Source organism: Coenobita brevimanus, chromosome 81 (genome assembly GCF_032717465.1).
Source record: "Coenobita brevimanus isolate Jiangsu-jjx chromosome 81, ASM3271746v2, whole genome shotgun sequence".
NCBI lineage: Eukaryota > Metazoa > Arthropoda > Malacostraca > Decapoda > Coenobitidae > Coenobita > Coenobita brevimanus.
Window position 1 is genome coordinate 19,330,244 of NC_137034.1, and position 72,089 is coordinate 19,402,332.

The following is a 72,089-nucleotide window of genomic DNA, read 5'->3' on the forward strand; positions in this document are numbered from 1 at the left end:
ATTTTATCAGAGCTGACTTAGTTAAATTTACTCTTGCTAATTTCGTGTTAATAGAGGCTATTGCAGTTAACCATATATTTAACCTGTTTTTTGCCATTACATTATCCTTATGAGTCCTGAATGTTTTGTTGTTAGTTTGAGCATTAAACTTTAACTTGTAATTTTACCTAACTCTTTTGTTTTGAACCTGGAACTTTACGGGACAGTAGTGATTTTTAGTATTCTCACTTAAAGTGTACATTATCTTTCTCTGTTCCGTAACATAAATTTGGCGACCTCTTATCAGGATATTCAGGATATTATCATAAGGATATTGCTTGATATTTTGTGACTGTGATTTATTCATGATGTCTACTATTACTACGCTTGATGAAGCCAAAGATTTTTTGTCAAATGTGCAAACAGTGTGTGATGTAGAAAACAGAACAAAGAATGAACTTAAGCTTGTTGCTCAACAGTTGGGAATTGCTGTTCGCTCTCATCATTCTAAAGATCAAATTGTTGACATGATTAATGAAAGCTTGTCTAATGTAACTCCTCGAAATGAGCAAACGCAGATTGAATTAGCTAAGTTACAGCTAGCCCTGCAGGAGGCCCGTGGTAAGGAGGCTGAATTTCAAGCCCGTGCTAAGGAGGCTGAGTCTCAGGCTCGTATTCAGGAGGCACAAATTGAAATTGCTAGGATTCAGGCAGACCATGAGTATCGCATGAAACAAGGTGGAACTGGATCATCTAGCTCTGATGATTTTGATGTGGCTAAAAATGTTAAACTTGTCCCTACTTTTAATGAATCTGATTTAACAAAGTATTTTCAGTTGTTTGAGAGGGTAGCTACAGGTTTTAATTGGCCAAAAAAGTATTGGCCAGTACTCCTTCAAACTGTTCTCACCGGTATAGCTCAAGTAACTTATGCATCTTTGCCTCAGGATCAATCTGATAATTATGATGTAGTTAAGAGCTTGATTCTTAAGGCCTATGAACTTGTTCCTGAAGCCTGTAGAGTAAAATTTAGGACAACTTATAAGCAAGATAAGCAATCCCATGTTGAGTATGCAAAAATCAAAGAAGATCTGTTAGAGCAGTGGTTAAATTCTAAGAATGTGGATTCTGATTTTGACAAATTTAAGCAGATGATTTTGCTGCAGGACTTCAAAAGGTATATTTATAAAGATGTAAGCCTATATCTTGATGAAAAAAGAATAGATAATTTGTCTGATGCTTCAGTTTTTGCTGATGAATATGTTCTCACTCACAAGAGATATTATAAAGAAAAAAAGGAGAGCTGAGAGTAAGTATGTTGCCTCTACTCAGAGTACAGGTAACAGGAAAGAGAATAAAGATGATGTTTCTCAGGAAGTAAATACCAGCTTCACCTCTAGATTTCAGAAAAGTAAATGTACTTATTGTAGTAAGCTTGGTCATACTACGGAGAAATGTTTCAGGAGACAGCGTGATGTGAACAAAAAGGAGTCTTTAAATATTCAGTCAATTGGTCTAGTGTCCACCCTTGAGAGTACCCAGAATTCTTTAACTGAGTTAACTGAACCTGCTTTGAGGGGTAAATTAAATTCTCATGATGGAGCTCCTCTTTTGAGCAGTAACGTGGGTGACACTCTCAAGAGTTCATGTGCTAATTTCCTGTCTGATGGTTTTGTCAGTCCTCTGGACAGTAATGACAGGAAATCAGTTAAAATAAATCGTGATACAAGTGCTTGCCAATCCCTTATGCTGACCAGTGTTCTAGGCTCTAATGTTAATTCCTCTGATAAAACTGTAATCTTACAAGGTGTAGGGAATAATTACTTCTCTGTCCCTCTGTGCAGAGTGAATTTAGAGTCTGGTTTTGTTAATGGTTCCGTTATGGTTGGGTTGGTTGAGACACTCCCAATGTCAGGTGTAACTTTCTTACTTGGAAATGATATTGGTGGAAGTCAAGTGTGTCCAGCTCCTCAGTTGTCTAGTGAGCCAGTGGCTGCGGCCCAGGATTGTGATGTCCCTGATGTGTTCTCTGCATGTGCTGTCACTAGGGCTAAGTCTAAAGTTACTGGTGACTTAGAGGATAATGATGATGATGATGTTATCCTAGCTGACACTTTTCTTGCTAATTTCGACCACTCACCAGATGAGGCAGTACCCCGTAGTGTTGATAATTTGTCTCGTCAAGAGTTGGTTGAGTTGCAGGTTGCTGACCCTGAGTTGAAAGGTCTAGCTAACTCTGCTTGCAGTGAGGAAGAGTCAGCTGGTGCTTCTACTTGTTATTATATAAAGTCAGGAGTACTTATGAGGAAGTGGAGACCCCCAACAGCATCTGCCGACTGTGAGTGGGAGGTTGTACATCAAGTTGTCATCCCTCGTGTTTGTAGGCAGGATATCATTAGAGTGGCTCATGATTCCAGTTTGGCAGGACACCTTGGAGTGAGGAAGACTGTGGCACGCATTTTGAAACACTTCTACTGGCCAGGTATCTTCATGGATGTTTCCTGGTATTGTAAGTCTTGTCACACCTGTCAAGTTGTGGGGAAGTGTAATCAGACCGAAAAGGTTGCACCTCTAGTTCCCATTCCTCCTTTTGAGGCGCCATTCACCCGTGTGTTGGTGGATATTGTGGGCCCTCTTCCTAAGACTTCTTCAGGATTTTCTTATGTGTTGACCCTGATTGATATGGCTACTCGTTATCCTGAAGCCATTTCACTTAGAAATATCTCAGCAAAGAACGTGGTTAAGGAAATGCTAGGGTTCTTCACAAAGTTTGGTCTGCCCAAGGAGGTACAGTCAGACCGGGGAAGTAATTTCATGTCAAATGTTTTCAAGCAGTCTCTGAAAGAGTTGGGCATCACCCAGATCACGTCTTCAGCTTACCATCCCCAGACCCAAGGAGCGTTGGAGAGATATCATCAAACACTCATATCGATGCTCAAGAAATACTGTTTGGAACATCAGAAAGACTGGGATAAAGGTCTTCCATTCGTTGTATTTGCCGCAAGAGAATCTCCAAATGAATCACTGGGCTTCTCACCTTTTGAACTACTGTTTGGCCATGAAGTAAGAGGACCCCTTAACCCGCCCCGTCCCGACGACGTATGGGTACGTCACCACGATTTGCATTTGCCAGTCCCGGCGACGTACCAGTACGTCGTGCAATTGCAAGGTACCTAATTAGCACAAGTTTCAATTTTCGCACGTGATTTTTCGTATGTATACACGGGACACCTTCCTCTATTCCTGTACAAGATACCAAGCAGGGACAATGCCTTACACTGCATAACCTCCCCCCTCCCCCCCTCACGCCATTGTCTTGGCAAAGGACCTGTTACCAGTGACCTGGCTAGTAAAGTTATTCAGGGCCAGAGTGATTCCCCAATCGATGACAATGTGGAGGACAATGTTTACATAGCATTAGAAGAAGAAACAGCCAGAAATAATGATCAGGTAGTGTGGCAAAAATAGGTCAGGTATGGTGATTAGTTAGTGAGTGAAACAATGCTTATAATGCCTTTATTACTGCTTGAAAACCAATATACTGTCATACTACATATACATTCGTACCAAGTAAATAAATAAATACCGTTTATGAGTGGATAAAATAGTTACCCTCCCATAGAACTCGTTTTCTTTGGTGCCAGCATGTTAGAAAACCCACTCAGGTAAGGAGGAACTCCTACCTGGATTGGTCACTTTAAACCTCAGGTGAGCGATTTCTCTATGAATTTTCGATCTTTCTCACCAAAAGCGAAGGTTTTAGCCAAAAAAAAAAAAATCGAAAATACCTCGGGACTGGGGGATGTCGGAGGTGCGGAAAACCTCGGGACGTGACGGGTTAAGCTACTCAAGGAATGCTGGCTGTCGGAGGAAGATGACGTCAACCTGCTGGAGTATATGATGAAGTTCAAAGAACGGCTGTCCACTGCTTTACAGCTGGCGAGAGAGAATTTAGGAGCTGCTCAGGAGAAGATGAAGACTTGGTATGATAAGAAGTCCAGGTTACGCCACTTTCAGCCAGGAGATCAGGTTTTGATTCTGCTACCGGTGCATGGGCAACCTCTTCAAGCCAAGTTTAGTGGTCCTTATTTCGTGGAGAAGAAACTCAGTGATGTCAACTATGTATCGCCACACCAGATCGTAGAAAGAACAAGCAACTTTGTCACATCAACATGCTAAAGTTATATCAGAGGCGGGACGAAAATAATCCAGTCTGCACTGTAGCTGTTCCACCCGAGTCTGCAAGTGAAGTTCTCCCATGCAGCATGAGCCTGAGTGATAGTTTGGGGAAGAATCCTGATATCATGAATGATCTCCAGACTAAGCTTTCTCATCTAGCTCCCGAGGAAAGGCAGGAGTTTTCGGCATTACTGCAGGAGTACTCGCAAGTGTTCCGTGCCACTCCAGGAAGAACCACTGTGTTGATACATGATGTCGATGTTGGAGATGCAAAGCCAATTAAATTGCCTCCTTACCGTGTGAACCCAGTGAAAGTTCCTCTCATCCAGAAGGAGCTTGGCTACCTGTTGGACCACAAGATGATTGAGCCCTGTCAGAGCGAGTGGAGTTCTCCTGTCACTCTAGTCCCTAAGCCAGGTGGGTCACAGCGGCTTTGCATTGACTACAGACGTGTTAATCAGATAACCAAAACAGACACTTACCCTCTCCCTCGCGTGGAAGATTGCATAGACAAGATCGGAAAGGCTAGGTACATAAGTAAGTTTGCTTTGTTAAAGGGATACTGGCAAGTACCTATGACTGAACGTGCTAGGGAGATCTCATGTTTTGTAACACTAGGAAAGACTTTTGCATGTTCTGTAATGCCATATGGTATGAAGAATGCACCAGCCACATTTCAGAAGCTCATGAACGTTGTAACAGAGGGTTTGGCAGGGTGTGTTGTTTATATTGATGATGTATTAATCTTCAGTGACAACTGGAAAGATCACCTATGCCATGTCAGTAAATTTCTTGAGCGTTTGGTTCAGACTAATCTTGTAGCTAATTTATCAAAGTGTGAGTATGGTCAAGCTAAAGTTCAGTACCTTGGGTACGTAATTGGTGATGGACATGTTGCACCACCAGCAGCTAAGGTTCAGGTTATAAGTGATCTTCCCAGACCTAAAAGTAGGAAAGAGCTACGAAGATTTTTGGGAATGGTAGGTTATTACCGGAGATTTGTTCTTAACTTTTCAATTCTTGTATCACCGCTTACAGACCTACTGAAAAAGGGAGTTAAATTTGTCTGGACCGATAACTGTGAATCCTCTTTCAGCAAACTTAAAGCTATCCTATTAAGTCAGCCAGTGCTCGCTACTCCAAATTTTGCTAAGCCTTTTAAGATGGCTGTTGATGCAAGTGATACAGGAGCTGGGGCTGTTTTGCTGCAAGAGGATGATCAGGGTATTGAACACCCTGTATCTTATTACAGTAAGAAGTTCACTCCACCTCAAAAGAACTACTCAACTATTGAGAAAGAGCTTTTGGCCTTGATTTTGGGTTTACAGCATTTTTCATTTTATTTGTGTTCTGGTTTTGACCCCATAGTCATTTATACCGATCATAACCCACTGAAATTCCTTAGTAAGTTTAAAGATAAAAATCAGAGATTGACAAGATGGAGTCTACTTCTTCAGGAGTATTCATTAGACATACAACATGTCAAGGGGAAAGAAAATGTTATTGCAGATTGCTTATCTAGACTTTAGACAGATTGTTTTAGAGTAATAAGAAATTTCCTTTGTAAATTTCTTTTTCTTTGTGGGGAGGTGTTACATAGCCTATGATTTCATCATCCTTTGTGTAATTCTAACGTACAGTATGCTGCATGTTTGATCACGAGCGTGTTCTACCTCACTCCCCTCTTCTACCCTTATAGTAGAGTAAGTCGTTCTTTCTGTTGTTCAGAGCAGGATTGTCAACTCTTTGTCCCCATGGCTTCATTTGCGCATCCTTCTTACAAGTTGTATCAAGCTCTGCTGGCCCCTATATAATGAGCTCAGTCTCTGCATTATTGCCACTTAGATCTACTCCTCATTTTGCTCACATCTCTGTCCTCCCCTGTACAGTTGTTATTATTGTGAGTGCTCAGGAAGTCTCCAGCCATCTAACTGCTGTGTAATTTGAGTATGAGTGTTATTACATTTTGCTCTTGTACTGTATAGCATAAGGTGTTAATTCGTAGGCCTAGTGAGGTTTTTGTGCTCAATGTAAAGTTTTACTGTCAGCCATTATTAATAATATTTTGTATCTGTAATAATATATCTTGCATTCACTGAGTATTATCTGGTATTTTCATTTTATCAGGGCTGACTTAGATAAATTTACTCTTGCTAATTTCGTGTTAATAGAGGCTATTGCAGTTAACCATATATTTAACCTGTTTTTTGCCATTGCATTATCCTTATGAGTCCTGAATGTTTTGTTGTTAGTTTGAGCATTAAACTTTAACTTGTAATCTTACCTAACTCCTTTGTTTTGAACGTGGAACTTTACGGGACAGTACTGATTTTTAGTATTCTCACTTAAAGTGTACATTATATTTCTCTGTTCCGTAACAATATATATATATATATATATATATATATATATATATATATATATATATATATATATATATATATATATATATATATATATATATATATTACATGGCTCTTACCTGTATATAATAGTAATTTCCCTTTATCGGTATACGAGTAATATCCTTTAATAAGAGATGGTGCATATCTTCACTGTCATTTTCACAAGATCAATAATAAGGAAACATATATGAATACTGTCAATAAATATTGATTGTGTGCAAGCATGGCGGTATTACCTCAGTAAGTTCACATGTTCCTTATCAATGTCCAACGTATTCTTTATCATACAGTATGTGTAATGAAACATAGTAATTTCTGCAGATTTTTATATTTGGTGTTCGTGCCGAGGCCCAGTTTCAGCCATTGACGTCTTATCTGCACCAGCATTTATGACCGCGGTACAACTGTTTTGTGGTAGGTGGTGGCGACCATCATCCACTCACTTGATGTAGTGCTACCTACTTCTTCCTTAGCCTTTATCATTTTTTTTTCTGTGTCTGTCCTCTCTTCCTATTTCTCCCATCTTTCCTGTCACTTCTTATTGCTTTTCTTTCCTTTACAGGTGGTTTTACATTGAGTGACAAGCCTAATGGTTTCCTGTAAGCCAAGAAACCATTAACAACGCTGGGTGGTAACCATATAACCAACCCATACGTGCTCCCTACGTGTCAACAAGTTGGTTGGTGAAGGGTTAGTGCCCCTCCCCGTAAAACAACTCAAAAGACAAATGGCCACCCCTTATGGGATTATGGCGTCTGGCAATGAATAGATAGATAGATAGTACAACTGTTTATGCAGGTCTGTTACATCTGTTTTGCTCACACCTTTTGTCTTTTGGGAAGAAACGAAACCGTAGGTTAGTTTCAGTTCGTCGGTTTTTCACACAGACAACACGGTGTCCAGGGTTTATATAGCCATGTTTAGTTGTTCCGCCACGCCCCATCGCATCCCGCCTGTCATATTATGTAAACGTACTTCTTCATTCCCTAATTCATGAAAAGAAGCCAATATCCACCCTATTCCAAAGAAAGGAAATTCCTCTGACCCCTCTGATTACAGACCAATAGCTGTCACATCTTCTCTTGGTAAGGTTTTTGAAACTGTAATTAATAACCACATAGTTAAACATCTTGAATCCAACAACTTAATTAGTGATAGACAATATGGTTTTAGCCAAGAAAGATCCACCATTGACATAATCAATCTCCTGACTCATACCATCCATCAATCAGTTGACCTACATGGTGAAACTCATGCAGTAGCCCTGGATATTTCTAAAGCTTTCGACAGAGTGTGGCACCGTTCCCTGTTGTCCAAACTTCCTTGCTTTGGACTAAACTCTTTTGTTCTTTTGATTTCCTCATATCTCAGCAATAGAAAAATAAGAGTCAAAGTAAATGATGTATATTCCACTTTCCACTTAGTTAATGCCGGCCTGCAGCAGGGATCAGTTCTGGCACCTTTTCCTCGTTCATATTAATGATCTTTTATCTGTCACCCACAATCCCATCCATTCATATGCAGATGACTCAACATTTCATAGTTCATTCACACTCAGACATCCATTTACAAAGTCTGATATCTCTAACTCTCAGCTCAGTTCAGCCATCTCTTTAAATCAAGTCTTATCCACGATCCGTGAATCGGGACAAAATAACCTTGTCTCATTTAATGCTAGTAAAACTAAATATATACAATTTACTAACAGACAGGTATTGCCAGAATCGTATAATACCTTCAGCAATACAAATATTCCCATTTCCAAAAGTATTGAAATTCTTGGCGTCTCACTTAACAATGCCCTCAGCTGGACCTCTCATGTTAGATCACTTGCTAAAACCGCCTCAAAGAAACTTGGATTATTGTACAGAGTCCGTAACTTCTTCACTAACGAGCAGTAAGTTATAATTTATAAGAGTCATGTGCGCTCACAACTTGAATACTACTCACCCTTGTGGAGTGGATGTGGAGAGGTTGCATTACAACAAGTAGACAAAATTCAGAACAAAGCTGTTAGAATTATTAATAACCCTGCTATTACTAATAAACTACCTCCCCTACAAGTAGGAAGGAATGTTGTCTCCCTTGCGTTATTTTACAGATATTCTATAGCAAATGCTCAAACGAAGTTGCGTCCATGGTGCCACCCCTCCATGCCTTCCCTCGTGCTACACGGGCAGCTGGCAGCGCTCATGACTGGAATGTCACTCAGCCATAAACTTCTGCCTATCAGAATTCTTTCATTCCTCGAACTGCATCTCTCTGGAACTTGCTTCTCCAGAGTTGTTTCCCTCCAAACTTTAATCTACTGCTGTTCAAGTCTAACTGTTACAGATATTTTATGAACAGAGGACATCAGTAATCTGGTTTATGGATTTTTTTTTTATTCATTTGTTTTTCCTTCCTCTGTTTTGTCATTTAGAAAAAAAAAACACACACACACACAAAAACAAACAGACGACACACCGCCGACCACAATGCCATCTGTTGACCAAGCCAGCTCGTTACATTGGTCTCGTGTTTGCCCGTAAGAGTTAATACTCTGTATATTTTCTCCGTGGGTTGAACCTCATACCCAGCACTTCAGATCGAACTGAGGTTTTTGATGGGGATTCGGTGGACGGTTCACCAATAATCCTGCACAGCAATAGTGTCTGTAGTTGTGGTTGTGGTATTCTCTTTGGGGGTGGTGACACAATCATTGATTGTTTGCACAAGGTAGAGGGCATATCCACGTTTTTTTTTTTTTTTTTTTTTTTTTTATGTACATTTAAAAGAAGGTATTTAGGAAGAGACTCTAGAGGAATGGTTTACAGTTGAGTAGCAGCAGCTGTAGGCATTAATATGTAATATGTAACTACGTAACTATATAGCTATAGGCACCGATATATATATGTGATGTAGGTGCATATGTCCAGTTCTGGAAAATTCGTGCCATAATTCGAGACAGGAATGTCGGACCACCCGATGTATCACAAAACCCTGTTAGCCAAGCAATACAAGTATTTTATGAACACGAAGTACAAACAACTTGGGCCACTTTTCTGACGTCATGGAAAACTACCTATGGAAAGGTACCAGACAGACACACCCATCAAGGGGATTGCAGCTGTAAGGGCAGAGAGCCCGAGAGAACGATCGAAGATTTAAATAAGGGAGGGTGGTTAGGAGATTTGCCGTCACGTTACGTTACTTCCTTTAATTATATCAATATATAACTGTGTACAATAAAACTCCGTAACCCAAGATGTGACTATAACTCATTTATGATAAAAGAATACATAGAAAGGGAAAGTGAGATAAAGAGAGACCATTGCCCCACCATTTTACAGGCAGCAACCCACGTTACAGTCCAGTGGTGATAGAGCGGCAGCCATTAATCTACAATACACCTACATTATCTCTCTCCATCTCATTAAACCCCTTGACAAAGTCTATCAATGCAGCAGCAGCAGCAGTGGCCGTTGCGGCGGCGGCGGCGGCAGCAGCAGCAGCAGCTGTAGCGAACGGTAAGCCTAGGGCGAAGAAAGTGACTGCAGTAGTTCAAGGAGACCAGGGGAGGTGATGTGAAGAAAAATGCTGATACTTACTCTATACTGAGCAGCTTTAAAGCGGATACTATGTCTCAAAAGTCATTCCTTGCTGTTTTGCCATACTAACGTTAAAAGACTTGTTTGTCTAACCATTGCCACTCTGTGACTGTGTAGCTGCTGGGTGGCTGTGAAGAGAGTGGCTCATAATGCGGTTATTGTGGTGTTAGTGCTGAGTAACTGACTGGTAGGTGGTGGTGAAGTGAGTGGCTGATGCAGTTATTGTGGTGTCAGAGCAGGGTAATTAACTGACAGATGGGGGTGAAGTGAGGGTTTAATTCAGGTATTGAGCTGTCAATGCTGGGTAATTGGCGGGTGAGAACAATGGTGACCACGGTGGCTTTTGTGTGGCTGAGAGCGAAGAGAATCGCCTCACACTCCATAATACTGTACACCATTATTGCATCGAGTATGAGGTCTAGGGTGAAATGATTTTATGTTACTTCATACTTTTTATGTTTGCACAACTTCACTTTTTCTTGGTGCTATGGGACAGCCTGGTATCACGCTGTAGGTCTGTTTTTCCTAGCATGTCAACAGTTGAGGTGGCTTCCAGACATAATTAGGGTAAAAATATCTAATTATTTCACGTCTTAACACTACACAATACTATCCATTTCATGAGATTAGTTAACCTTCGGATAAATTTAAAATACAAAATAATTTATGTTTACTTTTCACGATCACTACCATATTAAGTACGGTATTACGTATCGTCTTCATTTAATACAGCACACACCTAACAAAAGGGAAACACTGCGGCTAATGTCTGGTAGTTTAGTGGTAGGAGGCAATAATCTTGGCATAATTTGTGCGATGAATGTAGATCTGATTTTCAGTCAGGCAGCTGGAAGTGTCGATTATTATGTCACCAGACGCATGGGTCTGTATCATGTCCTTAAATGTTAAGGACTTTTTTTCTCTCTCCACGAGACCCTTACGCAAAGGGTAATGTGGGGCAGTGCTTTACTTGCTTCTCTTTTTGCTATAGGCTTCAGTGACTTTATTCACAATGACTAGAATAAAGAAAAGAACAAAATAATGTTTCAGTCCTCCTCTCCTTCCCAATATTCTTTACTTCCAAACCACTTTCCTTTATCTTCAGTTTCCCCTTCTTCCCGTCTATCCTCAACTTCCTCCCTCTCATTCACTCGTAGGCCCGTATTCTCGTCGGTTATGGAAGCTTCTTAACACCTTTTCCTAGGAGATTTATTTTGTTGATTACACCTTACTGCCCTCTTCTGCGATGCATAAATTCTTCCAATATCGTCATACTCTACATATATAACGTATAACGGGCTATTATCCACTCATATAAAAAAAAAAAATCGCTGAGGAAGACGTATTACGGAGCTTGCATGACCGAGGAGAATGCACACCTTAGTCCTCTTCGTAAAGAAAGGGCAAATACTACATCATCAAGAAAGATACCATTATATCACACTAATGAAAACGTAATTCCATTTTATGTCGTTTCTATATTAAATACATTAGCCCTGTTTTCTCTGAAGATAGCAAAGCAAGAAAAACTTATATTATCATGCACCAAGCATTAAATGATAACAATGTGCTTTGTTAACTTGGGGAAAAATCCGGGTTATTCCGCCGAGCGTAACACAGCAATTTGGTGGGGGCGAGTGCCGGGATAATTATTTGCAGGCCAAACATAGCTTTACATTTGATGCCGTACATTTGCATATGATATCATTTTTCGTGACATAAATAATAAATGCCATGGATTTCAATGATATGGGATGCCAGCTGTGCAATAATGATGATGATAATAATAATAATAATAATACCGGTAATAATAATAATAATAATAATAATAATAATAATAATAATAATAATACCGGTAATAATAATAATAATAATAATAATAATAATACCGGTAAAAAAAAATAATAATAATGATAATAATAATAATAACAATAATAATAATAATAATAATAATAATAATAATAATAACAACAACAATGTAATAATAATAATAATGCAATCTCAACATCAAGAATTAAAATTATCACAGTGCATCACCCATCTTCCTTCACTACGAGTAGGCTCCTCTAAAGTTACATTAAGATTTAACCGGTATATGCCTAAAATACAGAAAAGTACAAAAATAAATAGGTAAATAAAACAAGTTATCTATTTGCTGATTGTGTAGCCACAATAAGGAAGCTTCTCCATAATATTTAGGGAATATAAGGTGTGAAATTTTGATATCAAAAACAAATCTGTGTCCTTTAAAGTAGTTCAAGATCATTCGTATTTGGAATATGTAATTAGATCAACATAAAGTACCTTCCTGTGTAATATTAATATGATCTGAAGACAAAGGTGTCGAAGAACGCATGGGTACATTGTAGCTTTCTCTCAATTACTGGCTGACTGTATGCTTAACTCTAACCACATTCCCCCCCCCCCCTTTTTTGCTTTACTGTAACCCAACTTAAACCTAAACTCTCCTAACCTAACCTAACTTAACGGATGAATATAACCGACTAACTAACCTAACCTGATACTAAGAAAACAAACCTAAACAATCATGGACTCTCCTGGATAAGAATAAGAGCAAAACTGGTACACAGAATGGAGATCAGCGTTCACGTTGCCATTCCTCTCCATACACACACACACACACACACACACACACACACCCACACACACACACACACACACACACACACACACACACACACACACACACACACACATTTTTGTCTCGGCCTCGCCTTTCAAACCGTTCAGTGATATAGACGTTCGTTCATTAATTTCGTAAGCGACGAGAACTCCATATTCAACCGTATGAGGACTGTTAGTAAGTATAAGGCAGTAAGTAAGTGAGATTACTCGAGTGAGAGTAAGAAAGACAGAGTGACAAATTGTACGATTCATTCTTCCCCCTCCCCCCTAGTGGTAGGTGCTGGCGACCATCATCCACTCACTTGATGTAGCGCTGCCTACTTCTTCCATAGCCTTTATCATTCTTTTTGCCTGCCCTCCTGTCTTCCTAATTATCCCATCTTTCCTGTCACTTCTTATTGTTTTTCTTTCCATTACAGGTGGCTTTACATTGAGTGACAAGCCAAATGGTTTCCTGTAAGCCAAGAAACTATTTACAGTGCTGGGTGGTAACCATATAACCAATCCATACTTGCTCCCTACGTGTCAACAAGTGGGTTGGTGGAGGGTTAGTGCCCCTCCCCGTAAAACAAATAACTCAGAGTCAAATGGCCACCCCTTACGGGATTATGGCGTCTGGCAATAGATAGATAGATTCTTTTCCCCACCTCCAGTAACAATCGTCATCCAGGATTTTTACACTGTTTTCTATATCAACTTGGCGCAGTGAAGATTGTTATGGTGAGTGAGGCCACCTGTTGGACCCTCACTGTTACGACTGACAGATTTGGATGATAAACTACACCTGACCTGAAATATGATCCTGACGCTTGACACCTGTACTCTATTAAATACTTTCATATTTCTCCGGTGGATGGACCGTCATGCAGAGTCAAATACAAATCATATAAATGTCTAAACAGCGGAGTCACTCACATCGGCCATCGTCTGTCAGAACCTTTGATGTGACTGAAAATATGGCGATAACAATTGTCAGTAAAGTATTGATGACTCCATTTATAAAGAACAGGATATTAATTATAATAAAATTAACCCTTTTGCAGTGGTTGGTTCACTTGGGTATGGGCTAACATCAGGAGATTTTGTTCATTTTGGGACAAATTCAAGCAATAAAAGGCTTTCAAACTATCTCGGGTAACTCTCCTTTGAAGGCAAGCAGAGGAATTGTATTGAGGTTAATACGGCAGATTTTGTTCAGTCGAGTGAAGTCCTAGCAGCCACAGGACTGTTGTTATACTGATCCCAGGTTTATCTAAAGGTAAACTCAGTGGACTGCTAGCTGAAGTTGATCTGGAGTCCACTAGCTTCTTTCAGGAAATACAGAGCTAGATGAGAAACTTTTGTATAGCCAAGCAGCAACTTGGCCACCATAACTACACAACTACATCATCTGTGACGCTCACTCCAGAAACTATCTTCAGTCAAGTCACAGTAAGTGACACTGCTTTTCGATTTTTATTCCAAAGGCAACTATTTCTGACTGGAGAGTGTATTTCATAGATTCTGTGATGTTCCCCTTTGATGGTGTAATGATGAAAACAACAAGCATACACATTGCTGGAGATTTGCTGCATATGCTTCGAATCCTGATTCAGAATATGGAACGAAAAAAAATGTTTCAAGATCCATTTAGAGTGAGTGGATAATGTAAAAAAAAAAAAAAAAAAAAAAAAAAAAAAGATTCCTTTACAGGAAGACTGTATGAAAAAAAAAAAAAAAAAAAAAAAAAAATCCTTTTGAAGGAAATGTATGAAGTAAAGAAAATGTTTGACATCCTTTTATAGCGAGTGTATGATGTTAAAAAAATCAGATCCTTTTAGAGTGAGTGTATGATGTGAAAAAAAAAAAAAGTTTCAGATCCTTTTTGAGCGGGAGCATGAAGTAAAAAACAAAGTTTCAGATCCTTTTAGAGCGATGGTATGAAATAAAAGAGAACAGGTTTCAGATCCTTTTAGAGCGAGGGTATGAAGTAAAAAAAAAAAAAGTTTCAGATCCTTTTATAGCGAGGGTATAAAATGAAAATAATTTTTAGATCCTCATGTAGCGAAGGTATGAAATTAAAGAAAGTTTCAGATCCTTTTAGAGCGAAGGTATGAAATAAATAAAAAAAAGTTTCAGACCCCTTTATGGCGAGGGTATGAATTAAAAAAAAAATAAATTTCAGATCCTTTAAGAGCTAGGGGATGAAGTTAAAAAAATCAGACACTTTCAGAGTGAGTGTATGAAGTAAAAAAAAAAAATAATAATAAATAAGTTGCAGATAATTTTCGAGCAGGTGTATGGACTATGAACATAATATCAGATCTTTTAGAATGAGTGTAGAGAAGTAAACATGCAACACACACAATAAAAATGGACGTAGGTAGGGGGATATGTGCTAGAAAATCGGGAGGTAAAAGGAATTAAAAAGGGAAACGATTTTGTCTTTCACCAAGAAGGAAATTTTTCTGAACTGGATAAATCATTTCCATTTGTTTTACCTGAACTTGGCCCAGACTTTAGCCATTATAAAACTAATTTCACGAAACTCACGGACAGAGAAAGACCATTACTTGGATATACAGTACGCCATATACATTGTACTTCTTCATTACAAACATTATATTCAAGTGTTAATCAATTGTTACAACTCAGCATTAAAGACGGAGGGATGGCAATATTAGGCCAAGTTAGAGTACAGCGAAACTTTTACTGTGTGTGTGTGTGTGTGTGTGTGTGTGTGTGTGTGTGTGTCCGTTACGTATAGAAAGAGTTTATATTTAAAAATGTATTATAAGCACGAAAGGGAAGGTAAACATCATGGAGACACGAGTCAGTAAGCACAAAGCAAAATGAAATACAAACAAGATGCGTAAAATACTGAAAGGAAAATGTACAGAAAACAAGGACAGTATGCAGACAACTGAGCATATCCAGGAACACACACACACACACACACACACACACACACACACACACACACACACACACACACCTTATAATTATTCCTACCCTTTCCCCTCACTCTTGCTGGAGGCGTTTGAGAAGAACTTGGGAGAAGGAAGAGGGAAAGCAAAGGAGAGGAGATGAAGAGGGGAGGAAGTAACAATAGTGGAGTATCAAAGCAAAGGTGAAAATAGCGGCGTGTGGAGGGAAAATGTGTATACTGACGGTGACAGAAAAATTTACATGGACAGATAAATAGATACAGGTAGATAGATAGATAAAGTTAGATCGATAACGATAGATCGATAAAGACAGACAGGTAATAATAATAATAATAATAATAATAATAAAAATAAAAGTAATAATAAAGGTACAGAATAGTCATATAAGAAGGTAACTGGTGAAATGAAGAGGAGAGAGAAGAAAAAATAAATTCACAAGAAAAGATGCACTCACTAGAATCAGAGAGGTTTGTGAAGAAACAGAGTGAAAATTTTCAAAAGTGGTATGAAGACACAAGAGGAGTATAGAATCTGGGAAAGTGAGAAAGTATTAAAGGAGACTATGAAATAACTGCGATATAAAAGAATAACCAAGTAAATCTAAGGAATGATTTGATTCGATTAATTTATTACGCCCGAAGGCGACAAACCTGTTACAGTGCCGCGTGGTTATATGTGAGGTTAGTACAGGGGAACTCGTGCCACGTAGGACACACTGTCTAGCTAAAACAGATTAACACCCACCAATGTGTGGATGATGCATGAAAATTACATCTAGGTTATCATCTTCCAACAAATGTTTACAAGTGTCCACTAATGTGAGCCGTGTGGTATTAAATCAGAGACAAGTGGACATCGCAGGCAATAATGATCAAGGGTGTGCATTGGGTGCGTTACACTGCGTACAGGAGAAATGAGGTGCGTTGCCCACCCCAGCCACCTGCCACACAGGTCGGTAGCCCAGTCTGAGGCGGGCACACACAATGTTATGTCGATGAATCATAAGACCACTGCAACGATATCTATGGGGACGAGAAAGTGGTCATAATGTTGGACAGACACACTATGAGCCCTCTCAGCATTTCTACGGTGGAGAATAGGGGAGCGGGCTGCTCTGCGTATTATCTGCTTGTAGGAAATGGGGGAGGCATTAGTAGCATCCACAGCGGGTGGATCCAGTCCACAGGCAGTCCTAGCAATGAGGTCAGCAGTGTTGTTGGCTGTGAGACCAATATGAGAAGGAATCCACAGAAAGTGCACCACCAGCGATCACGGGCAATGGCCAATTGAAGGAGTATCTGCATTACGAGGTGTTGATATGCAGGCCTGGGAGAGGAGAGGGCATGTAGGGCCAGCTGTGAGTCACAGATGATCAAGCCGCTGTTGTTTGTCTGTATTAACCCACCCCGTCCCGACCGATTTTCCACCATTCAACAAAAAAGGACTAAGGACACCACCTTGTGGAGTACTGAGCTCGAAATCCTTAGCAGTGCTGTATGCGCCCTTAAAAAGAACACAAGAGGACCTATTAGTCATGTAACCACGTATCCATCGCAGCAGGTTTCCCTTGACTCCAAAATCCAGTAGCTGGTCAAGGATGATGTCTCTGTTGGTGACATCAAATGCACTCTGTAAATCAATGAAGGCCACTTCATTGGTGGGGGATAGGAGGGTGTATAGCTCCATGAGGCAGTGATGTGTCCCTCGCTGTGGTAAAAAGCAGTACAGTCGGGGCAAGAGCTTGTCCTACAGCCTAAACAAGAGTCTTGTGAGGAGGATGCCTTCTAATACTGTACTGAAGCAGGAGATGCGGGAAACAGGTTGGAATTTATCAGTGCCAGGTTTAGGAATAGGCACGATTGTATCGCGGGTCCAGGCTTGTGGCACGTATCCCAGATGGATCCAAAGGTTGAATAGCTGGAGAAGGGGATTACTAGGAACTTTCAGGAGGACACGGAGGACAGAAAAAGTGATGCCATCATCACCTGGAACCATTACCCTACCCCTGGCAAGGGCCCGTTGCAATTCATCATCAGTTATAGCCACACCGTCCTCATCGTCTGTCCTCAGTAAAGCGGCGGTGAGATGGAGGGCACGAAAGTTTTCCTGGGTGGAGAACCCATCCTGTATGTGTGCAGGAAGGGTGCAAGCCCATGACTGTGCAGACCAGGCATCCACAAGATCCTGTGCATATTGTGTTGGATTGTGGTGGAGGACACTATGGAGCTTCTTCTTAACAACTTTGTTGATAAGGTGCCACATGGAACCAACAGTCGCTTGATGGTTGATGCTATCGGTAAGTTTATGCCACGAATCAGTATAAACACAGTGCTGGAGAGCAACTAGATCATCCCTCGACAATCGATACTGATGGAGACTCTTGGGGGAAAGGACTTTGAAAGGCAAGACCGTCTTCCACCGCCTTCCTCTCAGCTTGAGCAATGCAATTATCCTGAGTCCAGGTGTGGGTATCAAGATGGCACATAATGTGTGGCCTGCTGACATAATGGGTGTAGAAGTCATGTGTGGATCTGACAAGTGATGAATACAACTTTTCGGGACATTGATGGTCGAACGTGGGAAGAAGGTTGGTCATAATTATGGGAGATGTATGTAGGGCAGTACTTGGGTGGGATTGCAATATGAGTGCATCTGTGTACAGGAGAAGGTGTAGCAGGGAGGGAATAATGAAGGCTGAGAGCAATGTGATCAGAGAAGAGAGCAGGGATAGATGAACACCTGACCTGGGATGCCATGAGGCCGGATGCAAGGACGTAATCTAGTGTGCCTCCTCGAGAGTGTGTGGCCCCACCTGTGTCCCAGTGGGTGAGCTGATTACGATGAATATACTCAAGAAGTTTAGACCCGTTACAGTTAACGGTGCCAGAAAGGTCCCCCAAAGCTGGGTGTCGGGCATTATAATCCCCCATGTATATCATGCCACGGATGGTGAGATCTGGGAGAGCAATTGTGTTCAACCTGCCTGGCGCAGAGAACACGTTGCACAACCGCATTGTGCCACTTCCCATGGTGACCTCAAGAAGCTGAGAGGTTGTCTCCTCGTCTACAGAGCTTTGGAGGAAACGGTGCTGGATGGAAGAGTGGACATACGTGACAAGTCCATTCCTAACTCGATGGACATAAGAAACATAACCACTGAGAGTGGATGCCTCTACCCCGAGTAGCGCACGACAAACAAAGGATTTCTGAATGAAAATAATTCCCGGGTGGCGACTGTATACATATCCTTTGAGTGCAGTAAGTTTAGACCAGTTAGTAACACTACAGGCGTTCCAAGAGATGACGTGCAGTTGTGCCATGTTATCGAACTTTGCCATGATGATTGCAGAGGCCAGATGAGGAAGTGGTGGTGGCATGAGAAGTGCTATGCAGCGTGCCACGAGGGGAAGACTCCCTGGGGGGAGCATTCATTCATCCAATGGGAGTGACAATGGAGTCCAGCTTTTCCGTAAGGGTGGTGACAGTCGCAATGATGACTTGTGATTCAACCAGTGAATTTAATGTTGTCTCAAATGTGGCTTACTTGCTAACCAAGCCATCAATGAGGGCTTCTATTGCATCGAAACGTGCCGTAAGTGAGCTAATCTGAGTCCTGAGAGTGACAACAGCATCGCAAAGTTCAGTGACTGCAGCTGAATCCAAACCGACAGTGGAGGCAGGGGGAGGGGCAGCACGGAGTGGTGGTGGTGGTGACACTAGTGGAGCCACACCCTTGGGAACGGGGGCGGGGTTAGCCCAGCGTCTAGTGCAGCCAAGCCAAACGTTAACTCCTTCTTGATGACATCAGGGACATTTCCAGTGCAAGGTATCTGGAGGTGCTGGGTTGGGTTGCATCGAGGCTGTATCAGAAGCAGGTGAAGGGGGTCAGTGAGGACAAGTCTGAGAGTCGTGTTGCCAGAGCACCATGCACACCGTTCTGGCGCAGAGCAATACTGGGAGATGTGACCAATGCCCCAGCATCAAAAGCACCACTGTTGCCCGTCCTTCATCTTGCACAACTCACAAGATGGGAGGCAAGGAAGAAAGCTGAAGGTGACAATTGGTGGTGGTGGGTGAGGAAGGCTCCAGGTAACTACCAGCCGGTTGATAGAAGTGCCATTCTGGTGGAAACGTCGGGCTGAGTAGATACCTGGCAGCTCCTTGGCCAAGTTGGGATCAGTATAAACAGGATAACGTGTAAGGAGGTAAGTAGGAAACTTGTGGGGCCTCTCAGGTGAGTCTTGAATTTCCAAAGAAAGGGATAGGAACTCTCCTTTAGTTATGCTATCTACGATGTCCCTGCGAGGTCTGGAGATGTAGACAAAATGGTAAGTGATTGCAGACATCTTGACCTCCGCTTGGGTGTGATCAAAGTGAAAAGTACTGTTGACCTCAGACAACCATCGAAGTTTGATGTCCACAGTTGGGTTGTCTTTGAATAAAAACTTGATGTAGTCAGCCCTGGACGTGAATGCCGGAGGTGTAGAGGCAGGAAGCAACAGCGAAACTTGAGGGAATTGAACAACCTGCTGGGGACGAGGAGTGTTTGATCCAAGGGTGGTTTCCCTCTGCAGAGGACCAGAAGTCTCCTGCTGCTTGGAGGATTTGGCAGCAGGGGATGAAGGCTCATTGTTGCTGTCCGAGGTGTTATGTACGGGGCACTTGGCAGAGGAAGATGCCTGGCAGACAAGGTGAGATGCGGCAGGTACAGATAGTGCTGGTTCCGTAGCTACTTCCCCAGCTAGCGAGACATTGCTACTACTTTGTGGTAGCTGTGGCCAGTTACTCTGAATCATCTCATCCTCATCACTCAGCACCAGATCAGCTTCAAGGTCCTCGAGGGTGGCAGGGCCCGAGTACTCCATGTTGCACACCTGGGCAGGTAGCAGGGTGATCGGGGTGTTAGTTTCACCAGCACGACAGAACAGACCAATGGAAGCAGGGGGAAGTCCATGACATCACACAGGTAGTACTGCGCATGCGCAGAAACGAAAACCCGACCAGGGGGGCCCCGTCTACCGTACTGAATTTTCCCTCAAAACTACAGGCTAAGTCCAAACACCCAATAACACGACCAACTGTGAAATAAGCACTAGACCTTTATGATGCTCCCTGCAACGACAGAAGGGTGTTGGAAGGCAAGGACCAGCAGAAAAACCAGGAATATGAGCCACACACAGCAATTATTTGTTTATGTCCTGCCCTCTGGTGGCGAAATCCAATCAAAGGATGGTGTAACAGCAAAAGAAGCAAGGAAAGGAGACGTGTAAAGACGAATCAAACATTCAAAGGTAGTTAAAAGTGAATGAAATGAGGGGAAATGTCTTAGTTCGTGGACCAAAAGGAAAATTAAAGGTGAATAAAGAGAGGAAGAAAACATGAATATTTAAACCACTCTTCCCCAGGATGCACGTTTCATCTAATTCAAGTTAATGTTTGACGATTTTACTTAACTTTGAACAAGCGCCTCGGGATGAAGGGGACAGAGGAGCAGGCGTGGTAAGAAGGTGGAAGAAGAATGAGATTTGGGGTCACAGGATTATTACTTCTGGCTGTTATTTGGCTTCCGTACTGATGAAAGATTTGGCTGGAAGAGAGCAAGAGAAGCTAAGGGAAGAAGGGGGAGGATGAGGAGGATATAGGGAGGTGCTGGGAAGATGGAAGGAAGAGACAGCAGGAGGAATGGAAAAGGGTGGATGTTAAATACATCAAAGAATACTAGGAGGCCCGTATTCTCGCCAGTTGAGGAAGCTCCCTAACAGCTTTTCCTAAGCGATTTATTTTGCTTATCACACCTTGCTATCATCTGTTATATTCAGATAATTCTAACATCACCATGTTCTGCATATAACGTACAAACTTATATTAACAGTCCGTATCCATATATATTCTTGGAAAATGTGTTCGGGAGTTTCCTTAGCCGAAAAGAATACAAACCAGAGAGTGCAACACCCGCGACCACCAACTCGTCCACTGGCCTAATATATTACCATGCTTTGTGACCTTGATCTTCGACAGACTACTCTTAAAATAAAAAAAATAATTCTTGCCTAAATCTTTAACCCATCCGCCAACTTTGGTTCAGTTCAAAGCAAAACTTTCTGTACTGACTTTACCAAGTGACCTTGACATCTGACACTGTTCTCAGAAACGAAGTGCTTATAAACTTTGAGTTATGTTAAAATACACACACACACACAGACACACACACACACACACACACACACATACACACATACAAAGCTCAAAACAGAACGCGATCCCACTTTACTAGTGGTGGGTGTAATAATTAGAGGCTGCAATGCTGCAGGAACACAAAAATTAGAGGTGACTGTATACCATCGAACAAAGAGAGTATTAGTGGGGACGAGAGGGAGAAGAAAGGAAGGTAAGCAGCACAGAAAGGGAGGCATGATGAAAGTATAAATGTTACGTGAAAAAGATAAGGAAAGGGGAGAATACAATTATGTACAACGGTAAAGGAGAACATAAAGTGAAGCTCAGAGAGAGAGAGAGAGAGAGAGAGAGAGACGACTTAGAGAAATTAGCAATAAAACTGAAATCAGGACACAATAAAAGAATGCAGCTGAAGAATACGGATGTGGAGAAAGCTGGAGGGGGATATATATAAAAATAAGTAGTCTTTTGAAATGGTGGGTGAAAAGAAGTTTTGTGAAGCGAAAGTAAATGAGTTGGCACGGGATGAACAAAAAATCTAGTGGTCTATCCCGTTTGAATCCCGTGACGTCTGTTTTAGTTTTATTATTGCCTCTAACAGGCGATTTTATTCAGATAAGAAAGGTCGGTGGAAATGAATGTTTTTATTATAATTTTGTATATTCCTTTCAGTTCAAAAGGCTTCTTCTTAGCTGACTAAAATTGTCAAGAGGCAGCAAAAACTGAACCTCTATATCACGGCATTCATAGGGTTAAGGTGGGTGTGGGTGCCGTCCTCCAGGTGTTCCGCCGCCTGGCTGAGGATAAAGCCGCCTTTATTCTGAGAGCAGCCCAGCATGCCTCTACCTCCGGCGATGCATTGGGCCAAGGCACGTCCCCCACGGATGGCAGTCCATCCCTCGCCTATTTATCACACATGTCCCTCTTCCGACAAGCTGTCATCATCATCGTCAGAACGTTCAAAAGTCCCATCCTTCCATCATCACCATCATCATCACCATCATCACCATCATCATTGAAAACTCTTTTCTGACCTAAGGGTGGGGTTTGGTAAGGTCCAGAAAAAAATATAGATAGATAAATAGACAGATAGATGAGAACTAGCAAATGTCTTCCCAGTTAAATGAGTCACAAGGTTAATCACTCACCATTAGAAGTCACCAAAATCCTGACTCCAACAGGAAAAAACTCTCCATCAGGTAGCTGACTCGAGCCATACTTCCTCAGATGCAATCATACCTGGGTAGTCCTATTATGGTTGGTCTGTTTTCATCTGAGGGAACTATTACTCATCCAATATGAGTACTTAGTCATGGTTGCGTGAAATTTGATAGGACTTAGTTATGAGGTAGTACTGAGTCTCCTTGGTTACTAGTCAAGTTTATCCTGAAATCTGACTACTTTTGGCCTTTATCAGAGCTGAAAGAGGTTAGGGATCTTTGTCAGACGAGATTAAACAGGCTATATTGTCGGAAACATCCGTGTCACAAAATTAAAACTGTATATCACTTTAAAATGCAATTCCAAAGAATATATTACCTTCCAATTCTATATGCAGCTGCTGGTTTTATTAGTGTTGGGAATATGCGCACTCAAAAATAGAAACTGCACATTACTTTTAAAAAGTCGGGAAACTAAATTAACTTACAATTCAATGTGCAGTTCCTGGTTTCACGATCAGCAAGTTGGCTGGACACAGATGCTATAAACTGAATATCAATAGTAGCCTCGTAGGCAGACAAGTCAGGCGGCAGTGTGTGAAAAGAACTGTTCAGTCGTGAAAGATTGCGTTTGTAAAGGTGAAAGAAGGCTGACAATGCAGGGGTCTGAGTGAGAGGCTGTGGAGTGGGTACATGGGTTTCTGTTAAGTTATACAAGTGACGGAGTTGTTAATGAGCTGCTGGATGAGCGGATTGTGAAAGGAAGGGCTAAATTTACTGACCTGAGATTATTATTTGTATATGCTTATTGTTCAATCGATCAAAAACGGATTTTCACGAATGTGATCGATGGCTTAACAGTTAGCATTGTTGAATTATTTTGTCCTGAGACAAAATAATTCAGAATGATAGATCATTTCACATGTATGACCGTCATGCTTTATAAGGCACTGATAATAATAATAATAATAATAATAATAATAAAACGATAAATCTAACTGAGAAGTGATTAGAGAATATTTTCAACTGGTACAAGCACTGTTTTGGAATGTAAAGATGAAAAAGTTAAACGATACAAATTGAACAACTGTGCATTTGCTTGCTGTATCTGAACTATCAGTGGGATTTCCGGATGCGTAATTATACCTGTTTACTTTAACATGGCGTGAAATTGCCATGGCATCATTTTGAGTACTGAGTTGCAGCATGAGATTAACGCTGGAATACAATGCTAGTCATGAAGGAGTGCTGTAAAAAAGATGTAAAACCACAGCATTGTTTTATGCTGTCCTTGACCTACTTGAAATAAACCGCAGAAGAATTCCAGGCAAAAATAATGTAAAACGACTATAGATCACATTCTAAACATAAGCTATACTTAGAGAAAACTATTACTCCTGGTATTAACCGTAGTTGTATGTATCCGCCTATATGTGGCTCAGTGTTGCATCCCGTCAGGAATGGCCTGGCAGTAAGAGAATATACAGTACAAACCTGTATATATACGGTAATGATAACGATCTCTTCCTCATGCAGTATACTCTCCCACCTTAACTCAGCAGTCAGCACCCTGTTCTAGCAGTACAGTATTAAGTCATTGTGAAATAATCACTGTAATCTTCGGCTCATCAAACATACAATAATTACTTAATAACGGAAACACATCCATTTCATAGCACAAAACAAATGGCGACAATATATACCTATTAATATAAATACTAAAAATTTCATAATTTACTGTAAATATCACGAATGTGTCTAAGTGTCCCGGGAGACAGTGTGTCGAGAAATATAAGAAAATACCAAATGTACATATTTATCATCAAACGCTCAAACCCTCAGTGTACTGTACATGGCGCAAACTCAAAATATTGGGGTGAACACACACACACACACACACACACACACACACACACACATTAAAAACGAGATTTGAGTAAGGGAATACAGAAACAAGTCATGAGAGAGAGAGAGAGAGAGAGAGAGAGAGAGAGAGAGAGAGAGAGAGAGAGAGAGAGAGAGAGAGAACATGAAGTAAGTTTGAGAAAACAGACAGGGGAGATGAACGTGGAAAGAATGATAAAACTAGAATACAAATAAAGAATCAGGTAGTATCAACAAACAAAATATGGTGTAATATACTGATATGGGAGAAGCAGCACACTAGAGGAGAATATACATCAAACATAGTGGATCTGAGAAGGAAATAAATAAGTAATAGCACAGGAGTGAGGGATGGGAAAGTTTTGTGTGTGTGTGTGTGTGTGTGTGTGTGTGTGTGTGTGTAGGGGGGGGGATGATTTTTCCCTCCCAAATCCTCAATCTAATCCGTCTTTGTGGCATTACACCACCCTCCAGTCCCACACCGAATTGATATTATTAATTGCACAGTCACCCTAAGAAGCGACGACAGAGTATTCAAAGATTTTGGTCAGCGATAATGCACATTCCCTTCCTTGTATCTTTACAAGGTGAAACCTATTTGTAATTTTGTTACAGAAAACAATAAGCATAATGCCAAAGAACCGGTATGCTTCAAGTATTTCAGTACTGGAGGAAGCAGTGTGTTAGTAATGAAAATACAGGTCTGCAAAATTGAAGCCATTAACAATTTTTTTGAGTAGTTTTTTTTTTTCTTTTATTGCACTTATGGACACAATAAGAGAAATACATACACAATGTTTCCATCACATCATATTTTAATACAGTATCAAAAAGAAGTTTAATCAAAATATAGCAGATAATAAATTTCAATCGATCTATACAATACTATTTTAAATTAATTGAAAATGAAAGTATTTAGCCAATTTAATTTTTGGAACATATTCATAAAGGAAACAACACTAATTATTCCATGACTCATATATAACTAGAGAGTCTTTAAAACTTCAGATTTTTTTTTGCTCCAAAACTTCATTTGGTGGCCAGTCATTTGGACACTTTTTCTGGTGCATCCCTATGAATCATCCACCAGTAGTCCACCATCATACTGACAGTCCAGCGTCCCTAGTACCTTCTTTCCATGTTCTTGATATCCTGATGGAATCTTTCACCCTGTTCGTCAGTCACTGCTCCAAGAATTATTGGGGAAAAATTCCAAATGCGAATCCAAAAATTGAACTTTGACACTAATGTTGCAACCCAACTCGTTAAACTTGACCAACAAATTTCTCAAAATTTCTTTCTAATTTAGATTTTTATTGTTGAAAAAAAAAAAAAAAAAAAAAAAAAAAGACATTACCACTCTGAACGATACACAAGCCTCTCGTTCTAGGTCACTCATAGCACCATCAAATTCTCCATCAGAAATCAGTTTTCTAATACAGTATCAGGTCCAGTACATATGTCCTCTTTCAATTTAGCTTCAGCAATCCAGGAAGCCGTTGGCACAGCTATATATAACGGGCTCCATCTTTTGATAGGGCTTTGACAAACTGCTTTATTAATCCAAGCTTAATATGAAGCGGGGGTACCAGCACTTTATTTGGATTCACCAGGCTAGGGCTGATTATGTTTTTTTTTTTTTTTTTTTTTTACAACCAAGCTATAGGTTTTTTCCTATTTGGCCATTCCTTCTGAACCCAATGTAAATCATTGGCTCTGCCATCCAACTCACACAGAAAACATGGGAATTTTGTATACCCTGACTGCTGACCCAGTAAGATACACAGTATATAAGGTCCCCACATGTGGACCAACGGTGTTTATTGGAGATGATTTCCTCGAGAAGATTTGCAAAATTCAGGTACATTTCTTTTAAATGCACAGAATGAGCAACAGGTATTAACGAATATTTATTAGGGGAGAGGGTGAGAATATAAAACAGGGTGGTAATATAGAAACAGGCCTTATTTCAGCTGAAAGGTGCTGCCATCCATTGGTAACTGAATTAAACATAACTATTAGTTCCCCCACAGGCCACCAGAATGTTCTGGAATCACTCTCTCGAGGTGAGGCGCACTGAGAGGATATTGTTTATTTTTCACTCAGTGAAACTTTTTTTAGGTAAGATTAAAAACTTGTTATACTATATAAATTGATATATATGGACTATGATATATAGTGTGTTGATTAGTCATAAGATCACCTGTTAAAATGGTATAAATAGTTTTCTGGAAAAAAATTTCTAGCCTAGAATTTCTGCTAACTCATTTGAAAAATGGTGTTGGGTGGCACTATGGAACAGCGTGTTCCTTATTACCATCATTCCTTTTATTTTTTTCCATATTACCACCATTTTTTTTTTCCTGAAAGTATATGTCAAACAGGCCTTCACAGAGAAGAAAGAAGGAGGTGGAGGAAAAAGTGCGAAAAGTAAAGCAGATTTTTTTTTTTTTTTTTCAGAGAGAGAGAGAGATGAGGATGAAAGTTCTATTGAAGAAGAAGAGAAAATTAGTCTGTCTTCTGGATGTTCAAACTCGATAGAAGAAACTGTGGGAGAAGCAAATCCTGGAAGAGATGATGCAGACTGTCTTTTTTGTTCAGAAAAATTCACGAAGTCAAAAACAGAAGAGCTACGGGTTCAATGTGTAGTGTGCCAGGGATGGGCTCAAGTCTTGTGTAGTGGGTGTGAAACTGATATTTTCATTTGTGACTTCTGTTCTTAAACATTTTCACTGTAAAATTATTATTTATGTATTCACAAAAAGAAATATTTTTTTTTTTTTCAAAAGTGTGTCATATTACCACCCCACTAGTTTCATATTACCACCCCATTTTCCAAGACCCACTCTTTTGGGTGTGCTTGAATAAAAAGTTGTGGCAATTGAACGGTTTAATTTTTCAATAATATAACTCTGAATGTGTTATAAGGATAAAGTTTGCCAATACTTCTGACGGTTATTGATGCAGTTTTTGCCTTTAAAATTGATGTTTTCGCCTGAAACCAAAAAGTGGTCCATATTACCACCTTCTCCCTTACCATTAGGAAGTACCCCTTTCAGGCATCTTTTGGATGAATCTATAAATAGTCTCCATTCTTCTGCATTATAATCTCTGCCAAGTGTCTGCATTAGGCCACTTACTACAGTGCAATATACAAAGGATCCATCTTTCTTGAAATATGATGCAAACTCTTTTTCTCTATTCCGGTACAAAGAGAAAGTTGTGACTGGATGTAATAAGTTTTTATCTTTTAATTGGGGCCCCAAGAGCTTTGCAGCATCTTTAGGGAGACCGAGGCCTCTTACTAAATCATTCAGTTCATCCTGAGAGAATGGCTGTGGGCCATTGCTTGAACACGTTGGGAAAAATTCTTCATCCTCTATTGCAGCACTTTCTTCCTCTGAGTGAGTTTTTACATAATCAAGACTATCAGGTGAAGTAAAGATTTGTAGATCAGGCCCATGTGGCACACGTCTTCTTGCCAATGGAAGAATATGATAATCAAAATTGTTACGTGATGAAGAAAAAGGGTCTTAATTTTTTAACACAACACCCAAAAATGTATAAAAGTCACGTGAAGTAATCAAAACTATTTTTTCAATATATACCTGCGTAATAGGAAATCCCAAACGGACGTAACTGAAATTTCAGGACTACCGCTAACTGACAGTCTGCAATAATTTGCGGGGTTGTAATCTAGTATGGTAACACCTAGTAATTTTTTAGCAGCGTAACACTGAAAAGAAAAGAGCTTCAGTAAAGCCCCAGTCACACACAAGCAACTCAAGGTCTGACTGCTGCGCGAGTCAAGGTCGTAATGCATTTTTTCATCAATCGTCCCTTGATACGCCGGCAAAGCCCAGACTCTTTTGGGTGCTCATGACCCTCTGGGACGACTCGTCGGGCCTCATGACTTTTAACGCTTGCGTTAAAAAATCGTGGCCACCTCACGACTTGCCAAAAGTCGTGTCACAGTTGTGTCGCAATCAGAAGTGTCGTCCATCAGTCGTGATGCAGTCTTAGCTCAGTCAGATGCATTGTGATGTGGTTGTTTCATGTCATTATGCTGTCGCCGACAAAAAAAAACGTTACGACTGCGTGTCCCTCACCAACTGACTAGACACAGGAGAGGTCCATGGTGATGTGCTGGGTGTCATTGGTGGTCCAGGTGTGATGCCCTGCCCCATGCTGGGTGTCATTGGTGGTCTAGGTGTGATGACCCGCTCAATGCTGGGTGTCACTGGTGGTCCAGTTTGATGCCCTGCCCCATGGGTCGGTCGTGGGAGTGTTGTGGGGGGGTCGGGGTGCATTCTCCAAATGCTTCATGAAGTCGTCTTGCATTCATGGGCGGTCGTGTCACGGTCGTCGCTGAAAAAATTTCGTTAAATTTAACATGCGAAAACTCGTAGCTCCATCACTTAGCATTTGCCTTGTGATCTTGTTGCATTCTTAAGGACGTCACGACCGGTCGTGAGGCAGTCTTGACGAGGTCGTGAGGCAGTAGTTTGCAAAGCAGATTAGGGGCCAGTCGGGAGGTGTGACAGCCAACTATGACACGACCTTGAGATGGACGGTGGTCGGACCTTGAGTCGCTTGTGTGTGACTGGGGCTTAAAACAATAAAAATCAATCATTATTATTTACAAAGTAATTTCTGTTCCAATACTAAAGAACAGTTTAAAGTCCTTTATTTCCGTCTCTCTTTTCTCCATGAACGATGATGGAAAGGGGGAAAGAGGCTTAAGTTAGTGGGCCATTTCAAATGGTTCAATCAACAAAAAAGAAGGGAGACATCATTTACTCAAAGACATGCAGTTATTAAACTGCATTTAACCAATTTTCCATTAAGAAAAATCTCTGGAAGATGTAAAATAAGCCAGAGGACTGTCAGTGAATGAAATATAAAAGAACGAATCTCGAAAATTTGCCGAGAGTCGGAGCTCCTTGGAGAATGCCAACTTGTGTCATAGCCTAGTATCCTCAGTGCATGGCTAGACTAATAAAATGCAGAGGCTTATAATCAAATCACTTGAGTTCAAAACCTCCAAATCAGCACTTTCAGTTAAGCAGAACACAGTGGCTTATTTTAAAAGAAAGATATTACAGATTAAAAGATAAAGCAAAAAGTATGTGCTTTGCATTGCAGGAGTTTATAAATCATGTTTTGGTCCTGTTTATTCCCTAGTGTGAGAAAAAAGCGTAGAATCTGTCATACCTCCCTACAACTGAAAATAATTTGAGCGTCACCTGGGAATACAGTAGCTGATTATAATTATTATACGCTAAGGGAAGACAAGGAATGAAAAGTAGAATGGTTTTGTTGCAACTACAGGTGAGGTATCCTTACTAAGAATAATTTCATTGTTGTGGCATCCCAATTGTTGCTATATCACCACCATACCATTTAAAAATAAGGTAGTGTATTGCAGTCACAAGAATTTTCCTTAGCTGGTCCTCGAAACTAGAACATCTATCTATCTATCTATTGCCAGACGCCTCAATCCCGTTTCGGGTGGCCACAAACAAATCGCCTCCAAGTCGCCCTGTCCCCCACCATTTCACTGCCCTGCTCCCAACTCACACCCCACTCTCTCATATACCTCTCCACCCCATCCCTCCATCTCATCCTCGGCCTCCCCCTCCCTCTTCCCCCCTCCACCTCACTCACATACACTCTCTTCGTCAGTCTTTCACCCTCCATCCTCTCCACATGGCCAAACCACCTCAGTGTGTTCCTCATAACGCTTCCTATCACATCCACATCCACACCACAACGCTCCTTTATATCCTCATTCGTCAGCCTGTCTCTCCATGTGACTCCACAGGCTCCTCTTAAATAACTCATTTCCACTGCTCTCACTCTTGACTTGTGTCCTTCCAACAACGTCCAAGCTTCACTTCCGTACGTTAGAGTTGATATCACAATACTGTCATGTAGTAACTTTTTCACTTCCATGCTCACTTCCCTGTTTCTTATCACTGCTTTCAAAGAACCAGCAACCTTTCTTCCCTGCTGTACCCTTTCAAGCACTTCACCCTCCAAACCTCCATCCTTACTCATCACACTACCCAAGTACTTAAACGTACTCACATTTTCCAATTCCTCACCATCCAACCACGCTGTACATTCACTGACTTCACCTCTCTCAAAGACCATCACTTTACTCTTCCCATCATTCACCTTTAGATTCCGTTTCTTACACACTCTCCCAAACTCATCCAACAAGCCTTGCAGCTCCCCTTCGTCTTCACTCAACAACACAGTATCATCTGCAAACAACAGTACAGGGAGTTTCCAAACACTATCCTCTCTCACCAGGGCCACTCCAACATCCACTACCCTACCTTGTACCTCTTTTATTACCCCATCCATGTACAGATTGAACAACCATGAAGACATGACACATCAATGTTTCAACCCAACTTTCAAAGAGAAAAATTCACTTAGTTCACCATCCACACGCACTGCAGCCTTCGCACCATCTTACATACTCTTCACAGCATTCAACAACTTCCCATCTACTCCATATATTCTTAACACTTTCCGCAATCCTTGTCTATCCACCCCGTCATATGTTTTCTCCAAATCCATGAAAGCCGCATACAACTTCTTTCCCTTCTCTAGAAACTTTTCCACTAAAGATCTAAGAATGAATATCTGATCTACACAACCTCTTCCCTTCCTAAAGCCTCCCTGTTCTTCTCCAACTAATTTCTTTGTTTTTTCTCTAACTCTGTCAATAAGTATCCTACCATACACTTTTCCTATTATACTAAGAAGACAAATGTCCCTATGATTACCACACACTTCTTTTTCCCCTTTTCCTTTGTACAAGGGAATAATTATACCTGACTTCCAATCCTCCGGGACTCTACCTTCCTCCCAGGCCAATCTGCACATCTTCCACATCCATTCTACTACTATCTCTCCCTCATGCTTCAGCATTTCACAACACGCTCCATCAATTCCTGGGGCTTTCCCCGATTTAACTTTCTTCATTGCTTCCACAACTTCTATCCTACTGATTTCTTCCTGTCTTCTCACCTCTCTCCTTCTCCCAGCCATTCATTACCCACTTATACTCGCATTACTTCCATCCTCTACGTTCAACAATTCCTTAAAGTGTTCCCTCCATCTGCTCACTTTTTCTCCCTTCTCCACTAGTAATCTACCATTTTTATCTTTCACTCCCCTGCTAACTTCACTTCCACCCTGTCTTACTCTTTTCACCTCTTTCCAGAACATTTTCTTACAGTCCCTCCACTTTACACTCAAATTCCTTCCAAATTCTTCATCCACTCTCTTCTTACTCTCTCTTACTAATCTTTTCACCTCTCTCTTTCTTTCTACATATAACTCTCTCTTCCGCCTCTCAACTTCTTCCATGCCCCTATTTCTCATCCATTCATTGTATGCTTTCTTCTTTTGTGCCACAGCCTGTTTCACCTCTTCAGTCCACCACGCTGTTCCTTGCACCCCCATCGGTCTTCTCTTCCTACCACACACCACATCACATTCTTCACATATTTCTTCTGTAAATATCCTACACACACGTTCCACGTCTCCCATCTGCTCCAATTCATATTTGCCCAATCGTTCCTCCACTTCTCTCTTATACTCTGCCTTTTTCTCATCCTCTTGTAACCTTTCCACTCTCCTTGCAACTACTCCTTCCTCTCGTCTTTCCCTTCTTCTATTCCTCCATCTTACTTGAATTCTAATTCTGGCCACCACCAAGTAGTGGTCAGAAAGTCCACTCCCCCAACCTCTATAAACTCTTGCATCCATTACACATCTTCGCATCCTTTCATCAACACACACATAATCAATCATTGCCTTCCTTTCATTCAGTTCACCACTCACCCTTCTCATCACTCGCCATGTATACCTGTGGATAATTTTATGCCTGAAGAGGGTATTGGCTATCACCAACTCCCTCCCAGCACAAATGTCCACTAAGGCACTCCCACTCTCATCTATCTCAGCAGGCACACCTCACTCACCAACTATTCCATCCACTTTCACATTCCCAACTTTACCATTCATATCACCAATCAAAAACACTCTCTCATTCCTTCCAAACTTTTCCATTCACACTTCTACATTTGTCCAGAACTCTTCTCTCACTCTTCTAGCACGATCTTGCATTGGCACATACACACACACAATCGCCCACATTTGTATTCCAACTTTCAACTTTAACCATACAATCCTTGACCCAACTGATCCATACTGACTTATGCTCCTCTTCCATCTTTTACTCACAACTATACATACTCCTTCCTTTGCCCTCTCATTCTCACCTACTCCTGCACATATACCCCATCCATACTCCCATTCTCTCACGTTTCTCCTCTCCATTTTGTTTCAGTTATTCCACATACATACACTTCCGCACCCACAAGCACCTGGACAATCCCTCTCTCTTTCACCTCATCATTCGCTCCCCCTACATTCCACGTTCCGATAACCATGTCCTTTGTCCGGTCCTGGGTTGTCATCGTTTGGTCAGTACTTGTCCGAGGTCTGTATTTAAAATCCTGGGAAACAAATACGTCAGGAACAGGAGGTTACACAGCGGACCGAGGGAGGAATAATACACCACACATTCATTCATATTCGGAAACGTATCTGAATGATACAGTAACTTCTGATAGATCACTGCCTCGTGTTATTAATTTTACATAATTCTTAGCGTGATGTACTATATATTTAATTTGAAATTACATGATGAAGACTCAGAGTTTTTACTTTTGTTTTCACTAATATTTCAGTGAATGTATGGCAGTGTAGCGTGACCGAAGTAATCTGAAACTCTGCCATCACTTTTAGGGGTGACTGTACATCTTTCTTTATCCGGTTCCTTCCTTCACTCTAGATGGGCAAAAGACCGGCTTTGGGAAACATGATGGGTTGTCGTGGGTTACTACCTCCGCTAACGAAGCTGGGTGGAGGCTGTGTATACACTTGTGTTTGTGTAAATGATCTTAAAAAAGAAAAAAAAAACACTCATCAGATTTCAATGACATCTGGTGGAAACGTGGGCAATGAATTAAGGAAGAGTTTGTGAGATTTTGAGGTGGATTCGGATCTCGGTACAAAAATAAATCATGAACATCATTAGCGTTGGCGGAGTTATGCGCTCTGTGGGACTGTAACAGGGCAAACTAAGCAGTGGCATTACTTGACTATGAGGGACTGAAAGTATTAGTATCATAGAAGAGAAGAATTACAACAGTTAATCATAAGTATTATTGGCGGTGGTTGAGTAATGCTCTCCATACGAGCTTTCTAGTTATTTGTTGCGACATTAAAACACACACACACACACACACACACACACACACACACACAGAAAAAAAGGATAAAATCGGTCTCCCTGCAAAATTACCCTCATCTAGAACATACCAGAGAACGCTTTTTTTTTTTTTTTTTTTTTTTTTGCCTATCGATTATTGGGTCCAAGGCCCCTGGTCATTATATCTATATCTATATCTGTCTATCTATCTATCTATCTATCTATATATATATATATAATTTTTATTTATTTATTTGTTTATTTATTTTTTTTTGGGGGGGGTTTTATATTTTTTAGACCTTATAAACAAAAACCTAATCTAAAGACCCTAAAACTAATCACCTAACAGAGAAATCGCTAACCTATACTAAATCCTATAGAGACAAATAGCTAGACTTACACTAATGGTAAAAATACCTCGACTAACAGAACACCATCAACTGCAGATATGTAATGCCTTTTTACATTACATACCTACACTCATCACCTGGTGACTGTCAGTCGAGGCACAACCTAATATAGACGACATCAATATATGAAAGGGAACCAGACGAGTCAGGAACATTTCCATATACGTCAGCTGTCGGTCCTAATTAGCACAACTTGAACAATATGGTATAATCTATTTACATAATTCGTACAAAAAAGTGAAGTACCTCGCCCAACATACCACCATCGACTGCAAGTGCCCAATACCTTTCTATATTGCACACTTGCACTCATCAACTGGTGACTGTCAGTCGAGGAACGGGGCTTAATGTAGAGGACATCTATATTAGAAATAGATCAGTGGGAGGAGGAACTATTTCAAATGTGTCAACTGTCAAGCCTAATTAGTAGTACATTATGTACATATGTACGGTCGATAAAAACCATAACCATACAGTAAAAAAGTCACATCACTCTGCTCAGTCCGGTCTCTCTCAAGAAAGCCATCAATTTATCAGTCATAACAATGTCCCCATCACCTAGGATGGTGAAAAGGATGAAGGAGACGTCTGCTGCATCGCAGTAATTTATAAGTGAAGCACCTTCATGAATAAACCGCCGACAGCGCAGGATGATATGACTGATAGACAACACCGCATCACAGATGTCACAGTGCGGTCGGAATGATCGTTCCATATATGGTTTTATATGAGTTAAAACGGTGGCATTGAGCCTTAACCCGCCCCGTCCCGACCACTTTTTCACCACTGGTACCCCCAATCCCGACCATTTTTCGACCCTTTTTTTTTTTTTTTGCTAAAACTTTCGCTTTTGGTCAGAAACAATGGTCAGTGACAAAGAAATTGTTCCCCGGGGTCCATAATTACCTAAACAGGTATGCCTTGGTCCCACCTGGCCCCGTGTTCTCCGTAGGCGGTCTGAGCCTCTAACGTTTTCTATGGTATTATAAGTCTGGGAAACCAATGAAAGTAAGTAGATATGTATTTATTACAAACATAAAAACATGTGATAAAAGAGTATATTGGATTTTATACAAAAATAGAGCAGAAATAAGCATTGTACCATCGTGCGAAACAAGCAAAATCGGGCAACTTGGTCACGATGAATCGCTAACATTCGAAAATCATGATAAATATCATTTTTTTTACTTACATAATACTTCTACAATAACATTATACCATTTTACATTTTATTGAACTGTTTTTACGTATTCACAGGCCTTTTGATAACATTTAGCATAATGTTAGCGCTTATTTACGTAGTGAGTGAACTTGCTGTGACTGTTGTTTCAACTCGTATTGTGTTTTTTCTACTTACATAATACTTTTCTAATAACATTATACACTTTTCAACTTTATAGAACTGTTTTGAGATAATTTCAGGCCTTACGTAAATATATAGCGTAATAATAGCGCATAATAACACACACGGTGAAGTCACAATGACTACTATTTCAACTTACAACCTATTTTTGTACTTATATAATAATTCTCCACTAACATTGCACATGTTTACACTTGATATAATTGATATCACATAATTTCAGAACTTACGATGCAACTGAGCGTCATATTAGCGCATACTTACACAGGGAGTGTTATCGCGATATCATTTGTTTCATCTTACACTAGTATTCAACTTATAAAATACCTTACTACTAACATTACAACAAATTCCACCTTATATAATTCCTATCACATACTTACTGACCAGAATGTGGGTGTACTCGTGACATCAATTATTACAACTTACACTATTGTTCAACTTATACGTTTTATTCATGCTAACATTACACCCGTTTCCACTTTATATTCTTGCTATCACATATTTACTGACCAGAGTGTTATACTGAGCGTCATATTTTCGCAGATTTACACAGTGGGTGTACTCATGACATCAATTATTACAACTTACACTATTTTTCAACTTATACGTTTTATTCATGCTAACATTACACCTGTTTCCACTTTATATTCTTGCTATCACATATTTACTGACCAGAGTGTTATACTGAGCGTCATATTTTCGCAGATTTATACAGTGGGTGCAGTTTTCATATCACTTCATTCAACTTAGACTATTTCTCAACTTATACATTACTTTCCTGCAAACATTACACCTGTTTCAAGTTTATATAAGACTTGGCACATACTGACTGGCCTTACCATTATACTGAGCGTCATATCGCCATCCCACACAGTTTCAGTAGTGTAGGAAGTTATGGTACTCTCTGAAACATGGCTGAAGGCACAACGCAACATTGGTGGTGGTGGGGGAGGTGGAGAGCGGCGCCTTTCATCACTCGCACTTCTCTTCCCTCTCCCTTTTCCTTTACCCTTTCCCTTCCCTTTCCTTCCTTTCCCCACATCCTGGGGCTGTGTGGAGGAAGTTTGGGAATATTGTATGGCGAAAGACGTGCTGGGGAGTGGCTCCACCTCCTCTCCCCTACGCCTGCGTGCACCACGTGCTCGTGCTGCCTCCCTCACACCACTTCCCTTTCACCCCGCACTCCCACCACACCACTTTCGCCTTCCCCAGACAAAACACTAGGCCATACTTTATTTGCCTTCTCGCCCCACCTTCTGATCCTCGGGGTGAGATTTTTTCCTTCCCCAACCACGAGGCAACATCACGTCCTAAGCCACCGTCATCGTCATCGTCCTCATCCTCGTCCTCATCAGAATCTCTCTCTAGGGGATGGAGAGAGGTCCATGCAGGTGTTTTGGGTGCAGGCTGGCCTTCCCTTGCCTTACGATACGTGACATACCGCTTTTTCCGGGGCGAAGGGACCTCCTCATCACTGCTTGTTATTTCTTCCTCAGGCTGCACATAATCTCAATCCACCACATCATCATCAAGTGGAGAATCACTATCTCCAGTGAAGGCATCCAGGGCAGATTGTATTTCGTCGTCTGAGAGACCTTTATGCGCCATGTCTGACCTGGGTCACTGCTAACAGGTGAGTGACCGAGACAAGGGCGAGCACAGGTCACGCGGGGTCTGGGACGCTGCCCGCCTGGGGGCAGGTAGGGGAGGCTTGGGTACGTGGGCGAATCGAAAATCTTGCGCGAATTTTGAAAATTGTGGAAATTATGAACCTTGCAATTGCAAGACGTTGAAGTACGTCAACGGGATTGGCAGTGACATAACGTGAGGACGTGGAAGTACGTCGACGGGACGCCGCGGGTTAATCTTGCCAATACTTTTTCTTCAAGGCGACTGGGACGGTTGGCAGTGTGCCAGTCGCCCAGGTGCGGCTTACAAGTTAGAATATTTAGTCTGGTCCACTGACCTTGCCATAGAAGATTTATTGATTTCTTTCCAAGAGAGACTCGACCGTAGATCACGAGGCACGTCCCAAGTCTCCTCGAGCTCTACAGCCGACTTTGCAAGTAAGGCACCCTGCTCATTGCCGTAGATACGACAATGACCAGGCACCCAGATCAGCGTGAAGGACTTGTTGCATGAATGCACATTATTAACGATGAGGCCCTGGATCTCATGAGAGTCCGTAGTACAAGATGCAATTGCCTGAAGGGCTGATTTTGAATCCGAAAATATGACAAATGAGTTATGCCCAGAACTGAGAGCATAGTCTATGGCTTTGTCAACAGCAAAAAGTTCAGAGGTAAACACAGATGTATGAGTTGGCAACCGATACCTGAGTGCACATTCAGTTGACCACACACTAGCACCCACACATTCTTTCGACTTGGAGCCATCAGTGTACAATTGGTGGGACCCCAAGTGACGCACGATGATGTTACGAAACAAGTGGTGGACCTCCACCTCCGGCGCCTTAGTCTTTGGTGCTGGGAGCCACGACACATCAACAGGGAAACCAGGTGGCTCCCAAAGCACTAAATTTTTAGCCACCAACTTGTCACAGTCACTGAGGTCCACACCATGCTCCTGGGTTAGTAAATGGAGGCGAACAGCAAGTGGCCGACGCACCCCCCACAGAAGATGGTGGTACTGATGCAGGGGGGTACAGGCCACATTACCGATATTATTTTTCCTTGATGTTCTTAACCCATAGGATAATGCCAGGTGGTCACGGCGAATATGGAGGGGAGGCACATTCGCCTCCACTTCCACATGAGCTACATGTGTACACTGGACGGCTCCAAGACACATTCGCAAACATTTTTTCTGCAACACATCCAGTCCTTTCAGCTTGGCATTGGATGCCAGGCCATACACCTGTGCACCATAGTCTAGCTTTGATCGAATAAGGGACTTATACACCATTAATAAATATTTTCTGTTGGCACCCCATGTAGCACCCGCTTGGTACTTGAGGACATCTAACGGTTTATCACAACGAGCAAGCAAATTATTAACATTAATTTTGACATTCAAATGGCGATCAAAATGTATTCCCAAAAACTTTACACAATTTTGAAAAGGTACCGCCAGATTATCCAAAGTTAAGCACACATTCGGTATGTTATGAGTCGTAAATACTACAGCGGCACATTTAAGGATGGAAAACTTAAATTCCCACTGCAAGGCCCAATAGTGGACAAAGTTAAGGGCTGCTTGAATCTGCCCAGCCGAAAATTGTGCATTATGGGAAGAGTGCCATATTGCACAATTGTCAGCGTAGAGCGAGTATTTAAGATTCCTCGGGATGGGAGCTGATGACAGAATATCATTGATCATAGTACTAAATAAAGTAGGACTAAGCACACTTCCCTGCGGCACCCCGTTTTCCTGGATAAATATGTCCGATGTTACGTTACGGGGTAATTTGACGGAGAGAGTCCTGTCCCTTAAGAATTTTGAAATAAAAATAATCAAATTTCCTCTTAAACCATAAGCATAGAGAGATGGGATGGGGTTTGGGGGGGGGATGAGGCTAGCAGGGAGGGAGGAGGGGCAAGAGAGGGTGGGAAGGGCCGCAGGTTGCTGTGGGAGGAGAGATGGAGTTGAGTGGAGGGGTGGTAGAGTAATGAGGGACAAGAAGGGTGTGAGGGAGTGGAGTAGAGGGTGGCATGGAGGCGGCCGAGAGGGGGGTGCCCCCTCACCGCCCGGGTTGGTCTGATCCCCCCTCACGAAACATCAGGGTCGAGTTCTCATTGGCCTGAAGCCATGTGCATCATAATTGGGGTGGAGCAAGCGCTCCGCAGTTTTTTACAGGCTGCGTTCAATTGATGTGATTAGGCATTTTGGCATAAAACTCAAATCGCATCAATTGATGCGATTAGGACTGAAGGGGTTAAATTGCCCAACACTAACTTATTTCCAGGCAAATGTTCAAATAGTGAATTTTAAGCATCACTATCAATGAGGCCATGTGGAAGACAATACAGAGTGCAAAAAGACAGATACGTGTTATTAAATTTTACTCTGCATGGGACAGCTTCCAGAGGAGAATTTAGAATCACTTCCGTTTGTGGGTGTGATTTGTGTGTGTATATGGCAACTCCGTGACCTTCATATCTTCTATATGAGTGATAGTGTTTGAACTGCGAGGATCAGGATGATCCTTCAGGCGCGTCTCCTGTAAACAAACAACATCTGGCCTGTGTATTGAAAGCAAGATTGCTATACAGTAATCCCTCCACTATCTGATGTAATAGAGCCAAAGGCATGTCCAGAAAGTGATCCTGTCCGGATAGTGGGCCCAAGCCTCCTGGACTTGCACTTATGGACCCTAACTCAGAAAAACACCTATACAACTCTGTCTGGACATGCATAGCACCTATTTAAGACGGGACATAAAAGACTGAAATAAATGCAAAAGAACCATAATATGAGGTTTTAGAGGTGAATTTATACAATATTAAACATTCTGGGTACTTACAACAAGTCCCTGGCTCCTGGACTGGTACAGTATAGTTATCAACCCTACCTTAGCCTAACTCAGAAAAACACCTCCCTACTGCACATGCATAGCACCTAAGACCCTATTCACACTAATAAGGGACATAAAAGAGTGAAATGAGATGTTAGAGGTAAGTATGGAAAATACAGTACAATACGGTCATTTCGATGAATAACCCGCCTCCTCTCAGACTCTGACCGTAAAAAGGAGTTCCTGAAGCACCTGCAATAAGCTGTACATGAAGTCTTGCACTAAACTTAGTCATTTGCAGTCAGAATTCCATTCTCTTAACTTGCCCCGTCCCGTCGACGTATGGGTACGTTGCAACGTTTTGCATTTGCCAGTCCCGGCGACGTACCGGTAAGTCGCGCAATTGCAAAGTGCATAATTTCCACAATTTTCACATTTCGCCCTTGATTTTCGGTACGTATCGTTGCTTGACCTTCCCCTACCTGCCATCAGACAGGGACACTCGGCAAAACCGTTGCTACCCACGCCCACCCGTGGCTCCTTCACTCACCCGTTAGCAACGGTCCTGCTCAGACATGGTGAAGAGAGGTCTCTCAGAGGTCGAAATTCAAGCCACCCTGGACGCCTTTACGGGCAACAGTGATTCCCCACTGGACGACGAGGTTGTTGACAAAGATTATGTGTAGCCAGAGGAGGTGGAAACGACCAGCAGTGATGATGAATTCCCATCCCCCAGGAAGCGGCAGTAAGTGACTTACCGGGCAGCTGGCCAAATAACCACGTGCAACATCCTATGCCCAGCCCCAACGTGATGTGGAACCCGAATTTGATGACGAGGATGAGGACGAGGACGGAGCCGTGGGACGTGCTGCCACGTGGTATGGACGTGAGGTGATTATTCATCGTGGCCCTGAGCGCACACCACATCGGACGAGCAGGTATGAGCTTAGTATTTTGTTTGGGGAGGTAGGAAGTGCCTTGGAGGGAGTGGGGAGTGAAAGGGAGAGTGCAGGGAGGAGTATGGAAAGTGAGAGTGGCGTGAGTGAGTCATCGCTCTCCCTAGGTAGTGTGAGGCGGCGGGGTGTATCACGTTGGCGAGTGCGGGTGCGTTCTGTATCACGTGGGGTTGTGATGGAGGGGGAAGGTGGGGAGGAACCACTCCCAAGCACGTCTTATGCTCCCCAATATCCCCAAACACGTGGGCGAGTGAGGGTGCGTGAAAAATCACGTGGTGTTGTGATGGAGGGGGAAGGTGGGGAGGAACCACTCCCCAACACACCTTATGCTCCCCAATATTCCCGAACTTCATCCCCACAGCCCCCTGATGTTCCTCAAGGCCGTAAGGGTAAGGGAAAGGGAAAGGGTAAAGGCAGAGGGAAGAGGAGTGAGAGTGGGGAAGCCCTCCACACTCCTTCTCCCCAACCTCCCCCACCAGCATCTCAACCCCACCCAGACGAAGGCAGTGATGGGGATGATGGGGACGAGGGATTTGTGGGATGGAACTGGGAGGATGGGAGTGATTTTTCTCCCCTCATTCACCCCTTCACTGAGCATGGGCGCGCTGGCTGCGTTGCTCCCGGAATTCACCGTAATTCAACCAGGATGGATTTTTTCCACCTGTTTTTTAGTGAGGCATTCGTGGAGCAGATTGTTGACCAAACCAAATGTTTTGCAAGCACCCAGCTCGTGAGAGTGAAAGATTGGCAACAAGGAGCAGGCATTCTATCATATATGATTACCCTGTCTCCCTTTCAGAATTGTTCCTATTTTTTGCCCTGGTCCTTTTGATGGGTATTATACAAAAGAACAGAATTCCGGCTTACTGGACAAGGGACCCTGTTATGCTTACACCAATATTTGGGCAAGTCATGAGCTGTAATCGCTTCCAACAAATTCTAAATCGCCTCCATTTCTATGATGCTGATGATCCAGCAAATGCAAACGACACAGATAAGATGAGGCAAATTAGGTTGGTCTTTGATCACCTGAGGCAAACCTTTCGTTCGTCACTTTTTCCCTATAGAGACCTCGTAACAGACGAGAGTCTCGTGTTGTGGAGAGGTAATATTTCATTTAGGCAGTATATACCCAGCAAAAGGCACCGTTTTGGGTTCAAGATCTTTGTTATGTGCAACTGTAGGACTGGATACGTGCAAGACATAGTCTTGTACACCAGTGCACAGACAGACATAACAGAAGATCGGAGTATTGGACTGTAGGGAGCAGTGGTAAAGACAATGATAGAAGACTACCTTCATCATGGTCACGTCCTCTACATGGACAATAGGTACACTAGCCCTCTTCTCGCTCGTTATCTACACATGCCTGAAACGGGAATCTGTGGAACCGCGAAGGTGAACCGGCGTCACATGGTCAAGGTAGGGCGGAAACTTGACAGGAATGAGGTTGTCTTCTTCAAAGCAAACAACATACTTGCAACTGTGTGGACCAAAATAGAGAAGTAAGCCTCTTCTCAACGGTTCACCGCCCCTTGATGCACCGTACTGATTCAGTTGATTACCGGAGTGAGAACAGGCGTCACATTTGGAAACCTGAATGTGTCATGGACTATAACATAAACATGCGCCTGGTGGACCAATCAGACTCCATGATATCGACGGTAAAGTGTGCCAGGACCACAATGAAGTGGTATAAGAAACTGTTCTTTCACATGCTAGACATCACTGCTCTGAATTGCCACCACCTTCAAGCCATGACAACAGGAGTTCAGGAAACCTTTGAAAGGTTTGTGAGGGAGCTCACAAGAGAGATGTTTGCACGGTATGCTGTTGAAAGGCCCCAACATCGCACCTGCACTGCCCCTGTTGCCCAAACTCCCCTGAGAATATCCGGCCGCCATTTCCCCACTCCTATTCCTCACCAGCTAAATAGACCTAGGCCTCAATGCAGGTGTCACGTGTGTAGCAATACCCGGGTGAGACTCACCACACAGAGGAAGGACACCCGCTATGAGTGCGTCGAGTGTGACGTGGGTCTCTGTATTCACCCATGTTTCAGCGAATAGCACACCTTGATGCAATTCTAATATAGTGTGAATGCGATAGGACGCTGAAACTATGAAGTAAATGCGACAAACAGACGCTAAGTGAAATTATCAGTCCTGTTGATCTGAAAATATTAGTATAAAGTGCATACGGGTATAACATAAGTGCAAAAATAGTATGTAAGTGTATAAATATGATGTAAGTGGAAACATACCTAGCAAGAGTTTTTTGATGCGATATTCTGTCGCTCAGTGCAATAAATAAGGCCCGTAAATATGTAAATATTATTATTGGAAATGCAAACGGGTATAATATAAGTTCAAATTATTGTAAGTGCTGAAATATATTCTAAGTCAAAATATTCCTAGCTTGTGTATAGAGATGCGATATCTTGACGCTCAGTTGAATGAATAAGGCCCGTAATTATGAAAAGAGAAGTCAACAAGTGGGAAAGTGTGTAATATATGTGAAGAATCTGTATGTAAGTGTTTGAGTATTATGTTGGTCGAAACATTCATTGCGAGGTTATTTTCATGCGATATTCTGACGCTCACTTGAATAAATAATGCCAGTAACTATGTATAGTGCAGTATAGGGGTGTAAACGTGTGTAATGTAAGTGGGAAAGTATAACTGGAGTGAAAAAATAAAGTAGAATATGAAACACGAGTGTTTGAGATTGTGCTTGTTACGTGAATATGCCCTAGCATTTCGCTAAACGCTTTCGTAATGAATGTAAATAATTGAAAACATTTACAGTGGTGGAGGAAATGTTCTATGTAATGGAAAAAATAATAGGAAAGTGATAAAACAATTGGGTATGTTGAAATACGAGTCATAGCGAGTGCACTCAGTAAGCAGATGTGCGCTATACTTATGCTGCATGTCATTGTAATGAATGAAAACATCTGAAAACATTTGCAAACAGTAAAAATAGGTAAAATGTCAATGAAACAGAAGTATACAAGTAGAAAAAATGATATGTTGACTGATACAAGAAACTTTGCACATAGCATGTTACCGCTCGGACATAACTCGCTATGCTCGCGCGAAGGTACAATGCTTTTTTTTCATATACATGTGTTTGAAATTCATTTTATTGTTACTCTTATTGTTTATTAGTTCAAATTCAATAAATGTTGAGGTGTTGTTTGTTGTTTCTCCCAATATTTCCTACCATAGAAAACGTGAGTGCCTCACACGTCAATGATAGAATACGATACCTGGCGCGGGGGACCTCACCTATTCCGACCACTTATGGACCATGGTAAGCCCTTTCTTGGTGATTTTCCTTTGTTTCTCAACAAAAGCGTAAGTTTTAGACCAAAAAAATTATTTCCAAAATAGCTCGGGATTGGGGGATGTCGGAGGTGCAGAAAACCTCAGGATGTGACAGGTTAACACTGCGCACTCTAGTCTTACTTGCGCTTCATTGTACCTTAATGAAATAAGTGTTGCACTCTGCACTTAAAGTCTTTGCACTCATAAATCCATTTTCTAAACATAACACACTCTAGTTCATTTACGCCACATTGAGAGCCTATAAAGTCAGTGTTGCACTCTGCACTTTAGTCTTTGCTCAGAATTCTAATTTCTTAACACTATGCACTATTTTTTTTCACTGCACAACACTGTAAATTCCCGTGTGGTCTAGTGGAGAAGTTCTTGCCATTTAATCACTGTCAGAGTCTGAGAGTAGCTGATGCAGGTGACCTAGGGGTGCGTCGCTGGTTTGTGGTGATGGAGTACCCACTGCAGACTACTCTGAAAAGAGGCGCAAACTCACGTCGAGTGGTGACTCCACCGTGCCTGATGTCCTGGGCTGTGGCTCGGAGGATGAGGGCCTGTCTTGGGGAGGCAATGGAGTGGAGCCAGGCTCTGGCACAGCAGTGGTCACGGGTCTGAAAAAGCTGTCAATGGTTGATTGACGCAAGGAGCAATGATTTTGACGATTAATGATGTGCTGCCTGAAAGCACTCACTTCCTCCACAAGTCCCAAGGGCCCCATCTCCCTGTCGCAGTCCGGGTGTTCCAGGTAGTCGAGAACGAACTCTACATGTTCCCGGAGTGCGCTCAGCTCGGGGATGGCTGGAGTAATGTCACTCTGAGAGGAGTCCGCATGATCGTCGCCGTCCTCATCGGAATCTTCAAGCTGGGTACTGACACCTGCAGCTGAAGATGCAATCTCGATATCAGACATGGTCTGATACCCAGGATCGCCCTCGTCATCATCCAACCACTCACGCACTTCGTTCACATCAACATCGTCCCAATGCACACGTAGACGTGCATGGAAAACATCCACGTCAAAACCAAGGAAATCGTTCTCCACATCCATTCTGAGAAGCAGACGAGACCAACCATTTTCTAGAGTCTTGACAGGGACTTCCTTCCATGCACTGGCCCAGTTGTAGATGGCAGACTTGATGCTGTAGCGGCGAAGGTTTTCCAAAGTCCGCTGGCCTCACGTGTACCGTCCCTCCCTGCGCTTGTCCTCATCCTCGAGAACAACCATCACCTCGTCCAGGAACTTCCTTCGGTACAGCCTCTTCGTTGCCACGATCACTCCTTGGTCCATTGGTTGGATGAGAGCAGTCGTATTAGGTGGCAGAAACATGTACCTATTGCGCCCATTCTCAGCCACCAAGTCCTTGTCGCACGGGTGCGCAGGTGCATTGTAGAGGAGAAAGAGGGCCTTTACCTGGTTGCGTGGGATTCCCAGTTTCTCCGTCTGGTAATGGATGACCTCCTTGACGAAATGGCGGTAGAACCAGACTGAAGATCTGGGCAGTGAATCATGCCTTCAAAGAATGATACCAAACAACAGGGACATCCATCACCCCACAAAGACACCGAGGCTGCTTGGCACAGCCAACAATAACGGGCTTAAGCCGGTGCATCCCATTAGCATTGGCACAACACAGAGCAGATATCCGTTGCTTGGAGAGCTTGCGGCCAGGTACACGCTTCTCCGTCTCCTACGCTAGTGTTCGTAGACAAAGAGCGATAGAATAAACCAGTTTTGTCAGTGTTGTAGACTTGACCGAAAGTGTTTGCTTTTCAACGAGAAGTCAGCCATGTACTGCAAGAGTTTGCCGCAGGATCTCTTAATATCAAACAGGGTAGATCGAGCCACGTTGAATTCACGAAGGATGCGTGAGGAAGACCATCCTGCATTCACCTTGTCCAATAGCTCCCTCTTCTTCTCCAGAGTCAAAACCACTCTCTTCCTCTTCTCAGGCGGTGGGGCCATCATCACACACACTAATAAGAGGCACGAGAGCAGCAGGTAAGGCATCACCACAAAAGCGAGCATGTGGGCGGCCATGATCAAGAGCGTCCTCTCACAATAAGGACGGGCAGTAACTGGGGAGGATGCAGGGGCGCTCTAGCGGACGGCGGCAGAACGACGCACCAAAACACAGCTGGCCCGCGCCACACGTGCCAAGTTCAAATTATGGGTGGGAAAAAGTTGTATTCTTTTCAATTTTTTTGCGGTTTTTGGCCCATTATGGGAATATTGGATCCCGGGACCAAATATTCGGTAAGTGGGTATGTCCGGAAAGTGGGCGTCTGGATAGTACGGGGATTACTGTATTGTGTACTTTATTCCCTACACCTCTACAATTCCACTGTAATATAGTGAAAGCGACGGTTTAAGATTTACGTTGGGGGCCAGTGTACTTAGGCTTTGTTTGTCGCCTGCCAGGAGGCGAGTGACTACCGGTGGACCTATCCTGGTGCTTGCTTATGGAAACCTCCATATTTTCATCAGTAACAAGGGTCCCAGATTCCTCTGAGGAAGAGCTACCCTTTCTCTCCCTCGCTGGGCCTGGAGCAGGAAGAACATGAGGTCGTGACTTGGTAAGGGTGGTCATATTACTCTTACTAGAGTTGTCAGGCTTCGGTTTAGGCTTGACTGACTGAGAGGCAGCAGCAGCCTGAGAGTAGGAAGTTGCAGCAGGGGTGTCAGTTTGAGAGGTGGATTGGACAGGAGGCTGAGATGGAGAGGTAGAATGTGTGGCAAGAGGAACCGGTTCAGGGTCAGTCTGTGTTGCAGCAGAGCACCTCACGGGACGGGACATCACCTCTGAAGCATAGGACCTATTCAACGTAGGAGTTGCATGCAACTCCTTCACCTTTTTCCTTGCTTCGTAGTAGGAGATACCCTCAGTCGCCTACACTGTGCAGACCTCTTTCTCCTCCTTCCACTTGGGACAATCCCTAGAGTAAGTGGAGTGATCACCCTTACAGTGAAAGCAGCAGATAGTCTCTGATGTGCACTGCTCAGCATCGTGACCCTGTGTTGCACATTTGCCACACTGACTGTGAAGCCTGACAATTCTTAGCACCGTGCCCATATAACTGACACTTCAAACATTGGAGTGGGTTGGGAATATATGGTCTTACATTAACAATTTCATAGCCAACTCTGACATGTGCCAAGAGTGAAGCTTTTCCAAAAGTCAAAACAATAGTGACCATCTTCGTCTTCATGCCTTTGGAAAATCTTGGTAATGAACCGGGCATCAATGACAGCTTGCTGAGCAAGTGCCTGTATGATCTCTTCCTCACTCATCACCATGAGATCCCTGCAAGTGATAACACACTTGCAGGAATTCATAGATGTTGGGATCTTGGCCTCGACATCATAGAAGTGAAACTTGCACAGCTTCAACAAGTCCTTAACTTGGGATGAATTACACGTCTTGACAGGGAGGTCTCCATTAGCAATTTTTTTTTTACTTGTTCCACCTCCCCAGCACAACCATCAATAAACTTCTTGATCATAAAGGGATTGAGACTGCTCAAGGGATTGGAACCTAGAGCATGGATGATGACAAACTCCGCGTTATTTACACTGATGTCAAGAGGGTGGCGAGTCTGGGGCCGTTCTGTCTGGGGGCTGTCAGTCCATTGATCGGTCAGGGGTAGGCCAGGATCACCTCCCTCCCTGAAGGGGGGGGGAGGCAGTAGGGGCTTCCGTCATAGTACCACTCCCCACTAACGGGGGAAGTGGGAAGAAGGTGAGAAAATAAGCAAAGAACAATCAACCTGGGACCAAACACCTAAGTCTGAGGTTGCCCTCTCAAACCACTCCAGGGGGGCCCGACCGTGTTAATTCACGCCCCAGAGCGATCAGTGAGGGGGACCCTTCTTGGGCGAGCAGCCAAAGGTAAACTCAGTATATTAGAACAGACACCTACTGTTCTAAACTAACAGGGAGGGGAGGTAACTGAGAACTAGTTAATCCTAAACTCACCAGAAGGGTGAAAAAAAAAAAAAAATAATGCCGGTGAGGCAGCCCTACAAAGCTAGAAAAGAGAGTAACGAACAACACGTCAGCCCCCTCCACGACCATGCATCAAAGTCCTGAGAGAACGCCAAATTCTAGATCATTTAATATCCAAACGCCTGTACACATTGTGGTTAAAAGATTGGATGTCGAAGGCTGGGGTAAATGCAGCAGCAGGACTCCCAGAGGTGACAAATTATGAGCTTCAAAGACTGACAAGACCAGTTAATTTTGTAATAGATGGGTAAACAAGAAAGAGTATGTTCAAGAAAAAGACTTTTGTGCATCCGCCTTAGAGTTTGGATCAGTATCCATTTCTACATCTATAGTAGGACAGAGTGATGCAGTAGCAGTGGGGAGACAGGGAGGATGAGCTCTCGTGGAATGAAGAGCCTTTATTTTCATGCCTGAGTGATACCCAGTCTCTCTCTCTCTCTCACACACACACACACACACACACACACACACACACACACACACACACACACACACTTATGAGAGTGAGAGAGAGAGCGGGGGGGAGAGGGGCAAATACAAAAACACAATTAAAAACAGACATATGCAGATACTCACACATAAGGCAGAAGGAAACATATTATTGTTTCTCCATTGTTATTTCCTTCTCATTTGCCTTCTTTTAGTGGCTAGTCCTTCATCTCGGATTTCGAAATCTTCCTTCTTGTTTCTTTGTATAAATATTTCTCTACATTAACTCTTTTATTCTATAATTTCTCTACTTCGTCTGTTTAAAAAATGCATCCCTTTGTCAAAATTCAGACTTAACTGTTTTGTATATTGCATTAACCTCCTCTAGTTGTTTTTCTTCCCTTTGTCTCTAATCTCCCTGATTCATCCTTCCCTTTTCTCTGTCTCGTCGCCTCTCATTTCTCCATAAATCCATTATCAGTTAAGATTTTGTTACTTCTGCTCTTTTTTTTTTTTTCTCGTGATATTCCTGCTCCAGATAACATTAATCCTCTCCTTATCACTAACCCTCTCTCCTTCTGTTTACCTTCTCCCATTTTATGTTTCGCCTTTTATATCTTTCACATACATCCCTCATCGCCATTTACATTTTTCACCTCTGTTCCTTTCTTTTGTTCTGGTAATTCCCCTGGGATCATTTTCCTAGTCTTATCACTAATCCTGATACTTCTCATTTATCCTACTCCTCTGTTCTTTTTTTTTTTTTTTTTTTTAATTACCCTAACCCCTTCGCCTTTCCAAGCGGGGTGTACACTCATGCTTACTAAAATCTCACCCAGCTTCCACGATCCGTACCTCCAATCTTCTCACAGGGGACAGAGACGCCCTCACGTGGTGGCACGGATGTAGGGGATTACGCAAACGTCTCTCAACTCCCTCTCTGTACTAAGGATCTTACGTTCTCTGCACAGCACTTCTCCGTGTCTAAAGTGTTTTTGTTCCAACTAAGCCCAGATTTTCGCCATTTTGCAACTTATATCAAGCGGGTCATGGGTGGAAAAAGACAATGCTACGGTTCTACATCCTTTCCATAGCAGGTATTCGTGACTTACATCAATTCTAGCGTTAATCTATTTTTATAACTCAGCCTTCAAGATGGAGAAATGACAATATAAGGCCATGTTAGAGTAATATATATAACACAAAAATGTTCACTTCAAATATACAAGAATTAATAAATAAATCGTTAAGTAAAAATTGCTACAATGCCACCTAGGTCACCAAGAATACGGCCCAGGGGTTGGATTCTCAAAGGTTTATAGGATGGGTTCCCTGTCGTATCTGAGGTTAGTTTTTCCAGGATGATCAGCGACATCACACTCTTTGTCTGTTTTGCGTTTTTCCATCAGCAACAATGTCTGGTTATGATGGGAAAACTGTCATGGCTGTTACCTGTTGTGGATGGAAGAAAACAGTGAAGAAAACAATAGAAGAAAACAGTGGAAGAAACAGTGGAAGCAAACAGTAAAAGAAATCAGTAGAGGAAAACAGTAAAACAGTAAATGAAAACAGCAGAATGAAACAGACGGAAACAGCAGAAGAAAACAGTTAAAGAAAAGAGTAGAAGAAAACAGTAGAAGAAAAGTGGAAGAAAACAGTGGAAGAAAACAGTAAAAGAAAACAGTGAAAGAAAACGGTAATAGAAAATAGAAGAAAACAGTGCGAGAACAGAAGAAAACAGAAAAAACAGTTCAAGAAAATAGTGAAAGAAAAGTAGAAGAAACTGTAGAACAAAACAGTAAAAGGAAACAGTTGAAGAATCAGTGAAAGAAAAGTACAAAGAAACAGTAGAAGAAAAAAGTGGAAGAAACAGTAGAAGAAAACAGTGGGAGAAACAGAAGAGAACACTGGAAGAAATAGTAGAAAACACTGTAAGAAAACAGTTGAAAAGAACACTTGTAGAAACAATAGAAGAAGAAAACACTGGAAGAAAACAGTTGTAGATAACTCTGGAAGAAACAGTAGAAGAAAACACTGGAAGAAACAGTAGAAGAAAGCACTGGAAGAAACAGTAGAGGAAAACACTAGAAGAAACGGTAGGAAAAATGGTAGAAAGCAGAAAAAAACAGTAGAAGAAAATCGTCGAAGAAAATAAAAGAAAGAGTAGAAGGAAACAGTAGATGAAACAGTAGAAGAAAACAGAGGAAAGCAGTGTAAGAAAACAGTAAAAAGTAAACAACAGAATCTTTCCCTGTCTCCAGTACTTCCATAATGGTTAGGACAAGGTTCCGTATTCTCATTGGTTAAGGGATCTCCTTAACACCGTTTCCTAAGCGAGTAATTTTGGTTATTACACCTAACTGCCCATTTGTGTTGTGTAAATAATGCTAATTTCTCCATACTCTGCATATATATCGTCTATCTATCAATCTATTGCCAGACGCCTTAACCCGTAAGGGGTTGCCACGAACGAATCGTCTCCATGTCGCCCTGTCCCCCGCCATTTCACTTCCCTCCCCCCCATATACCTCTCTCATATACCTCTTCACTCCATCTCTTCACTTCATCCTCGGCCTCCCCCTCCTTTTCCCCCCCTCCACCTCACTCACATACACTCTCCTTGTCAGTCTCTCGCTCTCCGATCTTTCCACGTGGACAAACCACCTCAGTGTATTTCTCCTAACGCTTTCTATCACATCCACTTGCACACCACAACGCTGCTTCACTTCTCATTTGTTAGTCAGTCTCTCCATGTAACTCCACATGCTCCTCTCAAATAACTCATTTCCACTACTCTCACTCTTGACTTGTGTCCTTCCACCAAGGTTCAAACTTCACTTCCGTACGTTAGAGTTGGTATTACAATACTGTCATGCAACGATTTATTAACTGTCATTCTCACTTCCCTATTTCTTATCACTGCCTTCAATGAACCAGCAATTCTTCCTTGCTGTTCCTTTTCATACACTTCCTCCTTCAAACGTCCATGCTTACTCATCACACTATCCAAGTACTTAAATCGCTCACATTTTCCATTTCCTTATCATCAAACCTCACTGTACATTTGGTGACTTCATTTATCTCGAAGATCGTAACTTTACTTTTCCCTACATTCACCTTGAAATTCCGTTTATTACACGCTCCTCCAAACTCATTCACCAAACCTTGCAGTTCGATTCGTCTTCACCTGGAAACAACAGTAGAGGAAGTTTTCAAACACTGCCCTCTCTCATTAGGACTCTTCCAGCATCCACTACCCTACCTTTTACCTCCTTTATAACCCCAGCTATATACAGATTGAACAACCATGGAGACATGACACATCCCTGTTTCAATCCAACATTCAGACAGAAAATTCACCTATTTCACTTTCCACACACACACACACACACACACACACACACACACACACACACACACACACACACACACACACACACTGCAGCATTAGCACTCTCATACATTTTCTTCAAGACATTGAAGAACGTCCCATTTACTCCATATAGTCTTAATATTTTCCACATTCCTTGCCCATCCATTCTGCCATATACTTTCTCCAGTTCCGTGAAGGCCACATATAAATTTTTTCCCTTCTCTAAAGACCTAAGGATGAATATCTCATTTCCACAACCTCTTCCCTTCCAAAAACCTCCCTATTCTTCTCCAACTAATTTCTCTGTATTTCCCTGACTCTGTTAATAAGTATCCTTCCATATACGTTTACATTTGCAATAAGAAGACAACTGCCCCTGTGATTACCACACATCTTTTTTTCCCCTTTTTCCTTTATACAGGGGAATAGTTACACCCGACTTTCAGTTCTCTGGGACTCTACCTCCCTCCCACGCCAACCTGCACATCGTCCCGTCTATAACGATTCCTCTACTATCTCTCCCAAATGCTTCATCAGTTCACCACACGCTCCATCAATTCTTGGGGTTTTCCACATTTTGACTCACTTCACTGCTTTCACTACTTCCATCCTACGCATCCCTTCCTCCCTTTTCACCTCCCTCCTTCTCCCATCCTTCCATAGCCACTTATACTAGCATTACTTTCATTCTTTATGTCTGACAGTTCCTTAAAGTGTTCTCTCCAACTACTCACTTATTCTTCCTTCTCCCTTATCAATCTACCATATTTATCTTCCACTCCCCTATTAACTTCTTTTTCACCCTGTCTAACCCTCTTCTCCTTTCAGAACATTTTCTAAACTTCCTTCTACTTCGCATTCATATTCCTTTCAAATTCCTCATCCAATCTCATCTTACTATCTTATTAATCTTTTCACCTCTCATGTCATCTCTACCTTACAACTCTCTCTTCCATCTCTTTAACATCCTCCATGTCCCTGCTTCCCATTCACTTGCTATGTGCATTCTTATTTTGCGCCACAGCTTGTCACACCTTTTCATTCCACCATCCTATTCTTTGCATCCTTTTTCGTTTTCATTTCACCCCCCCCCCTCCACACACACACACCTCACATGCTTCACAGATTTCTTCTGTGAATATCTTGCACACACCTTACACCTCCCCCTGTCATAAAGACTTTGTATCATAAAGCAGCGACTTTGTATTTGCTTGTAGAGGCGTATATTTTAGACTTGTGGTCGAGCGGCTTTTATATCTTGTAGTAGTTTCCCCACCAGATGTCATGTAGTGACGGGAGAGGTAAAGAATAGTATGGGACTATTTTTATTTGTCTTGGAAATATTAAACAGGTATAATAGTATAAGTCCTGGGTAGCTACCTCCCTGTCTCGCTATCTCTCTCTCTCTCCCTGTTCTAAGGCTAATCTCCGTCTCGACCTCTCTCTAGGGTTGCTCGTCTCCTTCTCTCTAGCCTGTTCGGTGGCTAATCTAGGTCTGAGCTCTCTTTCCTAAATTCTGGTATAGCAGGGGTGTGTCACGTGTGTTCCTCATGGGTGGACTAGATCTTTCTCACGAGAGGACTGCTGACAGCTAACTGCATCATCTCCTTACTGGCCGCTGTCGTCAGCTTTCCTCCGTGTAAGCATTTAGCGCTGCTCGATTCTCGCAGACACAACACCTTCTCATCATTTGACTTCCTGCTTCTATCTGTCTCTCTGTCTATCTATTTATCTATCTATCTATTATGATTTGCAATTATAATATGGAGACCTACCACATTGCTCGGCCGCGCAAAAATGGCGTACCATCGACATTTAATAGTTATAATATATTAATACATACTACATACACATTATAATGAACTTATAAGCTAATTAAGTGAAATACATAATATTGTAAAGTAACATAATTGTATGAATATTGTATACATATATTATTCATAGTAAATAGTGATTATTCAGTAATACTACATTTTAAATAAGTTGTATACATATTGGAATAAATGCAATGTTTGTTGTATAACACTTTGTAAGACGTGCATGTACAACAGACGTACGCATATAATTGTGCAATGGGAATACTGCTAGGTTATACATTACATATTTGAGTTATCGCTTTAGTAATGTCTAATATTTCACCTAACTTGTATGATGATACTGGTAATATAGAATTGTGCTATAATTGTATGACATAATATTGTACTAACATTGTGGTACTACATAATTGTAACATTTTATGAATTGTTACTAAATATTGTGTTAATGCATAATTGTGTTGGCCTTATAATTATAGTTACATAAAAGTTACATCTTGTTAATGCAACTGTTTTGTCGTTACATAATTGTTACATATCGTTTGTAGGTACATAATTGTTGTTAAAGTTACATAAAAGTTACATCTTGTTAATGCAACTGTTACATAATTGGCAAAGTGTAACATAATGCAATCGTTTGTCGTTACATAATTGTTACATATCATTTGTAGGTACATAATTGTAGTTAAAGTTACATAAAAGTTACATCTTGTTAATGCAACTGTTACATAATTGGCAAAGTGTAACATAATGCAATCGTTTGTCGTTACATAATTGTTACATATCGTTTGTAGGTACATAATTGTAGTTAGTGTAACATAATGCAATCGTTTGTCGTTACATAATTGTTACCTATCGTTTGTAGTTACATAATTGTAGTTAAAGTTACATAAAAGTTACATCTTGTTAATGCAACTGTCACATAAATTGGTACATATTGTTTGTAGTTACATAATTATAATATGGAGTAACATAATTGTAATAACTGCAGTCCTAACATATGCTGCGGTCGATGATAGTGATGATGTGTCATGCCACTTGTTTGTGGAGACACAATTTGCTTTTTGTTTGTAGTTTATGTGGTATTTTGGCATATATAGTAACATTTACACTTATTTTCATTTGTTTGTTATGTGATCTTACTTTATTTCTCTTTTTTCCTTCTTACTTTTCTTTCTTTCTTTCCTTTCCTTTTCTTTTTTTTTTTTTTTTTGTATGTATTGATTTTCCATAGTTTGTTTCTCTTTGCTTGTGTACGCTTTTTTCCATGTTGTTCATGGTTACATAATTACTGGCTAATTTACTTGGGATACTTTTTTAAAGTTTAGTTTATATTGCACAGATACTACTGAAAATGATATTATATAGTCCCATATTTTGTTATTTTATATAAAAAATATATACACTATATACAGTATTAACTATACACACTGACTTGTTGTTCACCTGTACCTATCGTGGGTAATATGTGTGTCAGCACTGTGTGGAAATCATTGTCTTCACGATTGTGTTGAAGATGTTCACTCTTGCTAACGGCATTTGTGTTGGCCATTTTTTTTTTTTCTCTCTAGTTTACCTTGTAACTTAATTTGTCTGTTTCCACTAGGTAGCTTTAATTAATAAATGTTTAATATAGTTCTTTTAATTGCTCACTGAGTAACTGTGATTGGATATTTTCTTTATTACTTTGTAGATGTACTAATGTATAGTTGTATATATGAAACACGTATTTTATGTAGGTATAAATGGTAACACTCGTTGGTAGTAAATAAATGTTATAATAAATGAATGAATATATACAGTGTAGAATATTTATTGTTGGTGATTATTTAGTATTTGAGTTATGCAGATAACTGAAGTAAGTATGTGTATTTAAACTGTAACTATACAGCACGTTTTTTATGTTTGTGCAGAAGCTTATTGTCTATCACTGTGTATTATATAAATGAAGTAACTATGTAACTCACTAATTTTACCGTGGTGGGAATGGTGTTAGTGATGGTGCAGGTGGTGTGTTGACTGACGTGGCGTCTGTTCAGCAATCACGCATGATGACCTCAACTTCCCACACTGGTAGCTGTGGTGAGTGAATGAGTAGCGATGAGTAACTTGAGTGAAGACGAGTGAGTAAGACGAGTTGTGAATATGGACTTGGTGTTTGCTTCGTCGTCCTGACCTCTTCACACCTGCGTAGGCGGTGGTGGTTGGGTGGATGTAGCAGAGAGAGGAGGGTGAGGTCTGGTGGTTATGAGTTGTGAGTCGTCTCTCACTCTTCGTTTGTTTGTTTTTCTTTCTTTCTTGATGTATTCTTGGTCCTTTTTTCTAGTGATTTACTCGTTGAGGGATGAAGACTGCCGCTTCTTGTAGGTGCGTGTAGAAGATTATACAGACGACGTAGAGTTGTTAATTGTAGTTGATTGTAGATGGCTGTAGTTGATTGTAGATGGCTGTAGACTTTGTAGAACTGAAGCTAATCTTGTAGTCTCGGTTGCTTTTGTAGAAATTTGCTTTTAATTCGGAGACGATGTCCGCAGATTTGCTGGTTTGTCGTTAAGCTACCTGCAAGGCGTCGAGTGATCTCTTGACCTCTGCATCAGCGTAATGATCTGGGAGACGGAGGGGGCAGGAGCTGATATTGTTGGTTGTTGTCAATCTTGATATTTTGTAGGAATTTAATGTTGATTCGTAGACGAGGTTCGTATACGTTCGCTGCTACCAAATGTCATAAATGACTTTGTATCATAAAGCAGCGACTTTGTATTTGCTTGTAGAGGCGTATATTTTAGACTTGTGGTCGAGCGGCTTTTATATCTTGTAGTAGTTTCCCCACCAGATGTCATGTAGTGACGGGAGAGGTAAAGAATAGTATGGGACTATTTTTATTTGTCTTGGAAATATTAAACAGGTATAATAGTATAAGTCCTGGGTAGCTACCTCCCTGTCTCGCTATCTCTCTCTCTCTCCCTGTTCTAAGGCTAATCTCCGTCTCGACCTCTCTCTAGGGTCGCTCGTCTCCTTCTCTCTAGCCTGTTCGGTGGCTAATCTAGGTCTGAGCTCTCTTTCCTAAATTCTGGTATAGCAGGGGTGTGTCACGTGTGTTCCTCGTGGGTGGACTAGATCTTTCTCACGAGAGGACTGCTGACAGCTAACTGCATCATCTCCTTACTGGCCGCTGTCGTCAGCTTTCCTCCGTGTAAGCATTTAGCGCTGCTCGATTCTCGCAGACACAACACCTTCTCATCATTTGACTTCCTGCTTCTATCTGTCTCTCTGTCTATCTATTTATCTATCTATCTATTATGATTTGCAATTATAATATGGAGACCTACCACACCCCATCTGCTTCTAATCACATTTACCCAAACGCTCAACCACTTCTCATCTTCTTGCAACCTTTCTTCTCTACTTCTATGGACTACAGTATTTCCGACTATTCATCCAGTGCACCTGAACCTTGAGTTTCACCACCACTAAGTGGCTGTCAGAAAGTCACCCTCCCACCCTCTGTATGATCTTGCGTCCATTACATACCTTCTCATTCTGTCATCCACATGTCAGGACTCTACAATATCATAATACAATACATAATAGCTGCTAGCATACATAAGTAATCTAGAGACTGAGTCAAAATCATAGTTAGGGCCTGGAGGAAATGTCGTTCACACATTCTCTATGAGGAATGCCAGTCTGCACCTCATGACGCCTGATAGGAAAGCTCCCAGAATCAAGAAAATTCCACTCAATCGTGTAGTACACGTGACAAGCTCTCCTATATGAGAGAGAAGAAATTAGGAGGCAGAAGGAGAAAGGAGACAGAAGCGAGAAGGAGAAAGGAGAGAGAGCGACAAGGGGCTCTAGACTCGAGAGAGAGAAGCAGGATGGGGTTAAAACAGGGGTCAGGCTTGCGAAGTAACTTAGTGTTAATTTTGAGATATCCCCTTGAAGAAATAAACTACAAACTACAAACCTCAGGACTAATCTTTATCTTTCTCCTGTCATCAACTACAAGTAAACTGAGTTTATCTCCTACAAATCTACTCACTGTCTACTACAGCTCGGCTACGACTACGATATAATCAATTGTAAGTCTGATACACAGACGCACATGATCAATCATTGCCTTCCGTTCATTTGGTTCACCATCTACTCCTCTCATTACTCACCATGTACTGTATACTTGTGGATCATTTTGTGCCTAAAGAGGGTATTGGCTATAACCAACCCCCTCACCCATTAGATGGCCACCAGAGCACTGCCATTCTCATCCACTTCTGCAGGCGCACCCCCACTCACCAATTACTCCATCCACCTTAACATTCACTACTTTTCCATTCATATCTCCGGTTTAATCACTCACATTCCTCTCAAACTTTACCATGCATGCTTCCACATCTGCCCAGACTTCTTCATTCACTCTGCTTCCACAATCTTGCATTGGCCCATAGACACACAAAATCGCTCACATTTGTATTTCTACTTTCAATCTTACCCATACAATCCTTGAATCAATTGTTCCATACTGTTTTATATTCTCCTTTCATTTCTTGCACACATCAGTTCATACGCCATCTTTTGACTTGTCATTCTCACCTGCTCCTGCACATATACCCCATCCGTACTTGCACGTCCTCACACACTCACCTCACCGTTTAGTCTCAGTTAATCAACATATGTCCACTTCTGCACCCGCAAGCACGTGGACAATCTCTCTCTTTCACCTCATCATTCGCGCCCCTTACATTCCATGTTGCGATACATACCATGTTCTTTATCCGGTCCTTGGTAGTCACCTGTTGGTCTGTCCTGGTCCGAGGCTTCTTGTTTGTATTTTTAGTTGTTTTCCGGAGAAGGGCACCAACCCACCGCCAACCCACTTGTTGACATGTACGGAGCAAGTGTTGGTTGATTATGAGATTACCATCAAGTGAATTAAATAATTTCCTGGTTTACAGGAATCATTTGTCTTCTCGCTCAATGTCGAGTTACCCTGAAATCGAGCACCACTACACTGAGTGGCGGGCGCTCCCACGGACCAAAAATCAATTGTTAAAGAAGAAGTGTCAGGGAGCTTCCTCACCCGACAAGAATACGCGTCAAGGAATCAGTAGCAACTATATTTTAGTTCTGCAGGAAGGACAACGAAATGACAGCAGGGAAGCTTCCAATGTCTCTTGCTCCTCGTAAAAAAGATATTGGTTACGAAGGGAATATTACTCTAAGTTTTTATTTATTTATTTATTTATTTATTTAGCGCAGGAAGGACAAAAAAAAAAAAAAAACACTGAGTAGAATCGTCTCATGTCTCCAGGTCGTCCTGCAAAAACAGACCCAAGTTACGACAGAGAATGGATGGTAAATCTTGTATGAGAATCCCACCCCAGACTACGATATGTGCATCCCGGAAGTAGCAATACCACCTCGTTGTTCACATCTGGCCAGACTCCTTTCTCTTTCACTCAAACCTACTCACATAACACTTGGCCTGGAGGTACTGAAGATAAGGTGTGTGTTGATTCTCTCTCTCTCTCTCTCTCTCTCTCTCTCTCTCTCTAACTTGGTCTAAAATTCCCATCTCTCCAACCTGAATGATGAGTTAATAAGAACATATTGACACAAGATTATGGCGCTAGTCACAAAGAAGTACTATGGATGGTTTGAAGGACGGTAACATTGTCTCATTCCGTCATAGAGCTACGTGAAATAAACTGCATAACAACGAAAATCTGAGCCAAGTTAGAGTAAGAATAGTGTAGTGGACCATTAAGTTATGTTTTGTCCATCATAATTACCGTCATATCATACTTCTTTTACCCTGTTTGACCCCAAATTGGCACCTCTTCGCCTTGATTGCTGAATTGTAACGACAAATTTTTACGATTCTAGCCACGAGGAAGTGCTATGGAAAGGATGTAGAGTTACTGAACTGTCATTTTCTGCAACTGAGCTACGTTAAACAAGCTACGAAAGGACGAGAAGCCTGGCTAAATTAAGGTGAAAAAAGCAGAGTATATATTAAGTGACATTTTAGGGCAACCTCCTGAAATGAAATCCATGAAACACTGTAATTATCTGAAGCTATTCTTAGTAAATAATCTTCTCAATCCCTGCACTGGCTTTTCTCATTTCCTTTCTTTTTGTTTTCGCTCGCTTCGCTCGCTCGAACACGGATTTTGTCTGGACCCCCGGTATATCTACAGCAGCGCACACAATTTCACAGTACAGTCAGCGCTGGAAATCCTGTGGGTGACCCGGGTTCAGAGTTTCACAGTATCGAACGTGCGGGGGAGGGAGGGACCAGAGACCTGGCTGGCGTGTGGGGCTGGTAGAAGGCATACTGGGGAGGGAGGGGGAGGAGGAAGGGCGGAAAGACAAGAAGGATGAGAGGCAGTGAGTTAAGTAATACAAGGCAATGTTTTATAATAGTATTAGAGAGAGAGAGAGAGAGAGAGAGAGAGAGAGAGAGAGAGAGAGAGAGAGAGATAATAAACATACCAGTATATAGAATAATCCCCAGAGGATCTATGACCGCACTTTACACTAATATACATAGTTTAGTGTAACAGGTCGTTACGATACTATACACAATTTGTGTTTTGTATGGAACTGTCAAAGATCAGGAGATTACCATGGTGCTGCCCTCCAGGGGGTCCGTCAGTTGCCGAACGGGCGCGTGTTCCTTGCGTGTTTAGGTTCGTGTGTGTGTGTGTGTGTGTGTGTGTGTGTGTGTGTGTGTGTGTGTGTGTGTGTGTGTGTGTGTGTGTGTGTGTGTGGAAGATTTAAGATAAATGTATCATGATCCCGTTTACCGTCTCTAAATGTCCGCTTATGTCACAAGGTTTTGTTTGTCAGATACAGTGAGTCATTTGGTAGGTTGCATATTAATAATCTGAAATGTTTGATGCATTTATATTTATTATTTTTATTTGACTTATGACACCGTTCATCTACTCATGTTAGAATAGGTGCAGTGCACTGGGAAACAACAGCTAATATATAAGCACACATTAGAACCATGATCGTATGAATATACGACATCATATTTAGGAGAATATGACATGCTAAAATTTCACCTGATAGGTGAAGGAGAATATACCATGCTAAAACTTTACCTTATACTATACTGTAATGGGGAGGATATCTTTCAACGCGTGTTACTCAATATTTCCATGAATTTTTAACCTCTCCAGTTGCGACTGTTAAGTATTTAAGATAGCAGTGGTTAGTTATTAATGAAATTCCAGGAAATAAAAAGAAGGAGGGTGGGGGATGGTGCCTTATCCTTATGACACAAACATTGCTTATGACTGTTATCACATACCCAGCAACTCTGAAATACTTATGATTAACATTCACAAGTGTGTAAATGGAATGTTTCTGATAACCATGAAAATTAACCTCTGTAAGGAAACCGTAGGAAAACAAAAATTACTTAACACAAGTTTATTTAACAGTCAGTCAAACCCCCACCCATTTCAATAACGGCAGGCAGCCTGTCTGGCATCGACGTAACTTGACGTCGCACCGTCTCTGGTCGGCGTCTGTAGGTCTCCCACGATTCAGAGACGTGCGCCATGAGCTCCCGGGTGTTCCTCTCCCATGCCATATCCCAAGTGTTTACCATCTGTCTCCAAATGTGTTCAGTTACATTACAGTAATATCAGCTCCTTTGCTGGGCAGTTTCAGGAGCTGAAGGTGGTCCTGTTCATCAAACCAGCATCGAACGGTGCGAGCTGTGGACGGGACACCTGTCCTGTATGAACAGTATGGACCCACGTGGAAATGGGAAATCCTTCTCACTAAGGGATGATAAGAAGGGCTCTTCAAGCACCTCGATGTATTTATCTGCTGTGAAGTGCCCCTCAATTTGGAACACGTCACCTGCACCATGCAGGGATATCCAGCCCCACACATTGCAGCTGACGTTGCCAGAACGACCTACCTCCATGATGTTACGAGTCTCATATCTTCAAGCATATTATGAGTTAGTGGATTATTGACGTTCGTGCATTTTTTCCTGTATATTACACTTAAAATTATGCATAAACATTCTGTATTCATATATGTATCAGTCCATAAACATACATTAAAACAAATCCCTTTTCGACTGAGCAGCAATGTAATGTTAATGCGTAAACTGGCAAGCCATCCATAATTACCACCTCGTCCACACCTCACGACCGTTTACCAGGCATGGAGCACTTAATACCCCTAGACCCCAGTTGAACCAACGCGGTCGATATTGACATATTAACTGAATATTCCATATGAATATATGTTACCTGCTTAAAGACAACTAAGATTTTGAATGCCATATGATTTGTTTTACCTGGTGCTATTTTTCCTCAACTGAGATATTTGACATTGTATTTGATTTGTTTTTTATGTAATTGTTTTTGCATACCGTTATGTTATGTTATGTAAATGTAATGAACTATTAGGTATTAAGTATTACATATATTCATTACCTGATCTCCAGGGTAGTAATTATTTACAGAACATAAAAGGAATTAATGCACATGATTATGTTCATGGGAAAATTGGACAAAGTGATTAAGTTTAAATATTTCAATACATCGTAATTATTTACTGTTTACAAATCAGGTTAACGTAACATTCAGGTAAGTAAATATAAATAACTTACCCAGTTAGTGCTAATGCGTAATTGTCAAAATCCTGCTGTTTACATCACCATTATTCAGTGCAACTTTATCACCTGGCTGCAGGTCCTGGTGCATTATAAAGTCTCCAGACTCATTGACACTCAGTTTTGCGACTGCACGACATCCCTGTCCCTCTGTCGTATAGCCACATTTATATTCTTCCACCAAAGTCCTCCACAAACAATTAGGCTGCAGCTTATTAACTAACATTTAATGAACATACCTGGTGTTATTTACTCTCCAGCAATGGCCTTGGCTATGAGAAGTAGAGAATACTTTCTCATTTGTAAATACTGCACGTCCCCAGAGCTCTAGGTCTCGCTCAACATGGAGTTGTGCAAATTCCAGCCTCCCAGATCTGAGAGCATCAGTCAGTTTCTCCTTCTGTGCGGGAATTCTGTGATGTATACCGCTCTCGTGCAGCCTGCGCCTTACAGTCCTTGCGCTGACATCCAACTGCAGGTTCTGTGCGACAGCCACGGCATTAGTGTGAGGGTCTGCTTCAGCTGCTGGCACAATCATGCCATCCTGTTCTGCGGTTGTCCTCTGAAGCGCTCTTGTTCTCGATGTTAACAAACCAGTACAGTGGGTCTCATTTCATTCATTAAAGTGCAAAAACAATCGTAAAGGAATAGGTAAAAGTAAACCTACTACAAAACTAACGCATAATCAAACATTACTTCCATCTACACTTTATTCAAATACAGTGCACAACCGACAGACAGTGATTAATATTTGGCACACGCTGGACACGGAAACAATTGGAGACAATTGCTAAGTAAGTGTTCGAGAATTGTGAGTATTTGGAGAGACGATTTAATAATAGTGTCATGAGGGAGTAGTGTGTCGACATCACATCACCCCACTGGGTTGAGGTTGGTGGGTGTAAATAAGACGTGAAAAGACAGAACAATGTTTAATCCAAAAGATATTATGAACTACACAAATTATCCTGACTAAACGATGTTTTACTTCTACAAAACAACACTAACTATACTGCTCCTTCCTACAGCCAAGTCTGTTAATTAGCACACGTCTCACTGTAAACTTACACCTCTACCTACTTTAACAATATGTCACAGTGCCCTCTGCCCTCATTCTAAATCCTCCTACCTTGATACACCATACTATATAACCCATATCACTCTCTCCTCTCCATCCTCATTATCACCCCCCCTCCCCTTGTCTACTAATTCTGCCACCTGCCCCACAAAGTTAACCTCGATATTCACACCAGTATGACCAAAGTGCTTCAATATCTTTAAGATATTTGGCAGCGCTACCCGCCCCTTCCATCCTCTATACAACCCCAACCCTCCTCCATCCATCTGCTATACTTGCACGGCTTCCCACTCACCAACCTCAACCCGGTGCGGTGAGGTGATGTCGACACACTACTCCCTCATGACACTATTATTAAATCGTCTCTCCAAATACTCACAATTCTCGAACACCTACTTAGCTATTGTCTCCAACTGTTTCCGTGTCCAACGTGTGCCAAATGTTAATCATTGTCTGTCGGTTGTGCATATATTGAATAAAGTGTAGATGGAAGTCATGTTTGATTATGCGTTGGTTTTGTAGTAGGTTTACTTTTACCCATTCTTTTACAATTGTTTTTGGACTTTAATGAACGAAATGAAACACACTGTACTGGTTTGTTAACAGCGCGAACAAGAGCGCTTCAGAGGACAACCGTGGAACAGGATGGCATGATTGTGGCAGCAGCTGAAGCAGACCCTCACACTAATGCCGTGGCTGTCGCACAGAACCAGCAGTTGGATGTCAGCGCAAGGACTATAAGGCGCAGGCTGCACGAGAGGGGTATACATCACGGAATTCCCGCACAGAAGGAGAAACAGACTGATGCTCACAGATCTGGGAGGCTGGAATTTGCACATCTCCATGTTGAGCGAGACCTAGAGCTCTGGGGACGTGCAGTATTTACAAACGAGAAATTATTCTCTACTTCTCATAGCCAAGGCCATTGCTGGAGAGTAAATAACACCAGGTATGTTCATTAAATGTTAGTTAATAAGCTGCAGCCTAATTGTTTGTGGAGGACTTTGGTGGAAGAATATAAATGTGGCTATACGACAGAGGGACAGGGATGTCGTGCAGTCGCAAAACTGAGTGTCAATGAGTCTGGAGACTTTTTATAATGCACCAGGACCTGCAGCCAGGTGATAAAGTTGCACTGAATAATGGTGATGTAAACAGCAGGATTTTGACAATTACGCATTAGCACTAACTGGGTAAGTTATTTATATTTACTTACCTGAATGTTACGTTAACCTGATTTGTAAACAGTAAATAATTACGATGTATTGAAATATTTAAACTTAATCACTTTGTCCAATTTTCCCATGAACATAATCATGTGCATTAATTCCTTTTATGTTCTGTAAATAATTACTACCCTGGAGATCAGGTAATGAATATATGTAATACTTAATACCTAATAGTTCATTACATTTACATAACATAACATAACGGTATGCAAAAACAATTACATAAAAAACAAATCAAATACAATGTCAAATATCTCAGTTGAGGAAAAATAGCACCAGGTATAACAAATCATATGGCATTCAAAATCTTAGTTGTCTTTAAGCAGGTAACAGATATTCATATGGAATATTCAGTTAATATGTCAATATCGACCGCGTTGGTTCAACTGCGGTCTAGGGGTATTAAGTGCTCCATGCCTGGTAAACGGTCGTGAGGTGTGGACGAGGTGGTAATTATGGATGGCTTGCCAGTTTACGCATTAACATTACATTGCTGCTCAGTCGAAAAGGGATTTGTTTTAATGTATGTTTATGGACTGATACATATATGAATACAGAATGTTTATGCATAATTTTAAGTGTAATATACAGGAAAAAATGCACGAACGTCAATAATCCACTAACTCATAATATGCTTGAAGATATGAGACTCGTAACATCATGGAGGTAGGTCGTTCTGGCAACGTCAGCTGCAATGTGTGGGGCTGGATATCCCTGCATGGTGCAGGTGACGTGTTCCAAATTGAGGGGCACTTCACAGCAGATAAATACATCGAGGTGCTTGAAGAGTCCTTCTTACCATCCCTTCGTAAGAAGGATTTCCCGTTTCCACGTGGGTCCATACTGTTTATACAGGACAGGTGTCCCGTCCACAGCTCGCACCGTTCGATGCTGGTTTGATGAACAGGACCACCTTCAGCTCCTGGAACTGCCCAGCAAAGGAGCTGATATGAATGTAATTGAACACATTTGGGCACAGATGGTAAACACATGGGATATGGCACGGGTAAGAAACACCCGAGAGCTCATGACACACGTCTCTGAATCGTGGGAGACCTACAGACGCCGACCAGAGACGGTGCGACGTCTTGTTACGTCAATGCCAGACAGGCTGCCTGCCGTTATTGAAATGGGTGGGGGTTTGACTGACTGTTAAATAAACTTGGGTTAAGTAATTTTTGTTTTCCTCCGGTTTCCTTACAGAGGTTAATTCTCACGGTTATCAGAAACATTCCATTTACACACTTGTGAATGTTAATCATAAATATTTCAGAGTTGCTGGGTATGTGATAACAGTCATAAGCATTGTTTGTGTAACAAGGATGAGGCACCATCCCCCACCCTCCTTCTTTTTATTTCCTGGAATTTCATTAATAACTCATCACTACTATCTTAAATACTTAACAGTTGCAACTGGAGAGGTTAAAGATTCATGGAAATACTGAGCAACACGCGTTGAAAGATATCCTCCCCATTACAGTATAGTATATATAAGGTGAAGTTTTAGCATGGTATATTCTCCTTCACCTATCAGGTGGAATTTTAGCATGTCATATTCTCCTAAATATGATGTCGTATATTCATACGATCATGGTTCTAATGTGTGCTTATATATTAGCTGTTGTTTCCCAGTGCACTGCACCTATTCTAACATGAGTAGATGAACGGTGTCATAAGTCAAATAAAAATAATAAATATAAATGCATCAAACGTTTCATATTATTAATATGCAACCTACCAAATGACTCACTGTATCTGACAAACAAAACCTTGTGACAAGCGGACATTTAGAGACGGTAAACGGGATCATGATACATTTATCTTAAATCTTACACACACACACACACACACACACACACACACACACACACACACACACACACACACACACACATACATACATACATACACACACACACACATACACACACACACACACACACACACACACACACACACACACACACACACACACACACACACACACACACACACATATCAGCACAAAAACACACACACGCACATCAGCACAAAAACACACACATACACCACAACAAACAAACACACATACACCGCCACATCAAACACACACATACACCAGCACAAAACACACACATATACCAGCACAACAGAACACATATAGAAACACAATAATACACAGGTATACACCAGCAAAACAAAACGCACAATTGCACGTTACCACAAAACACGAACATACATCAGTAAACACCCCCCCTCCACACACAGATACACACCAAAAATATGCAACAAAACACCAAACCAAACACAAGTAAACCTGTTCCCAAAGCACGAAAACATGAGGTACTGAAATCAGGTTGTGTTGATTCTCTCTCTCTCTCTCTCTCTCTCTCTCTCTCTCTCTCTCTCTCTCTCTCTCTCTCATACCGCCTCACGTTTTTACCATTCCACTCTCGATCCTCCCCTCCCACTGCCCCACCACTCTTACCACAGCCTTTTCCCCTCAGTCCTTCCCTCATCCCGCTCTCCACTAACCCACTTTCCTCCTTCCCGTCCCATTTTTACCCCTCCTTCCCCCTCCACCTCTTCACGTTTTTCTCCACTTAAATCCTTCGTCGCGCTCGAGGGAGAGTGAGAGAGAGAGAGAGAGAGAGAGAGAGAGAGAGAGAGAGTGAAAGAATGACCTGACGTGGTTTTCATTTCTCTTACTCTTACTTTCACTTATTTTACTCTCGACCACTGATTTCTGCATGACTTTTTCTGCTTCACATTTCCATCTTATTTCCTTTATAATATTTGCGTCTTACTCTCCCCATCTCCAACAAGTACCTCAAAGATTAAGATCATGTGGTGTGCAGCATGTTAAGTTTCCCACACTCTCTCTCTCTCTCTCTCTCTCTCTCTCTCTCTCTCAGTTCTTTATTTCCTCTCTTCTCACATGCCTTTCCATCACAGTCTCTCTCTCCATCCTTTCCTTTCCTTCCTCCCTCTCCTCCTTTCTAACTCTCAATTTCTTCTAGAAGCTTTCAACTTTCAAGTCTCCTATCCCCTCCTTTCCCCTATCCTCCGCCCCAGTCCTTCCTCCTCCCCTCTTCCCTCTCTTGTCTCCATCTTCCCTCCCCATCTCTATCACGCTACTTCCATCCCCTTCCTGCCTCCAGTCTCCTGCAAAGGCGTTGGGTGATGCCCAAGTTCTCATTAAGGTCTTTAATATCTTTAGGTCACGTCATAGTCATTATCAATCCGCTAAATTCATGGATGGTCACTGAACCCACCCTTGTCATGTCCAAAACTCATTGTAATTTTCTGTTTTAATGGCCAATGCGCAATCACCAGGACTAAATTTGTACCGACAAATGAGAGAGAGAGAGAGAGAGAGAGAGAGAGAGAGAAAGAGAGAGAGAGAGAGAGAAAATTAAAATATCCCTAATCCTTTCTCTGGTACACTGTGATGATCAGTCTGTTTTTATGCCTTTCTTGTCACGTTATCAGATCCCATCCATCCTATATATTAAGTGGAAATAGGGGTTGGGATGACGATGCTGACGATTATACAGAATTTGTGTTAGGCTGTGCTTAAATACAGATAAAAAATGCATTTAAAAAAACGGCTCGAGAAAAATATGTTTATATTTGGTGCTCCTGCTGCTGTGCTGTGCTGTGCTGCGTGTGTGTGTATGTGTGTGTGTGTGTGTGTGTGTGTGTGTGTGTGTGTGTGTGTGTGTGTGTGTGTGTGTTTTCCTATTTGATATCGTTAAACAAGTAGCATATTTCTCATGTTCTTTTACGGCCCTACACACACACCTTTTGTATTCTCAGTACTGTGGCACAGCTGGTTTTTTTTTCTCTCTCTCTCTTTTTTTCCTTTTCACCTTTTTTTTTTTTTTAATACAGACCAGATACCCTCTACTTTTATAATGATATAGCTTTCATGCACTCTCATAATCCTACTCGCTGTGACCTTTCCAAGCTACTCATGATATGGCTCCAGTTTTCAATGCAGTATTGTCATGTACATGTATTTTATACTCTATTCTCAGTATTGTTAAACAATTCTATTGAAGTTTTGGAGGTTTAACACAGTGAAGGTCTCAAACTAAAGTTATTCTATATCATTTTTACATAAATTCTTACATGAATATTTAGTTCGCAATCTTAAAATCATGTTACGAAAGATGCACCCGCACAAAAATTATTTGGCACCTTTGAGTACGATGGTTGTGAAAATGAACAACCTCCACAGACACACATGAGTCTATAAGTGTAGTGCCTCAAAACATATACCACCCAATAAGTGCATCTTTTTGCAATTTTGAGTTCTAATAATTACCAACGATAATATCTGCACTTATATTTTTACAGGATGCCCCATATTTCACAATGCTTCATCCATGTTTTAGAATGATACGTGCCGAATAAGTTTTGTGTGAGTGTATATACAATATCACAACTTTCTTCTGCAAGTACAAGTGTAAGTTTTTTTTATAGAGGAAAGCACAAGACATCAGTATCTCCGTATGTTGTATCTTGATAATTGTAAAGGAGACTAAGTCATTTATTTTATGGTAGTGTATACTGTATATTCTTATTAGGATGCAAATACTACACTATAGCTAAAACAGTGAGAGACTATACTCGTTTTTCTCTAACGTGGCTCAAAATTAACATCTTTCCATCTTTAATATGCTGTAACAATAAAATAACGGTAGAGTATGATGCTAGTCACAAAGCAGTGCTATGGAATGTACACTCGCTCCAGAAAGTATCGGTGCACTGTGGGTCCGATGCCATCCGGAATGAATCGACCATCTGGCAGCGACAGCCCGTTAATACCTGTATATATTAAAACATTTACGGCCATTCCCTACTCATTATGAAGGACTCAAGAGGTATTTGATATGGCAGTCATCTATCGTCTGAGATGCCTGCGTGTGAGAGGACAGAACCTCAGTTTCAAGTTTCCTTTGTTCCGTGTGTCAACATTTAACACATTTTCTGCACCAATACTTTCTGGAGCGAGTGGACATAAAACGTTAATATTGTCTCTCTTTGCTACAGAACTACGAGGAATAGGCCGGAAATGGATGAAAATCTGGGCCAAGTTGGGGTAAAAACAGTATTAATCCACTTCCCTTTATCCCCTATCGCTGTCTGCTTGTGTCCTGGACCGCACTAATCACCTACGTCTCACGGTACGACCCGTGAAGCTAATAGACATTCCACAGCGGCGCGCCAATTACTGCAGTGCGTTCCCTTTCGTCCTCTTTACTGTGATCTTGTTTACATTTTACCTTGAGGAATGAGACACCCTTTCATTGTTTAACTATCATCAGATTTCCATCTTAATCAAAACCACAATAATCAACTTAACACTTTATCACTGTTAGCTGGATGTTTCTGTTGTTGATCATCTCCGTTCTGTCTGGCCAAGCAGACCCATCAACAACAGGCAAGCAATCGCCCTTGTTGGGCTGTTCTGTGCAATGAACCGATATTCCCTTGCAGTTGCCAGCGCCTCGCCAAAGTGAGAAGTATGGAAAAATTCAGAGGTGTCGTCCCTGGATGGAAGCTGCATTTGCTTCTCTCCACCGAGTAACAGGGACACCATAGGAGACTCACCATTAACTCGTTCACTGGTAATACGGTTATCACCCACCGTTGTAAATGGTCTCCTGGATTACAGGAAATCAGTAGGTTTTTCACTCACAGTAGAACAACTTGAAGTGGAAAGAAGTGCAACAAGAAGCGGTGCCAAGGAAATCAAACTCGTCTCCGGCAGTCATTTTAGCGATGACATTTAAACACAACAGCATATATAGTCAAACATGTCACATATCAAATTTGGAGTAAATAGGGTGGAAATCGATGATTTTATGACCATTTGAAATTTTAGGCCCGACCTACCTGACACTGACCTCCCTACCGTAACTGGGGGGTGACCCCCTGATGAAATGAGGCATGTTATAGGATGCAGATTTGAAAGGTGCACCTTTAGGTTTTGGTTTCATGTCGATATGACGAATTTGAAAAGAGTTATGGCGGAAAAAAAAAAAAAAAACTTTTTTCTTTTTTTTCTTTTTTTTGTGCCTACAGCCTTGGCCTTGGCCCAATTTGGCCCAAAATATAATAGGTGATCAGAAGGTCATAGCCCATCATCTCTGTAATTTTAGTCAAAATCGCACCAGTGGTTTTCGGGTAAAGTTGTTAACAGACAACCAGACAGACAGACACACAAACAGACAAACCGAGTGAAAACAATGCTCGTCCCCAAGCCCCTCCGGGGTGGCGATGGGTAATTAAGAGTGATAGGCCGTATAGGGAGAAGTAAGAAGAGAGTAGGGCAGGCACAGAAATAGAATGGTAAAGGTGAAGGAAGAAGTAAGAAGTACCACATCAAGTGGGTTTATGATGGTCACAACCACAGATCATCATGGGTGCAGGTAAAATCCTTAATTAGGAAAGAATTACACAACATCAAAAGCTGCGAAAAGGGTGGTCAGCGGTAGAGTGCCATACCTTCATTAGTTCATCATTCTCCTCTTTTAACCAGTAGGCTATATTCTGCAGGTGACACCATCTGCTCTACACATTCACCTTATTTCGTCACTCTACAGACACATGAACGGTAGAGCTGCTTCTTAATTACACTATTAAAAAGGAAGAAAACGGAAAAATGATGCAGACTTATCACGCGTATTTCCATACATAATGTGTCCATCCAGATTAATCTTTCTTTAATTATTCTCCATTT